This window comes from Rattus norvegicus, chromosome 16, assembly GCF_036323735.1.
Source record: "Rattus norvegicus strain BN/NHsdMcwi chromosome 16, GRCr8, whole genome shotgun sequence".
Classification (NCBI taxonomy): domain Eukaryota; kingdom Metazoa; phylum Chordata; class Mammalia; order Rodentia; family Muridae; genus Rattus; species Rattus norvegicus.
In genome coordinates this window covers 80,688,188-80,760,276 of record NC_086034.1, presented here as the reverse complement: position 1 = coordinate 80,760,276, position 72,089 = coordinate 80,688,188, and the positions used below count along the sequence as shown (strand labels likewise).

General features: G+C 42.3%; 1 long non-coding RNA gene across 1 annotated transcript; it reads left to right on the top strand.

Moving 5' to 3' along the window:
• Nucleotides 1-30,897: 30,897 nt before the first annotated feature.
• On the top strand, nucleotides 30,898-47,301 carry LOC120097550 (uncharacterized). Its single transcript, XR_005495068.2, has 3 exons — nucleotides 30,898-36,195; nucleotides 45,382-45,544; nucleotides 46,104-47,301. It is a non-coding gene; the product is annotated as an uncharacterized LOC120097550 (long non-coding RNA).
• The last annotated feature ends 24,788 nt before the right edge of the window (nucleotides 47,302-72,089 follow it).

The window sequence follows — 72,089 nt, the reverse complement described above, 5'->3', positions numbered from 1 at the left end:
GTTTATTAATAAAACAGGAAGGGAGAAGGTTAAAGATAACCCCCCAAAATTTGGCAATAATACAGAAGCATTAAGGATTCTACAATTTGACAATTTACACGTTAATGATAGAGATTTATTTCCGATCAGAAGGGGCCACGGGCAAATCCTACCGCATAATTGCTCTTTTTCCCAGGTGGCCCCAGTGCCAATGCCCAGGGTTTACAAGTGGACCCCGGGGTCAGCTGAGGTGGTGTGGAGTGTCCTTTTCTTTTTTGTTTTTTCTTCTGTTTTATTTCTCACTGAAATGAAAAGCAAAGGAAACTTTGAGTCCAATTTCAGTACATGTTTACATTCTCTCTCTCTCTCTCTCTCTCTCTCTCTCTCTCTCTCTCTCTTTTCTTCTTTTGAGATAGGGTTTTTCTATTCAGGCCTGACTCTCCTGAACTATCTAGCCTTGAACTCACAAAGATTCTCCTGCATCTATTCCCAAAATGCTGGCATTAAAGGCATGTGTCATTATTCCCAGCTCTCATCATGATTTCTCCTTAAGATGTATTTGCAGTGAACCGGTTTGAAATGCATCTTAAAGAAGAAACAAAAGAAAAACATAGGAAAATACATTTTGTCTGAACACTGGCCAATGACAAATCATTCAAATTGATTCTTTCTGACAAGCCACTCCCACAATCGTTCCAGCTCCTTAAAGATTTGGGGTGGGGGTGGGGGTGGTGGAGAGGCTTTTTCTTCCATTCCAAGAGGCTTGTCTTCATTTTACTTGATTCTACAAAACACAGCAGTTGTTCCCCATTTAAATATTTGGCTCCACTAGAAACTATTTTATGAATCTTTATCCTTCCTTCTCTAAAAATCGTAAGTGATCCTTTACCCAAGACTGTGTAATAAACCTCATGGTCATCAAAACCAACTTCTGCATTCCGTAAATGGCTGCCTTGTTTAGCAGATTAATAGTGCGCTTCCTAGGATTCTTGGGTGATTTTTGTTCATAATTTCAGTCATGGGGTGACACTGGTCATGGTTGTCAAGGATTTTGATTATCTTTTCCTGGAAGCATGGCACGGAGCACCCTGGCGTTCATAAGAACATCACAACTTCAGCTCTGAGCTAACAGTCCAGGAGACTTAGCTCTCATGAAGGGGCAGAGTGGGAGTTTATATCCCAGAGTCTGCTGCAGAGCAGATCTGTCTCCTTGTGTCTCCCTGTGTCTCCCTGTCTCCCTGTGTCTCCCTGTCTCTCACTGTGTCTCCCTGTCTCTCACTGTGTCTCCCTGTGTCTCCCTGTGTCTCCCTGTGTCTCCCTGTCTCTCACTGTGTCTCCCTGTGTCTCCCTGGGGACTGAAGCTCATCAGCATGGATTTGCTCCCTACAAGGCTGGAACTTGTAAGAGCATGATCAAGCAGAAGGGGTCTCTGGAAGAGGCTTCTTGTTTCTAACTGCAGATTCTCCATGTTTCTCTCTCTCTCTCTCTCTCTCTCTCTCTCTCTCTCTCTCTCTCTCTCCTCTCTGTAGTCTCCTTTCTTTTCATGTTTATTTACTTTGAGTTTGAGCTTGTCTCAAGCTCGTGGGATATAGCATTCCACCTGCCTCAGTGTCCACATCCAGCTCGGAGGTTCCTTCATGCAGGCTGGAAATCCACTAGAGGCTCATTCCCTCTCAAAGGTCCCCCGCTATCACCATCACAATGTGGGACAGGCCCTTGCAACCTGGATCTGGAGAATACAGAACTCAGCCCATTCATCACACTGTTATTCATAAAATAAGATACATAAATAATTTTAGAATTATGTATTGATGAGACCATAAAGGTGTCATAAACACCAACATCGGGGTTTTTATTTCCACGAATATGCTCTAAAACTATATATTTTTTGTTTTGTGTATCAGAAAAGGCATAAACATTAAGAATTTTTACTTATTTTAATATGTTTTTATGTAAGATTGGACTGGTGGGGCTCTCTTAATGACTAATGCAGATTAATGACAATGAAAATAAGACCGAGTCAAATACTGGGGATCATCTTCTATACTGATATCTGACCCATGAATCAGGAATTAGCAGACAGTGAATAGCAAGTGTCTGATGTGTTCCACATTTAAGGAGAGAGACCTGATGTAGAAGACACAGTATTTCTTAGGAGATCTTTGCATGGGTGGTAGGTTGTGTACGCTTCAGATCCAGTAAAGTTGGTATTGTGTGACACAGACGGATTGTGGAGTACACTGTGGATGTAAGCAGAGGGTGCTGACCTCTGAGAGGGTGCTGATCTTCTATAATCAGAGCTCTGCATCTGGGGAGAGAAGCACAACCCGGGAATGTAACAGACCTGAGTGGGAAACTTTCAGAGGTACAGGGCGAAGGGGCAGCACCAGTGCTGATACTGAGAAGGGCTAGCAGAGTCCCTCTCAGGGACTCACAGAGACAGAGACTTAGTTCAACAATGTCTCTGCTTATCTGTATAATTGTGGACATGATATTCCAGTTCAGTCAGGGAGGGATGAAGCAGTCAACGACCGTCTCCCATCCATGAGATGGATGGACAGACACGTGACGTCCAATACAGTAGATAGATGATAGACACGTAGAAGAGATGCATGTCCTGGCTACTTTTGTGTCAACTTGACACAAGCTAGAGTTATCTGAAAGGAAGAAGCTGCAATTGAGAAAAATGACTACATCAGATCCAGCTGTAAACATTTTCTTAATTAGTGATTGAGAGGGGAGCTCATGGTAGATGGTGCCATCCCCAGGCTGGTGGTCCTGGGTTCTATAAGAAAGCAGGCTGAGCAAGCCAGTAGGCAGCTCATGACCCTCCATGGCTCTGTATCAGCTCCTGCCTCCAGGTTCCTGCCCTGTTTGAGTTTCTGTCCTGATTTCCTTCAGTGATGAACAGGGGCATGGAAGTGTAAGCCATATAAACCCTTTCCTCCCCAAGTTTCTTTAGTCACGGTGTTTCATCACAGCCATAATAACTCTTAATAAGACAGTGCATGCCAGAGAGAATATAGAAATATTGTAGATAATAGACAGATAGATACAACAGGGACAGACAAATGGTAGATGAAAGAGAGTAAAATATAGAACTATCATGGTCGTAAGAATATTAGTTGGATTTCTTGCTCCCCATTCTTTTTTTTAAGCTTTTTTAAAATTCTCTCATCCATTACTTCCTTACCCCAGTTTCCCCTCTCTCCACTCCTCTCACCCATATCAACTCCCATGCCCCCCCCACTCTAAAAGAGCAAGCCTCCCAGAGATATCCACTGAAGAGTGACCCTAGCAAAGCCTCCTAGTAATGGAGAATGCAGAATCCAAAATGGCCATCTTCTATAATTGGCTGCTAACAGTGGGACTCGGGCATCAACCCAGCCATAAAACCTTCTACTTACAACCTTCTTCCTTCAAGCTGGGCTAGGGCAATGGTGGGGCAGAACTTGTGTGGTAGTGGCCAACCCATGACTGGTCCAACTTATGACCCATTCCATGAGGGACTCACACTCACACTGCCTGGGTAGCCAGATGTAGAGACAGGATAGCCCAGAGACCCAGGATAGAAACAAACGCAACTGGCAGAAAAGGTCAATGAGATGATCGCTAATGATATTCTGCTGTGCTCCAAGATGGATACCTTGCCCAGTTGTCATCAGAGTGGTGTCATTCAGCAACTGCTGGGAGCAGATACAACCAAACACTAGGCGGAGCCACAGGAACCCAACAGAGTGAGGAGGAGGGAGGGTTGAAGGAGCTAGAGGGGTAGAGAACACTGGTGCAGAATCAACTAAGCATGGCTTTAGGAGCTCACAGAAACGGACGTGATAAACGTGGACCATGTATGGGTCTGAGCTAGGTCCTCTGAATATATGTTACGGTTGTTTAGCTTGGTGAACTAGTGGGACTTCTAACCATGAGATCGAAGCTGTCCATGACTCATTGTCTGCACTTGGAACCCTTTTCCTCTGTGGGGTTGCCACATCCCCACATGATAGGAGGGTCTTACTGTATCCAGATTCATTTTTATTCTTACCTTTTAATTTTGGGAGGTGGAGATAATAAACAGTGCTTAGTAAAGAAAGGTTTGAGAGATAACTACAGACAAAATGGCGCAATGGCGCCAAGTAACTACTTACCTGGCAATTGCATAGGGGACAAACACCCCAATTGGAGTTATATTGCCAAATCTCGAATGTCCATTGTATGAGCCTTCTGACCAATGGTATGATGTGAAGCAGGCTGGTAGCGCCATGCGCTCTGAATAAGGCTTCCTCTTCAGTTGAAAGTTTAGGTTACTACCAAAAAAACCCCCCAAACAAACAAACAAACAAACAAACAGAAAGAAAGGATGAAGGCAGAGTGGGAGGAAACATAGACTCCTTCTGCAGGCCTTGGACAAGGAGTTAATCTTCGCATGAAGAATGAGAGGATTTCCTGTGTCCTACTATAAGGGCCAGGAGGCAGCCGGCTTTCCAGTCTATTAATCCACACTGGGCTTTGGGAGGACAAACACCTTATCCAATGGTGGCAGACATCTCCATATGCCCCAGAGAGACCGGCAACATCCAGAAGTCGTAGATGCTGGGCAGATGGAGAGCAGTATGCAGTTTCTCTCAGTTGCCCAGAGAAATTACAGAATGTCCTGTGTGTGCAAATGAAACACATGTAGGGGTTCTAAGGGTGGTAGCAAGCTGCTACTTGGTCCCTAGTCCCATCTCCATAGCAACCACTGCAGTTGAGTCTCAATTGACCACAAAGATCAGTCAGTAAACACTGATAGGCTCGCACCAGCCCTGCACTGCAGAGTGATGGGTCCGTCCTCCAGCTAGGGTAGAGCACCAAGAGGCTCCTTGTCTCTCTTTCTTAGGACTAGGAAATTCACTGGTAGGTATCCCATGTGACCACTGGACATCTGCAAGTGTCAGAAGGAAGCTATGTGACGCAACACTGACCTTAGCAGGCTGCCTCACTGGCAAATCCCAGATGGACGCACTATGCCTTACCGTCCTAATGTCAGCACACCTGATCCTTAGCAACAGTGTTTCTGGGTCAATCATGGCGATTAGCACCGGGCCTCTTCCCCAGTGAGGAGCCCAGGAGGCTCCTCCTGCCTTGGGGACAGCAGCATTGTAGACACCTGTGCAAGCTTTGACGGGTTGCTAACACACATCCCCTCTGCAATGTACGACAGAGATGAAGCACATCAGACTAGGGGAAGTGCCTGCTATTAGCTAGAAAATCCCCACATGTTCCGTCTGCCTCCTTCTCGTGGAAATGACCAATCTTGTTTATCCTAATATTCTGCTTTAGAAACAGCTTCACACTGTACCTGCTTTTCTAGAGGAAATTGTGTAAAGTCAGCCAATGCATGGAAGGGGTTTAATGAGCCACTGATTTGTACCGGAGAAGACTGTGGGGAGCTGAGGCGGAAATGCCTTAGTGATGAACTGATGGGCTAACCGGGTGGAATCCTTATATCTGTCTTCACACCCAAGGCAAGCCTGAGTGCCAGCCTTCAATCCTTCCTTTGTTCCTCTGCCACCCATCTAGTGGGAAGGTGGGATATTTCTGTTTGTTTGTCTTTTTTCTTTCTTTTCTTTCAGTAATGGTCATTAGGGAGGGAAAAAGCTCTGATACAAGGCAGAGTTTAAGGCGGTTTGAGACAATTGGCTGGATTATAGCTATGGTAAGAGTGTGTATTTAACATGTACACAGCCACTGGATCAATAGTTTCAGCCTGCACATTGACACACACACACACACACACACACACACACACAAACACACACACACCACACATACACACACACACATACACACACACATGCGCACACACACACTCACACACACTCACACACACACACACACGTACAGTTTTGGATTACTTTCTTTTGTATTCACAGTGTTCAAGAATAAAATACTAACATTCTTTCTAGGCAATGATTTACGCCGTCATCATGCTATGTCCTGTGACAGTGACGTCCAGGAGAGAAAACTGGAAAGTCTGTGCTCCTTTTTCCTCATTCAAGAATAAGTTTAGGATTTGACATTGGTGATCTGGGTTTCAGGGACCTCACCTTCTCCACAGAAAGGTCTCAGGTTTTGTTGCCCCGCCTCCTCGATACAAACCCTCGTTCCCCAGAGGCTGCTTCTCTATCACCCATCACAGTAGCATTCAGGCAGAAAGGAGAGTTTGGGAAATTATTCTTCTCTATAAACCTCTTTCTCACCCTCTTATAGAATGTTGGAACAAGCACAGAATAGAACCCTATGAATGTTATTTATAAAAGAAACTAAAGTCACAATTTAATACTCGCAAAACCTCTACATTCCGTGATTGCTCATGACGTTATACGGGCCACTCCCAGATTATCTCAGAAGATGGTGTGGACCCTGAGTGGAGAATGGGCAGGTAAGCTGCGGCTCACTCTGTTTATTTAGCTGTTGCCATGGCCGCCAGTGCTCTCACTCTTTTTCCTTGCAATGTATCAGTTGGCCTTGGCGCTCCATTCTCACGAGGCTTGGTCTGCAGAGTTCTGTAATCGCGTTTCTGCAGACACTAAGTAATTCTCTACTTACCCCCCTCCCTCTGGGACCGCTGAGGGTGTAAGCATCTGCTACTCAAGCTATTTCCTTGCTTTAAGCTGAGATGTAAGGTGTTGGGGGGGGGTCAAATCCCCCTAGGTTGTTGACTCCTGGATTATCCAATTCCGTGTCTTTGGACACAGAGCGGTAAGATAAGATGTGCGGTGTTGCACGAAGCCTAGGACTAACTATTTGGATTTACCTGGGAAAGCGAGGGCAATTACAGATAAGCAGAATTAGTCACAGCATAAGCCGTTGTGGGGAGAACGCGGAGGGGGGCTTTATCCAAGGGTAACTGCGGAGCTCCGGGGAGAGGCACTATGGCCAGCAGTGGCCAGGCAGCTGAGGATTTAGGCAATGGAGAGACGCTTATATTATAGTGCTCCGGGTTTGAAAGACCAATAATTTAAAAAAAAAAACCCTCTCTAAAGCTAGGACCCAAAAGAGTCGAATCTCCCAAACATTCATTTGTACTCTGAACCAAGTGATGGGAAGAGAAGCATCCCACTCACCAGTGGGCGCTTACTGTTTCCCACACAGTGATTCTGGCTCACAACAACGAATCAGTTCTAATCCCCTCAAAAAAGGGAGGTACAAGAGCCTAAGGACCCCATGTGCCGGTCAGGGAAAGAAGGCTCTCATGACTGGTGTATTCCTCTTGCGGGAGTCGGCCACTCTGTCCTCCCTGTGTGTTTCAGGGTTGAGCGGCTCAGTGTAAATGCAGAGTAGGGGCCCTGCTAAGTCACCTTTCTCTCAGTGTAGTCAAACGCACTTAGCCTCTGGATTGTGTCTTAATTCTCTCGGCCCCGGATTATAGATTTCGGGGAAGTCTGTCCGCCATCAGTTCATCAGGGCGAACACTTTAAAGAGAATAGAATCACAGGCATCATGCGGAGGTTTGGTGGGGGGAGGGGGCTCTCAGAAAGTGGACTACTGAAAGTCTGGAAACGAACTCTCACTGGAAGGAGATGGAGGTGGGGGATCTTCCTCTGGGAATTTTGAGTGCTTGTTGGTGACTTTGAGGGTCTTTCCATAAAGGATAATTTGAGACAGGAATGAGCTCCCTACCCTACATGAGACCATATTATCATATGAGATGGGGCTCTAGATGTAGTTAAAGAGAAAAGGACAGATCCAGGTTAGCTTCTGTGACCTGCAAAGGAAGGCAGCTTAGGGGTTCAGGTGGATATGCCATAGCAAGGACCTGTCCAAGCCTAGTAAGTGAAGCACACAGCAGGTGTCCAAGTGGCTGGGCTCTTTCCTTCTGGGTTTTTGGTCCTATGTTCGTCCTAACTTTTCTTTTTCCTGTCCTCCTTCCTCTCTTGAGCTGTGGCTATTTATTCTTTGGTAGTATAAATAAGGAATATAGCGTTTGTTTTGGGTTTTGCAATCATACCTTACAGGTTCCCTTGGCTCTCAGGGGAGACCTTGAACTTGGACTTTGAGCAATGTTGTACTGTGTGTAATGTGGGGTCTGGTGACTCAAACTGATTGCATTTTTCCATGTGAGATAAACAATAAACATTGCTTGCAAGGCTGGAATAGGATGTTAGAGCTAGTGTTTATGTGTGTGTGTGTGTGTGTGTGTGTGTGTGAGTGTGTGTGTATGTGTGTGTGAGTGTGTGTGTATGTGTGTGTGAGTGTGTATGTGTGTGTGAGTATGTGTGTATGTGAGTGTGTGTGTACGTGTGTGAGTGTGTATGTGTGTGTATGTGTGTGTGTGTGAGTATGTGTGTATGTGAGTGTGTGTGTGTACATGTGTGTGAGTGTGTGTGGTTAACAAGAGCTTGCATAATGATGGTTAATCTGCAGGGTATACTTGGGTGGATTTAAAATACCTTAAAAGACTGAAGCACAAGACTAGGAGTGTCGGCTCTGGTGTTTTCAGAAGATTAACAAAGTGGGAAAGATCCACCTTGAAGATGGGGGTTCAAAAAATGTGGATGAAGGTGATGAACCCCATGTTCTCTGCTCCTGGTTGTGTTTTTCTGCCACAGATGGGCTGACCTCTTCCAACAGTGTGAATAGAATGATCCTTCTGGCTTTAAGTGGTTCATATTGGGTATTTTAGACACAGAGACAAGCTAATAGTACCTAGCACCCAGATACTGGGTTAACCAAAGCATCGTGAAAGTTAATATGATTACGGTCGTCTGCCTTCTTCTTCCACAGATTAAGTTTATATCATTTAGTTTTATTAAAAATAATTCACCTGACTAAAATGAACACCTTTTTTTCCTAAGGAAAATATGTTTATTTCCTTCTGGTGAAAATAAATTCTGCTCCCTGCTAAAATTCATTTCCAGTCTTCCACTGTTATTAAAACCCGTTGTCTATCTTTGTTTATACTTAGAATGTTGACTTTGGTATTTAATATATCTGCTAAAGGTCTGAACGATGCAGTATTTCTTTTCTTCAGTGCAATGAAAAAATATCTTCTCAGTCTGTCCCATTGAGATGCTGTGAGCATGCTGACAGCCATTCCTCTCAGGGGTCATTTCTGCAGCACATTCAGAGGGAAGCCCGGGAGGAAACCAAGACACCACAATCACATCAGAGCCATAGAGCTGCCCATGAGACTACGGGCTTCTTGATCACGTGGTTTTTAATCATGCCCGTGTGTCCACATCACAGTTCCTTCCTGGAAGCAAAATACATACTTAATGTGTACACTTGCAGGTGTCTGTAATTTTTATTTTACACAGCAAACAGAACTTGTAGTCCCGACCATCTGTTATTAACCTGCTCACACTGGTTCTGGTGATGCAGTCCTGTTATCTTGGCTACTTGGGACGCTGAGGCAGCAAGACTGAAGGCTCAAGTCCTGTCTGGCTATAGACATAGTTCAAGGGCAGCCTAGTCCTTTAGACAAGGGACAATAAATTACAACATTAAAAGGGCAGGCAATAGTACCCAGTGGTAGTGATGTTGCATGCAATAAACTAAAGAAAAATATACTGTTACTTCTGTAAAATTAACCCACCAAAACACACCAAGGAAAAGGAGACCTGACTCCTGCAGCTACAGTGAGTCCACAGGCTAGAGGCCAAATCTATTAATGATGATTAATATTTACTTTTTAATTCATGTGTGAAAGATTTCTTCCAGTGAAACCACATATGTCCCATCCAGGACCCTCTCATAGCCGTGTGGCCCTTCCTTCTGCTTCTGGAAGAAGTTAAATGTGTGTGTGTGTGTGTGTGTGTGTGTGTGTGTGTGTGTGTGTATGTCTGTGTGCATGTTGTGTATGTGTGTATGTGTGTATATGTCTGTGTGTATGTGTGTTTGTGGGTGTATGTATGTTTATGTGTGTTTGTGTATGTATTTGTGTGTGTATGTGTTTATGTGTGTTTGTGTGTCTCTGTCTGTGTTTATGCATGTTTGTATTTCTATATATATGTTCTGTGTATGTATATGAGTGTGTGTATGCATATATTTGTGTATGTGTATGTCTGTGTGTATATGCATATATCTGTGTATTTGTGTGTGTTTGCATATGTATGTGTCTGCATCTATATGTGTGTGTGTGTTGTATATTGTGTGTTTGTGTGTGTATTTTAATATGTGTATATGTGTGCTTGTGTGTGTTGTATATGTGTGTGTGTTTTTGTATGTTTATGTGTGTATGTGTATATGTGTGTATGTATGTCTGTGTGTATGTTGTGTATGTGTGTGAGTTTGTGTGTGTGTATATGTGTCTGTGTATATGTATATGTGTTTCTGTGTTTGGATTTTTATATGTGTGTGTGTATGTATGTGTGTGTTGAGTATATGTGTGTATATTATATATATATGTGTGTGTGTGTGTGCGTGTGTGTGTATTTGTGTGTGTATGTGTCTGTATAAGTATGTGAGTATTTCTGTGTGTATGTTGTATATGTGTGTGTGAATGTGTTCATATATGTGTTTGTGTGTGCCTGTGTGTATATATGTGTATGTCTGTGTGTGTGTCTGTGTATGTGTGTATGTGTATATGTATGTGTGTTCAATGTGTATGTGTCTATGTGTCTGTGTGTGTATGTGTATATGTATATATGTGTGTCTGTGTACCTATGTATATGTCTATGTGTATGCGTGTATCTGTGTGTATGTGTATGTTTGTGTTTGTGTGTATATGTGTGTATTTGTCTTTGTATATGCTTGTGTGTATGTGTTTGCGTGTATGTTTGTGTATGCATGTGTATGTGTGTATATGTGTGTATGTGTGTGGGTAGTATAGATGTGACGGTGGACATATCAGTGTGATTATATGTGGTGGCCAGAGGATAACATCAGGATTTTCTTCTTTATCACTCTTTTTGTTTTTGAGAACAGGGTCTTTCAATGAATCTGGACTCTGTTTATTGGTTAGATGGACTGATGGTTGAACACATAGAATCAGCATCTCTCTATCTCCAAGCACTTGGATTACCATCTCATGCCACTGTTATAAGGTTTGCTCTGGGATCAAAAGTTGGGTCCTCACACTCAGGTAGCAGGTATTTGGCCTATGTGGACATCTCCCAGTGTTATGCATACTGTGGTAACAGATACTCAGGTAGCAGGTATTTGGCCTATGTGGACATCTCCCAGTGTCATGCATACTGTGGTAACGGAGCACCCTGTGTGGCATCTCCATCTTTCCTCATGAGATACTTCTTCCATGTCTCAGATTCTGTCACCACTGAGTTTATGTGAGAATCAAATAATATTTTATTCATTGATGATGGCATTCAATGAGAAATATGGCATAAATATGACTTCTTTTACAAAAGAAGATTTTCCTGGTGACAAAACCAGGGTGTGCTGACACTTACGTGGAGGCCACAAAGGAACAGAGTCTTTTTGAAGTCAGATAACAAGCAGTCAGAGTTTTGATTGGCTTGGGCAAGGAGGCATGTCATGCATAAGTACTTACCATCCCACATGTACTAGACCCTTTTCCTTTGAATCAAATGATAGAAGACACTGTGCGGAGACTTCTGAGGTTGAAATAGAAATGTATGCTAATTCCCTACATGCTTGAAATGACAACAGCTTGCTTTGGAGGCTGCCCTAGTTCTTCCTGAAGTTTTCATGTCAGCCATTTTGTTATGATGTAAGCCCTAGTCCTTGTTCTTTAAGCAAAGTGGCTTGGGTGATTCCTAAGCAGTGAGATGGAGCTAAAGTATGGCCCAGCAAATAGAGAACCAATGGACTAGGCTTACAACCTCGGGACTGTCATACCTCGTATTTCACCCTGAATTCTAGGAGCACTGGTGGGAACACGGACTTTTGAATGCATGGACCTGGGCTAGTGTTTTCATGTAGGCTGTCACATTTAGTTATTAAAAGCATCAAAGCAAACAGGTGGCAGAGACCTTCAGTGTGTTTGACATTCTTGTGTTTGCCTAGTAAAATATGCGTCTCTCTTAGACATTTTATGAAGTGCAGGAAACGCAAAGGTCAGCATGACCTTTCCACTGAATTTCAGCTAATCCATCATCTACAATTAAACATACTGTGTTAATCAGTTCTTTGTTACTGTAACAAAGTACTTGAGACTCTTACGGCAGGAAGCTCAGAGCCTTAGAGAGTCTACAGTACACAGCTGATTGGCCTTATTGTTTTTAAGCCTGGATAAAGGTACATGGCAGAAGAGAATACCACAAAACATCAGAGGAGGCCTCTGGAAGTGGCTTCAGAGGGACACTAACAGCAAGTAGATCTTGAGGTGAATCTAGGGGAATGAGATAGTTAGAAGAAAAAAGTTGTACCCACAGTGAGCGGTCTTAGAAGATGTGTAACTGGAACAAAAGATCTGAACCTGTAGTTTTATCAGGTTGAATGGTCAGTAGAAAGAGAAATAAGCACAGTTTCTGGTATTGAGGAAATGAGATGTCCTATAGATAGTCCTGGACCTACAGTTACACAGATTCAAAAGACAAGGATATCTTTGTGTTCTGATATCATTTCTGTGGCTGTGATAAAATACCCTGAGTCCTAGAAATTTCTGAAAGATTTATTTTAGTCACAATTCTAGGCTACAATCCAATAAATTGGGAAGCTAAGACGGTGAGAATGTAAACTATCTAGTACCATCACAGCCCAAGTCAAGAGTAGATAGAAATAAATGCATATATGCTCATTTGCTTGCTTGTTTGTGTTCATCTAGTCTCTCCATTTTTATATCAGCAGAATCCTCTGCCTAGGGAATGGTGCTACCCACAGTGGACAGGGACTTCCCATATCGATTAACTTAAAAAAAAAACCAAAAAGATAAGTCCATAGGCCAATGCAGTATAGACAATCCTTCCTTGAGTGAGACCTTTGGTGATATTAGAGTGTATGAAATCAACACAGCTAATGTTTAGTTTCTTTATGTGGAAAAACAAAATACCGAATGTAAAAGTACAGAGATACACTGGGGAAATGAAACAGAATTGATAGAATAAGTCAGAATTTCTGTAAATTAAAAGGAAATTGGGTAGAAGAGGTTGACCTAATGGGATGATACCTTTCTTCCTATTCTCAGGGCCATGCAAACTCAGAGCTCTGTTTCCAGGATCATGTTTGAACAGGTTTTAGAAATGGACACAGATTTCTCACAGATTATGTTTCTTTCCCAATTTTTATTTGAATAAATAATCAAATGCTTATTAATTTTGTAAATGATCAGGGATTTAGTTGTTCAATGACACTAGACACAAACTATTCATAGAACCAAAAGGTAAACACAGCACAACTATCCATCAACAGGTGGATACTTAAACAGGTGAAACAAAATGCTGTGTACACATACAATGACCTGTTTTCCAAACTACATATATAAGAATAAAAAAAAGACCCCCAAATCAGTCCAAGTAACTTTCTAATCCTTGATGAAGCACAGCTTCTCTCAACAGCAGGGGACACTGCTTCCTTCCCATTGGACGATCTCAGATCCCGCCTAGGCCGCTGATTGTGTGTACAGAAACGACCACAGTCTATGCTGTGGACAAACTCCTGGAATTCTGCAGTGGTGCTGAGATTGAATGTTGATAGGAGACAGAAGACGTTAGAAGATAAAGGACGATGGAAAAAAAGACACAGAAACAGATTTCAGTCCTGCCACAGTCTAGGAAACTCTTGCTAATCGTCTCCTCGCCTCCCTGGTCAGACCCAGAGAAAGTAAAAATTCCTGTTTATTTGTTTGCATAGGAAGTGAGGGACACTCTTGTTCAGACGCTCGAAATTCAGTGACCAAATTGCATGATAATGTCATTTCGCTTAATTTTTCAAAACTAATTTAAAAGGTGGTGAACACCAACCAAGAGGTTTTCACGGATATTGTAAACATTAGCACTTCATTGCCACTTATGGGAAAGAAGGGTGCATCGGATAATTCACCAGACAGTGGGAAGCTTCTGATTTCTTCCTTCACTAAGGCTATATATGTCTGTATGTGTCAGTACATGGGTCCCCGTGCCATGGAGAAGCTGAAGGGCTCTGAAGAAGAGCAATATTTATTTACACACAGGCTTCATGATCTCAGCCCTTACCTTCCTGGCTATGTTAACCTCACAAGAGAAAGCGCAGAGATCACATGCAAGTATGTAAAGATCGAGAGATTCTGCAAGCACCCGGCGTGCTACAGCCAGTGGAAACACAGCTTTGATTCTCAGGACCCATGCCCTGTTCTATTTACGCGAGGTTGATGGCTCTGAAGGGATCATGAGACTGAAATATCTATGCAAAATATTTTTCAATTGACCCTATAGGGTTCAGAAGTCTCCATTCAGGACACAGATTCTCCTGCAGCTGCATTTACGGCTTGGGTACAGTCTCCATATTATCAATAGAACATTGCTTTGGATTTAGAGAATTGTCAAAAGTCTGTTTCATTTCATTATTTTTACCTATTTTGTGAAGCTTAGTAAATAAATTAAATAAACTATAACTGAATCCAGCATTTCAGCAACGTCAGCAAAGGCTCACATCTTGAAGGGTTACTCCCCAATGCAATATTCAGAGAGGGATTTGGGGAGGTTGGTCAATAATGCAGCTCCCATCCAATTAATACATGAATTTGTTGGTCGATGTGTTGACATTATAGGGACAAGATCAGCCCAAATGGAGGAAGTGGGTCACGGGCTTGCACCCTTCAAGAATGTGCTCTGGTCCTTCTTACTGTCTCTCTGCTCCCTGGACATAAAGCAAGTTCCTGATGTCATACCTTTCTACCTTGAGGTCTCTACCTGTCTCAGGCAGAAAAACAGTGCACCCAGTTGAGCAGGGATCCAGCCCTCTGAAACTGTAAAGCAGTTTAGATTATTCACCATTAAGGTGATATTCAGTGATAAAATGTGAGTGTAATTCATGTTCTCTAACATGATAATGTAGTCCAGAAAAGACAGAGAGGGCAAGCACTTAATGGGTAACATGCTAGTAGTACAGACATGAGGACCTGAATTCCATCCTCTAAAATTACACACACACACACACACACACACACACACACACACACACACCACATTCCCACTTTTGTCTCTTCTCCATCTCTCTGTCTTTGTTTCTCTGTCTTTCTGTCTTACTCTCTGACTCTCTCTCTCTTACTGCCTCTGTCTTTCTCTCACTTTCTCTCTTAAAACACACACATACCAACCATATTCTCACTTTCTCTCTTACACACACATACCAACCATATTCTCACTTTTCTATCCTCTCTGTCTTTCTGCCTGTCTCTCTCCATCTCCCTATCCCTCTTTCTTTGTCTCTCTCTCTCTCTCTCTCTCTCTCTCACACACACACACACACACACACACACACACACACACACACACACAGAGCTTCCCTCCCACCACACAGTGGTTTTAAAAACAGTAAGATTATGGTTAGGAGAATGAAATAAGTCACTGTTTCTAAACTCACGATTGAGAAAATGATATCCTAGATGAGGGAAGGGGAGGAGGGGAGGGTACTTGTGCATTCTTGAATCTTGTGGTCTGTCATCCGGGCACACAGGGATGAAAGCCTGGCAGAGTATGACTTTTACGCTCTCTAGGTTATCAACAAATTATTTGTACAGACATTAACTTTTTCTAAAGTTATAAAAAGTCTGGTCTTGCCAATACCTTTGTCTCCTAATTGTGAATTTGGTAGGCAAGTCTAATAGTTGCTAATCTTTTCTATTTTGTAATTTATAAGAAAATTTAAATAAAAGAAATGTTTTGTCTTTATTGAAGTATTTTAGCTAGTGGTGGAGTCATTAAGTTAGATATGTGACATAATAAAGGTGGATAAATACATACATATATATATGTGTGTGTGTGTGTGTGTGTGTGTGTGTGTGTGTGTGTGTGTGTGTGTGAATCATGTGAGTGCAGAGCACACAGAGGCCAGAAGAGGGTGTCAGGGTGTCAGATGTCCTGAAACCAGAGTTACAAGCTGTAGAGATCTATCACATATGGGTGCTGGGAAGCAAACCACAGTCCTCGGAATAGCAGTCCATATTCTCACTATCGAGACATTTCTCTGGTGCCAAGATTAGCTTTTAGAAGCCCCAGGACACCTGAAGCAAAATTCTATAGGTAAGATTTTGGGAAATATATTACCCTTCAATTTTGATTTTTTTCCTTTGTTTCTGTGAGTCTTTTGAGCACAGGAAGATTATTTTCCCCATTGTAACATCATGATTTTAAACAATTAAGTAGTTTTAATGCAATGTTTCAGAAAGAGCCAGGAATATGTCAGAATACAGTTGAACGCTTTGTAACAAAGTCTGCAGTTTTAAATTCGTGGGGGTTTTACAAACAAATAGTGCTTGCTGGTGCTAAAAATAAATAGCCATCCTTAATAAATAAAACATCTATATGTTAGTTATCTAATAATAGCTCTATGAATAAGTGGTAGGTTTACTAGGGCATTAAAAGGCATGAGTAAGATCTGGACTCTTGGGGCTGGGGAGATGGCTCAGTAGGTTAAGATCTTGCCTTGCAAGTATGAGGAGGGCCTGAGTTTGGACCCCAGAGTCCCTGTAAATGCAGAGGCAACAGTGCACACCTGTTCTTGGGTGAGGAGGGAGACAGAGACACAATCCCCAGAAGCTCCTGGGCCAGCATACAGCTGCAAACAATGAGAGACCGTCCCTCAAACAGGTGGAAGATAAGAAGTGACACCCAAGGTTGTCCTGTCCATGGTCCCCAGGACACATACCTGTCCACGTTCACACACATACATGCCTTTTGAAACGATTTGGGATATGAAACATGGCAGATTAAGATAAATCAAAATCAGTCTCAATCAGCAAAAATTGGCATGGTTTGATCTTGAACACCACAGAACACCTGTATTTTCGTGACTCGCAGCGTCACAGATCAATTCACTGTACTCTGACAGCGTTCTCCTCCCCAGACAGGCTGTGGTCACAGATCTCTGTGCTCTCAATGCCTCCTTGGACTTGCTCTCCCTTTATGGCATTCGGGAGGTTACTGGACTTTAAACATAACCCTCAGCAGACAAAAACAAACAAAACAACATCAACAAAACAATTGGCTTTTCTTACTATCAAAACTTGTTCACAATGAGCCATGTAGATAGAACACAGCATTTAAAAAAAATCCTTTTTTGTTTTCCTTAGGAACCTAGACCTTATAATTAGGCAACATCAGGTGCCAATCAAGAGGGTGGATAAGAAAAAGTCATTCGTGTTCATAACCCAAATTCTAATGCAGGGCACTGTAGATTAAATCCTAAGTTTAGATTTCAGCTCTTAGTCATCCACTGCATCAGGACTGTAATTTATTCTCCATGAGCCTGTATTTTATCATCTGTTATATGAGTCATAGTATATTTTTATCATAACTCACAAGGGTCTGACTGTGAAATTAGAGTCACTTGGAAATACTTGTTTAAAACTTTCACAGATATTATTTACTATTGCTGGCAATTATTTCTTAGGCATCGGGAGCCTTTATTGATGCTAAGAAGACACGGGGTTGGAGAGATGACTCAGCAATTAAGAGCACATGTTGCTTTTCCTGAGCACCTAACCAGTTCCCAGCAGCAACATGGCAGCTCACAGATACCTGTAACACCAGCTTCAGGGGTTCTGATGCCCTCCTCTGGCTCACATACGTCATATACTTACACAGATGTGCATGCACACACACGAGCATACTCACACAGATACAAAAATATTTTCATAAGAAACAAAATATGAAGTAGGTTTGCACTGTAACCTAACCACTCCACAGACAGAGGTGAGTTCTAGGCCAGCCAGGATACTCTGCTGAGACCTTGTCTTCTAAAACACAATGGAACTGAACAAAAACAAAAGAGACCAGGAAACACAGGCCTTCTCATTTGCACACTCAGGAATCCCATAAAACCACTAACCTGGAAGCCATCATATAAACACAGAGAACGTGCTACAGGCCTGTGCTGCCTCAATCTCTGGGAGTTCACGTAAGTTTTGATCATGTTGATTTAGGGGACCATGTTTTCTTGGTGATCGCCATCATTTCTGGCTCTAACACTCTTTCTGCCTTCTCTTCTGCCGAGTTCCCTGAACCTTGAGGGGAAGGATTTGGTAGAGCCATCCCACTTAGGGCTGAGTGAGTGTTCCAAGGTCTCACTCATTGCAATGTCTGTGGGTCTCTCTATTTGTTCCCATGCGCAGCAGGAGGAAGCTTCAAGTAGTATTTGGTTCTACCTTACATTCCTGTCCCTGGGCTGTCTAGGCTGAAATTCTTCGTCACCCATGCAGCATCAGCTTGTGGAGTGGCATGACTTCTCCATGAAACGGAATGTGAAAAGAGACAGAGGACCAAGAGAGAACTCCCATCATGCCTTACTCTTGAGAAATGCTAACTTTGCCGGATGAAGCGGAATATCCCGCAAGTCATACATCTAGGCTGCCTTGAAAATTCCCCCACAGATTTTAAAATCACATTGTCCATTGTCCATTGTCGATTGGAATGCGCCTTCCTGCTGTGATGTCTGCCACACGGGACAGTGTCTGTGGATGCTTATTTGAATCTTCCAACCCTCGAGGGCAACATTTTTCTTGGTTAGGGTTTCTGTTGCTGTGATAAAATGCCATGGCCATAATCAACATTGTAAGGGAAGGGGGTTATTTCAGTTTAGATGCCCCTAGCAGCGTCTATCACTGAGGAACTGGGAGAGGGGGGTAGGAATGGGGGCAGAAAGCATGGGAGAATGCTGCCTACTGGTTCGCACTTATAGCTTGGTCAGTCTGCTTTCTTCCATAACTCCTGTTCGGGGGTGACAGCAGTCACGATGAGCTGGACCTGCCTACCTCAATCAGTAATTAAGGAAATGTCCCAAATCACGCAGTTAAATTTTGTTCCACCCTTTCCACTGCTGATATGTTGAATAGCGCAGATTTTTGTGTGTTTTTATGGAATATGTTCATGTGTGTGATGACTGTGTGTTTGTGTGTATCTGCACATGTAACATGCAAGTAGCATATGATAGCCTCAGGGAACAGTTATTTATTGATTATTGATTATTATTATTATTATTATTATTATTATTATTATTATATTACTACTACTACTACTACTACAATTTAGACAAGGTACCTTGTTAACCTGGAACTTGTCTAAGAAGCTAGGCAGGCTGACAAAGGAACCCCAAGGATCTTTCTGTGTCTTCTTTCTAGACACCATGCCTTTTTTTTTTTAATGAATTCTGGTATCAGGCTTATATTGCTATGCTTACAAGGCAAGCACACTACTAAAGGGGCCATCTTTCTAACCTTAGTCCTTCCAAAAAGCTTTTCTTGAAGAAATTAAGCTTAATAATACTTCACTCTTTGATACTCTGATGTTTACTACTGGTCAGACAATTTTACTTTAGCTTTTTGTACAGTTGGACTGCTGCTGAATCTGGGCAGTAAGTCCTCAGAGTTGGAGAAGATAGGATATGAATTAAGCCATCAGCTTATGGATCTGAAGAGGGACAATGTGGCAGGAGGGTGTGTCTTCGAGAGGTGGAGTAGTTATGTATGGGAATTTCTGCTATGGACCTCATAAAGAGCTCCAGGCTTCCTCAGAGCATGGTGGCCTCAGGGTAGTAGTAGCATTTAAACTTGCTTATTATCGTTGTCAATTGCAGGCACATATGATAAGACACAGGCCAGAAAATGATCAAATTTCATCCAACGGTCCTATGTCAAAGAGATTCAAAAGCCTCGGCACACTGCTTGGAAAAAGGTGAATTTTTTTTGTGAACCACAGTCACCCTATATGGCATGGGACACCACCTCTCAGCCTTCCTATGTATTGGGTACTGCTGACTCACAGACAGACCTACTTCATGAAAGTCCCAAAGCCACCAAGTAGAGTTCACACTGGACAGAGCTAGGGCTGTAAGGCAGAGCAGAGAAAGAGAGAAAACCAGCTGGAGGTAGGGGTTTAAATGGGCAGCCATCCAGCAGCCATGTTAATCCCATGTTAATCCCATGAGGCATTCTCCAGTTACCTGAGTCACCTGCTCTCTCCCTCTCTGATGCTCTCTCAACTGGATTTCAGAAAGTGTCTCTGCTCCTTCAGGGCCAGGACACCCTTTTGTCTTTGTATCTGCTTTTTTTTTTCTGCCTGAAGGCATTCGTTCACTTCAGAACATCATCAGCTCAACACCTCCAGTGAAGTCCAGTATTTCCTGACATCTAAAGAACCAGGTCTATGATGCTCTACTAGAAATCAAAGGAAAGCAAGACAACTCTCTGTGTTTCCTAGCGTAGTGGTGACTTGCAATTTACTTGTAAACTGATGTAAACACGTTTTCTCAATTTTGGACATTATGCCTGGTTTTAATATGTAACAGCATCATCACTTGATGGCGAATCCAGATACACAAAAGGCTGCAAAGCCTCCAGGAATAGAAGACACTTACAAGAGAACAAGATATCAGTTTGGAGGAGTCCTCTGCCTTATATGAAAGATAAGGTGCATGAAGTCTACAACTCATTGGGTAGAATGCTTGCCTCTCATGCATCAGTCCCTGGGTCAGACCTCCAGTACCACACGGAGCTGGACTCAGTGGTAGACACCTGTGACACCATCATTCAGAAGAGTTGTTCTCAACCTTCCTGGTGTTGTGACCCTTTAACACAGTTCCTTATATGGTGGCCCCAATCATAAAATTATTTCCTTGCTACTTGTAATTTTGACAATCATGAATCATAATGTAATATGTGATAGGCAGGATATCTGATATGCAACCCCAAAAGTGGTCATGACCTGCAGATTGAGAACCAATGACCTAGGAGGTAGAGACAGGGGAATCATAGGTTCAAAGTCATCTTTGGCAATGTTAAGGCCAGCCTGAGATCCAAGAGACCATACTAAGTAAACAAAAAACAAAATATCCGAATTGAAAATGCCTTCATTTATTGACAATTTAAATACTTAACAAAAGCGTCTCACTACTTTAAACACAGGCAATTGTGGGACGTCATTAAGGAAAAGAAAAATTGCTACATAAATGAGTGGTGACTTCAGGTTCCATGGCACCTGCCAGGAGAACATAGGAGTTGCTGCCAGAAGCAGGCTCTGGAGCCAGTGAGGTAACTCACAGATGATGGATGATAATAGACACTTAGTGTGTGTGTGAGGCAGGCAGGACCCTGGTGCGGCCTCCACACGCGCAGCATGGCTTTTATAACACTCCTTTGAGGCAGAAACTATTACTGTTCCCATTTATAGAGGAAACTAAGAACTCCTGACAGGTGATTCACACAGTGTCCTGTGGTGAACAAGGACTTGGATTCCCTGTAACCCACAGCATCTGTCTCTGTTTCCAGCTGAATGGACCAGTTGTATCACAGCTTGCAGCAGACCAGGATAATGAGTCACCCCATGGTTCACGTAGAACCCAACTGCCACATTGTAAAGTGGGTAGGACCCCAGGTCAAGAGTCAAAGACCTGTACTGTAGTAGAAAAAAACCATTGTTTGCTCCCCGAAATACCTGGCACAGTTCCTGGAGGATACTCTGCTGGAGACTGGCATTGTCCTCCAGACAATTCCCCACTGAGAGAACAGAAAAACATGAGGTGACTATATGGCACTGACTGCAAAATTATAGACAAGGAAGCAAAATCATGAGGCAAAAGGCTGTTTGCAAACATGAGTTGACAGGCTGCCAAGACATTGACTGGTTCTTCACATGAAAGCTCTGAGTGTGGGGTTTGGAGAGAGGCAGAAGTTCAGTGATACTTAACCTCCTTTCACTTGACAGCTCCGCCTCTAGAAAGAAATGACTACGCTGAGTCCATTCTGAACTCTCAGCCCACAAGCATGGCTGTGGTAGCCAGCTGTACATGTTGAGGCAGGGGGTGGGGGACTCTGGTTCTGAGCCTCATGCAAACTCTGCATGAATGGCTTGAAAGTCAACATTTGCAACAAGTTACTCAATTAATTGTTGGGTGACCAAACACCACACAGTCTTCTCCAGCTCTTTAGCAACCAGGATTAACTACAACTCAGGACACAGCATGGAATGACATGGAGAAATACTACCATCTACTGTCAACCATGCCATGGCAAGGGTTTTAATTGCCTCAGGGAAATAATTGGAGCATCTCCCTAACTACAGGTGCTCAATAATTGGCTCTCCAGCAGATTAATGCATGCATGAATTTACATAGATAATTGGACAATTGTAATGTGTAATGTGACTCCATTTTTGATGCCTTGACATCTTCTAAGCCCGGCCTTTCCCAGCTTTCTGCTTGGCCTTCATCTGGTTAAGAACACAGCCTCATTTTGTCATCACACCATAAAGCTGCTCACCACAGGTTCCCTTCAGCCTGATGCTATCACCACCACTTCCAGATAAGCTGGACCATGGCAAAGCTATGGTTCAGCTAGGGAATGGGATCTCACTCAGCAGTGAAAAATGAATGGGTTCTCGAACCAGGAAAAACAATGCAGGTGGAGATGGTAGAGATGCTTATTACTATCGAAAGAAACCAATCTAGAAAGAATCCAGTTGCCTGATTGCCAATATACGGCGTTGCAGAGCAGGTGAGAGACGTTGCATGCAGGGGGATTCTTAGAATTTTGAGATGGCCACTGTACCATTTAGCGCTATTGACTGAAATCCTGCTGGACTAGTGATTGTACTGGTACTGTGCCTGTGACTGTGCAATGGTGGGAGGAGTGCGGAGCCTAGGTCAGGGGATTCCAATTAGTTCTACCCCAGCTTCTCAGTGAACTACTGTCTATGGCTGGGGAATTGCACAGGGTCCATCTGTCATACATGAGCTCTACCCTGCTCTGTGTAGGGCAGAAACGTGTTTCCCTCCATGCCATCTAGGAGGTGTCACCCAGTCCTTCACTTGATTATGTCCCTTACTCCGCAAAGCCAAGGGTAGTGGGGAGCCTTCTCCGATATCCAACATTACAGTGCTTGCAGCTCCTCTTTGGAAGAATCCCAGAATCATGATTCAAGTAGGTATCAGGGACCTGCCACTGGCTCCTGTCCCCATTCAGCCTATGAAGCAATGCCACCCAACACCTCTGGCCGTGGTTGGCACCTTCACCTCCCTGGGTTATGGTGACAGATTGTGTCTCTGTTTCCAGGTGTGAAGCTGGCATTTAACTTCTGGCTTCATTTCTTGGGTAGGTAAGAAAATCATTGATTTGAGTTTGCTCAGATTGTTCTTGTTGATAGAAAAGAAGTGGGGATCTCAGAACTTTGAGTTCATTTAGGTGAACCCAGAAGTTCTTGTTTGATTTTAGATCAAACACATGGTTTTGGTAAAATAGCATCCATTGAGATCAAGAAATGGCTCAGTTGGTTAAATGCTTGCCTCATAGGCATGAGATACCCAAATTCTGTTTCCAAGAACCCAGAGTAAAGATCTGGACACAGCATGACAAGGCTGCCAGGGAATAATCCCAGGCCTAGGGGGTTAGAAACAGGAAAATCCCTGAGTTTGTTGGCCAAGCAGCTTAGCCAAGTCAGAGAGCTCATACTTAGTAAGAGACCCTGTCTGAAAAAAATAACAATAACAACAGAAACAAAACCCAGAAACCAAACATGAAAGCATTTGAGGTCATCATCTATGTCACATCGTCCTCTGACCTCTACTCACATATTGCATATTCATGTGTATACATATGTTAGAGGCACACACACACACACACACACACACACACACACACACACAATCTTATTATCTTCCATGGAATCAGCGGTCTCTGATTTTTTCTAAGTCCTAGTCAATAGACTATCTTCATCATTGTTATTTTATAGCTTAATTATGACATATAACATAAATATGGATCTCCATGACAACAAATATTGCTACCCATTATCAACATGATGGTTATTGCTTTTTATCTTGAGAGGAATTTTAATAGATTCTGATTAAGGCTCTGGATTGAGACTTTCATAAGTTAGGGGAAAGGATATTCAATGTCATTCAGTCCTTTAGCTCCTGGCATGGGAGTACTACTCCTTCTACACAGCACATGATAAATCTACTGTTACGGATTTGCCCCTGATGTCTGTGATATCCAGCCCTTTGTCAGCTATAGAGTTTTGCACCTGACTAAGCTTAACCTATCTACTCCCCTTTCGTCCTTGACATTTAACTCAAAAAGAAAGTATCACCATGGGTGGTGCATGGGAACCGGAAGGAACCTGTTCATGAGATCTTCTCATCAGAACGACCAGAGCACATTTGTCTCTTGACCTGGCTGGCACGGGCATCCCCAGGTGTGCAACTTGAGGTACTATGTGGACTTCTAATTTCAGATATAGCCTGACAGCTTGTGCACACAAGCTGTGCACAAGACAGCCTGTCCTCCCTTCCATCGGTGGGCTGGCACCATGGCATGGAGACACATACTTGCTGCATGCCTCAAGGCTTTCAAGGAGTTATTTGCTTTCCCCTTCAGCACTGGTGTCTGCCTTCACCTGCTCTTCTTTACTCTGTTATTTTATAGGAAAAGCTAAGGCTTACACCCTTGAATGAATTGTTTGCATTTAGTTTCCATGAACAGATGGGCTACTTTATATGTATTGTCTTCCAAAATATCCCAGGAAATGAAATACACTATCAATGCACAACCACTCAGTTGGTTCAATTTTACTGAATTTTATACAGTGATATACAAAGATCACCTGACATCCTTGTTTTTGAGCTCCAGAAAATTTTCTGTTTTTTTTTTTCCCCCAGCTATGCTCTGTGGATGTGTCCCTGACACACAACTACTACAAATATAATACTGAGGAAGAGAAAAACCATGGCCCACATGAACACTGAGATTTCCTGAGAGTCTCCATCTACCATTTCTGGGTAGGCAGAACAATTAATCAATGACTGATGGCTAACACTCCAGGCTTTGCCAAGTGTTACCCTCTTTTTCACAGTTGTCTGAGGAACCTTACATGTCTATTCTGTGGCTGACAGTGCATGTTGAATTGCCAGTTATCCCAAAACCCTTGTTTATAGCCTTTGTGAGACATTTTCCCTTCCCACATTGGAAGTCAAAGCATTAAATATGGACTTTTACCCCTCCATTACTACCAATTTGCCACAATTGGACAGTAAACCAAAGGAGTTTTTTCATACTTGAAAATCATTTTTGTTACATCATTAATAAAGAACTGACACTTAAATTTAGTCTCTTCATAGGAGCTGTTGATAAATTCATTGTGACTAAGACACAGTCAGATGTAAATAGACTTGTGAAGGCAGATAAAAAGAGTGGGTATGGTTGGGCATGGCAGCATGCTGCCGGGCAGAGGCTGGTGGATCTCTGAGTTAGAAGGCAGCCTAGTCTACCTGATGAGTTCCAGGCTAGCCTAGGCTATATAGTGTGAACCTGTCTCAATACACACATGCGAGCGTGCACACACACACACATACACACACACACACACACACACACACACACACACGCATGTGCGCACAAACGCACATATATTCTTGGTCCTGTAAAACCAAGTCTTATCAAGACAGAACCACACACTGAGTGGCACCATGAATTTCTACATAATCAATTACTACATAAACGATACTATGAAAAATATTTTTTTAGAAACAGGAACTTCTTCAAAAGTGTTACTTTTTAAAATAATACATCATCATGTAACCACTTAATAAATTCATATTATTTCCTGATTCATGTGTATAGCTATGTACATAGATATTTTTGAATACATATGACACACAATGAAGATTAATAATTATATTTATAATACTTCTAGTTTATAAAACTAATTCTAGTAGGTTATTCCACAATACTGCACCATATAAAAAAGTCATTCATGACCAAAACGGAATGAGCTTTTTAATTTAGGTGAACTTTTTGTTTTGGATAAGTGCCCCCAAACCTAAATTTAAGTTTCTGTAGGTATTGAATTTGGGATACCTTAGCTTGTAATAAATCATAATACTGAAAAGATTGATTGTACCAGAGATTGATCTTGTGGGCAACTGCCATTTTTCTCCAAGACAAGTTATTTTGAGCGTCAATACATTGTACCGCACACAAATAGAAAGTAGTTTAAGTTCTGCGATTCCAAATGGATTTTTATCAACTTTTCAGTATTATGTAGTCACAAATACATTTTTTTGAACAATGAGGTACAAAATATGGTGAATGGGTATAATTTGAATAAAAAATAATCTATTCCAATTGCTACTATGAGAAAGCACATGTATTTGTTTTAAGCTATATCTGTTGGTCGTGGAGATTTTACTTTTATGAGCTGACTTACAGAGGTGTCTATTTCAAGAATTATCCTGCTGAAAGGATTAATTCTAAAAGAAATGAAATCAAGAGAGTTGATGGCAGGAGTGTAGGCCCCAAGTCCACCCTGCATTCAAGAGCCTACCTTTCTGTGATGGAACCTCTGCATGCTGTCAGTCAACATCCATGCCACCTTTAGCACAAAGTTATTGTTTGCTCTGCTACACACTAGACAGAACATGACATTTAAAATAGTAGTCCCAAGAAGAGCTAGTTTCTTGTTTATTTTTATCAAGCCCAGTTCTCACAAAGTTACTTTGTTCTTCTGCTTCAAACAGACCACCTAGATACCCTTCCTGGGAGTAGAAGATGTGATTAAAAACTGAAAAGATATAAAATACATTTGTGGCTTTATTTTATCATTCATGGTGATACTCAACATTGAAGAATATTTATGCTAATATGACCACGAAGTGTGCAGAATCTTGCCCTCTACTCTAGCCTACTATTGCTGGAGACCTTTCTGTGATGCTCACGGTTCTAAGTCTGCATCTATGAGTTTTTGCATCACAGTTGCAAATCTGTATAACAGATCTTAGTGAAAGGAAGAACCCACTAAAGGGTGAAGCTAAAGGAAACAGTGAAGTTAAACCTCACTAATGATTAAGTCAAAAGAGCCAAATCAAAACATGAAACCCAGAAGCATCAGCCATGACTGCCCATATGGACAATTTAGTCTGGGAAGAGCACACAGTATTTTGAGCTCATTGCTTCCCACACCAAAGCTTGACTAACTCTCAATGACATGTAGAGTCAATAGAGTTCTTCATTTTCTTTTCATTTCTGTAAACTGCCTATAATCTTATAGGCATGTTAGCCTGCTCTCCTCTTGGGCAGCCACGATCTTTTCAGCAAGTGTAATGTAATGGCAAGTGCAGTAACATATGCCTGATTCACTCCCTTGTCTCCCACCATGTTGGCCTGCACTGATACGTAATTCTCTCACAGCTCTTTAAATAGTGGCAGTGCATCCTTCTATAAATGTGTTATAACTTCCTTGACATTTTAATATCAATTTTGAAATATCTTGACAAGTGTGTACTTTGATATAGCTTTCCAAGTTCTGTATTAAGGATACTTAATTTCCATTATATACTTCATTTTTAATTAAATTTGAGACAAGTTTCATTCTGCACACATTAGCATAGAAACCATGCTTTTCTGGTGATGTCTTCACAGTAGAAAAGCTTTCAAAGCCCTTAGAATGGACAAAGTGGAGTTAGGTATCTTTGTAAGTCAACGGCAGTGGATTTTTCCTGATGAGACTAAATCCAAGAAGCACAGCCAAGAGGCAAAAGAGAGGAAGGAGAATTACCTGAAAAGGATGGAAAGACCTGGAGACCAATCTCACTACTACAGTATTCTCTCAAAGAAAGCATCAGATTCAGATATACACCAGGTCAAGGGCCATGTCGTGTTCTGAGCATGCTCAGTCGAGGGCAATAAGTCAAGTGGTCAGATTAGTATAAATCAAGTTCCCTTGGGCAGAGATGAGCAAAGTGAACTTGGCCATCTGAAAACCAAGAGTTGTGTTACTCTGCACATTTGGCTGGTCCCTTATAACAAGTTCAACTTTGAAGGAACGTCAAAAGTCACTCACAATGACAGCAGATGATGACTTCCCCAGAGGAAGCCATCATTTCCCTTGTCACATGACTGTGCTATTTTAGGAGACTGGTTTTGGCACCTGTATGTCTTAAAGCTGGTAGAAGCCTGAACACAGTTTAGAAGCTGCTTTCCCCTCCTCCTCATATGACACTGTCTTGCTTATAACCAGATTGGTGGCCTTGCTCCCGACCCCATCCCTGCCAGAGCCCATCCTAGGCTTCTCCACATCGCACCACTCTACAGCCCTGCCTTGTGTGGGTTAAAATGTTTCTGTGCACAACTGTACTTTTACTACATCTAAATACGTGAAATACTGTCTCTCTTTTGTGTGCCAGCTAACAGAAAGCAGGCAGGGTCCTTCCAGCCACATATTAGTGCTTGAACTGAAAGTACACTTGTGTTTTTGCACAAATGCCTCAGAATAGATATAGTAAGATTAGCAACAGTAATACAAAACTAGGCACGCTCTCCATTTAATATTGGGTCCATTGCTGTGGATTTTCCTATCTCTACTGCAACCGTGCAGAAAATGCTTTCTTATTTCATACTCTTTTAAGATTTTACTTTAAATTTCAATGTAGTTTGCTAAGCTTTGCTGAAAAGTGTAATATTAACATACAGCTAATTTGAATCTAAATATAATGTTGGCTAGCTTTATAAACTCACAGTTGCCAGATGGGACTTCAGGGCAGCAGAATGCTGACTTCACTGTATTTGGAGAAAAGAGGAGGGGTTGATTGCTTTAAGAACTGAGGAAATAGACAGCCACATATGCACACACGCACGCACACACATATTCAGAGTTAGAAGTCACGCAAGTACACAAATTTCAGATTTCAAAATTACAGATGTTTGCACATAAAATCGCCTGCCCTTTTTACACTAGTAATGAACAGCCAGGAATATAAATTAGAAAAAATAATTTACATAATCCTAGAAATATAAGATACCTTGAAATAAGATTAGTCAGGGCTGTACAATATTTGTATGATGAAGACTACATAATGTTAATAAAAGCAATTAATGAAATAATAATTAATGAAATAATGAAATAATGAATAGCAGATCTAGGTTACTCAGAAACAAAAATCAAACTTGGTTCCACTGCAGAAGAAACTGAACCTGGGGTTAAGTAGGTGAACTTAGGGGCACAAATGATGGGAAACTCGCCTCTGTCAATTCACTTGAAAGCTGGACAGAGTCCAAGAAGTATCTTGGAGTACAGGGTGCATGCATCTTTCTATTGCTATGACAAACCTTTTGCTTTGTAATTATTTGATATTATTATATTAATATGTAATTACATCATTTACCCATTCCATTTCCTCCCTCCATGCTCCCCCCACCAGCCAAGCTCCTACTGTTTTTTAAATTCACAGCCCCTTTGTTTAACTGTTGGTTTTGGTGGTGGTGGTAATGTGTGTACGCACAGCCTGTTTAGACTGTTCAATGTTACTTGTGTGGATATGTTTTAAGGGTTGACATATGGTATTGGATAACCGATTGATGTGCTTGTCCCCGGAGAAGGCTATTTCTCCAGCTCTCAGAATTCCTTAGTCTCCTGTAGTTCTTACTAACAAAACATGTCAGAATGACTATTGGTATCACCCTTGCTCAGGTCATATTGGAGTAGACGTGTTGCTGAAATTTCAGGGGTGTATCTTCTGGCCTCTCCAGGAGACACGTTCTCATAGCAAACTTTCTGTTTCCTTGGCTCTCCCCACCTTCTCTTCTGCAATGAATGAGCTTTGAGCTTCAGCTCATCAGTGTGAGAATAATTGTAATCAGCCTAATTCAGGTGCTGTCTCCAAGACTTACTGTCTCCATCTGATAACCCGAGCCTAGTCCTGGAACCTTCTACCTTCTGTGCAATCTTACCCAGGCCTAGAAGATTTTCAGCCTCTGAGATTTGCTGCTAAATAAACTCACCATTTCTAGTTCTCTCTTAACTCTGGCAGCTACAAGTTGGTGGTTCTGGCTCAAACTCCTCTCCAGGATGACTGATTCAGTCTGATTTCTTTCTTGGCCTCTGACTTTTTGTTCTGCTTGGTCTCAAGCCAGAGGCAATCTGCTCTAATCTGGCCCCTTCTTATGTTCTGGCTTCTTCTGTCTTCACCTATGTCTAGCTTGTTCTCTTTGCAACTTGTCTTTGCCTTCTTCCAGTAAAACTGAGCTCGCTCTCTCTCTCTCTCTCTCTCTCTCTCTTTCTCTCTCTCTCTATCCCTCCCTCCCTCTCTCTGCATCTCTCTCTGTCTCTCTCCCTCTGTCTCTCTCTCTCTCGCTGTATCTCTACCTCTGCTTCTCTCTCTGTCTCTCTGTCTCTCTCCCTGTGTGTGTCTCTGTCTCTCTCTGTCTCTCTCTCTCTTTCTCCCTCTCTTTCTCTCTCTCTCTCTATCCCTCCCTCCCTCTCTCTGCATCTCTCTCTGTCTTTCTCCCTCTGTCTCTCTCTCTCTCTCTCTCTCTCTCTCTCTCTCTCTCTCTCTCTCGCTGTATCTCTACCTCTGCTTCTCTCTCTGTCTCTCTGTCTCTGTCTCTCTCCCTGTGTGTGTCTCTGTCTCTCTCTGTCTCTCTCTCTGTCTCTCTCTCTGTCTCTCTCTCTCTGCCTCTCTCTCTCTCTCCCTCTGTCTCTGTCTCTCTGTCTCTCTGTCTCTGTCTCTGTCTCTCTCCCTGTGTGTGTGTCTGTCTCTGTCTCTCTCTCCTACTTTCTCTTAAGTAGCTTTTTCTCACTGATCTCGTGAGACGTGGGCATATCTTATTCTATCAGATCTTTCTCTGTTGTGGTCCATAGGATTCATAGTTGTGTAGGAGTGTTACCTGCCCCCCCCCACTGTACGCTTACCAAGTGCCTTCTGGTACCTTAAACATTGGACCCAGGTCAGATCCACCTCAGGTTCTCACCATCCTCACCTGGCTTTTCAGTCTCACCCACATTACCCTCGACAGTTTGTGTACTTTGCAGAAGTAATATAAATCAGTACCTTTCCATCTTCTAGAGTGGAAGTCGGGGTGATTCAACTTCAAGCCCTTAGGCTCTGGGTTTCTGCTTGGAATGTTTGCTTGGGTGGGACTTGGCTTTTCCTGCCTGTAAGCCTTTCCTCCACCTGTCACTGACTCCACATACTCCTCATATTAGCTTTCAGCAAAAGACTCACACCTGGCTTTATTCTCTTTATTGACAGTTCCTTCTCCAGGTCTCCATGGATTCTGATCTTTCTGATCTTTCTTTGCTTAGCATCCTGCTGGTAGAATCTCTCAGGGATCCTCCTGAGAACTGCTATCTGGGTTCAGCCTGTAGATCTTCCCAAATGGAAATCAGTGTATCCATCCATCACATTCAAACGCTTTCCCCCATTTGGCACAAAATTCAGGGAGGAGCAGGTTGTGACCTGTGGACCTTGGCCAGGGGCAACAGAGTTATGGGAGCCATCAGAGTGGATGCCTTTGCCCCCAGTTTCAGTTTGAAAGAGGACAGACACTTTTGATTCCTTCTCGGAGGGCTGCGAAGTCAGAAGTCAGTTCTCCAAATAGATTTCTTTCTCTTTCTTTATTTAATGCTTTTGCAATCAGAAATTACACCCCTCCCATAAGTTCTTAAACTAGGAAACCCACACATTACAGCCATTCAGTTTTATTTCAGACAATATTTGCCGCAATAAAAAAGCTACTTACCAGTAAATATAACTTTTTTCTCTTTTATTTCGTCTCAAATCTTTAATCATTATGAGTCAAACTGAATTATTCATAATTCTTAAAACAACATAATGTTGGGCATGTTTACTATAATTTAACGTGGCAATTTAGACCGGAGGAAAATGCTGCTGTTTATTCTCCATTTCCACGTGTAACTAAGGAATCAATCTTGGTTCAACTTGATGTCCCTGCTTGGTGGCAATGCCTTCATACCATGTGCGTACATCGCATGCGTTCTTGAAGTTTTATTTTTACTCATTTTTAATTAGAAATATATCCCTTAGGCAAAATAAAGGAAATTATTCATTTTTGTGGAAATGCTGCAAACTATAGCTTGAGGGCTGTTCTGGAGCCTTCCTTAGGGCTGTGTATCTTCAGCGAATAGCATTTTGCTTATAACCTCATGAGACCCTTATGGGAGAATCGTACCACTAATTGAGCAACCACCATAGGTCTCATTTTTAAAAATGGTCTTACATATGTGCTAACACGGAAAATGTGGGTTATGAAGAACGTACGAGTGGGAGCTGTCCCTTGATAGATTGGCTTCTAAATGTCTGATTGGAATAAGTTGCACAACTCTAGCCACTGGTATCTGGGCGTTAATAACAGTCTTAGACTTGCAAAAATAGAAATTCTAGTTTTAGTGGGAAATGGTTGTTTAAAGCCTTCCCTCAGGAGGCCTCCATTTGCCTCTGCATTTAAGTTCTCTGTATCAACCTACATCAGAGTCACCATCCTACGTCTGCATCCCAGGACTGAAGGCTTGTTGCCATAGAGATTTGAACTTTGGATTTTATAATTTTTTTTTCATTGTGGGTGGTTAAACTCACTTGGCTCCTATAACAAACATGATTCAGAGAAGGAACACACTGAAACTTTTACCTTAAGTTACCAATGGCAAACTGACAGCAATATCCTAATGTCAGGAGTGCTGACAGCCAGCAAGAATCCACCTTAAGAACCATGGAAGGAGCGATGGGTCAGAGGTTAAGAGTACTTGGTGCTCTTGCAGAATAGCAGAGTTCAGATCCCAGCACCGAGACTGGGCAGCTCAAATTGCTTATAACTCGAGGTCCAAGTGGGAAATTCGGTGCTCTCATCTGACCTCTGAGAGCAGCTGCTTGCATTTCATGGAATGCCTCTTTCTGGAAGGAACTTAGGTGAGTTCTGAATATGTATATGTTGCGGGAAAGCCAATTTTGGAGATCATGATCTTATTCCTCGTGTCTCAGCTCCATAACTTGATATAGATCTCCAGGCAGCACTCCTGGTCTGGCTTGATCACAGGACAGCTAGCCCTGCCCCACCCCAAAGGCTTTCCTTTTTCTAGACAGGGAAGTGGCGTTCCTTTCTCTATACCCCAGCAGTACCTCGAGTCTTCTCAGGTCCTACTGGTCTCTTGGCACAGGTTTCAGTTGTGTTTTTTGTCTTTGGGTATGAGAATCTTCAAACTACCAAACAGTGGGGTCAGTGGTATACAGACTTTCTCCTGATCCCACCTGAGTTAACAGGGAGGCCTGAGGGCATTCCACTGCACAAGCTAGCATAACCAGCTTCCAGCAGAAATCCAAGTCTGGTCCATCCTTTTCCACAGTGCTATCAACTGATGTCTATTCTCTAATGAATAATTATAATACTGAATCACATGCTGATATCCCGGATACCACAATATATCAAAGTTTGCTTCATTAATAGGAAAATATTAGTGCCATCAGCAGTTAGCTGTCTATGGACCTGATGACTGTAGGCGAGCTAACGTTCATTTATCTGTGGTTTATGGCTAGTTTGTTCAATCACATAGAATTTATCTTTGCCACACCTTAATCATTTAAGTCATTTCCAAGATGCATTTAACCAGGTTATCAAAGATGCAAAACTTGGTCAAAATTTATGCTGAATGTTGCCATGAACTACTTGAAGATTTTATAGGATGAAAATATTTATGGGACCCAACTTTTTTTTCTAAACGGAATTTGAAATCCACCCTCTCCATTTCTCCCATTAATTTCCCAATTGGGGGAAAGAACAACTCCTCATGGGTATCATCTATTTCTAGTAATTTCTCTGTAGTACAGAGCTTTTGGCTGAAGACAAGAGCACTTGTATACCACTCCTCCCAAGGCCTCATGAATGCCTTACAACAAATGAAACAAGATGCTAGATGCGGCCCCACTGAAGACACTGACATGCAGACGAAACCGTGTCCACAGACATTCATTCACAATGCGCATCTGGTACGACACCCTCAAAACTGAGAAGTCTTTACTTGCTACTCTGGGGATGGGTAGGTGAGGTTTTTGTTTTTGTTTTGTTTTGTTTTTTTTACTTTTCAATTCAGTCTCTGATTGTCTATTAGCCCAGCACCTCAAGCAGATCTTATGTGACATTCATCCTTGCTCTAGAACAAGAGGTTTAGTTCCAGATACTTCTTGCTAGATCTAGATATGACCTCGTCTTTTGAAACATGCATGCACGCAAGCCTGCCATTTGCAGCAGAAAGGATTTAAACGCAGATGTTAAAAACGCTCCCTTCGAACTAAAGTCAGAAAGGAAAATATCAGGGATCCTTCAGTATCCCTGCACACTGTGAAATCTCGGCATGTGCTGGAAATAACACCCATTGTTCTGTACAGCACATCTCTGGCTCTTTCGTTAGACAAATGAATGACAACACGGCACTTATTATTCAACTCAGATCTCTGATAGGCCTAGCTCGTTTGCATAGAGAAAACATATGGAGTGTATTTTAGATTTATGTCTGTGCTTCCCTCTAAGATCTCCGAGTCCAATGGAAATCACTAGACACATGATAAATTTCCCTTTAGATACAACATCTAAAGCAGGCATGATTGTGGAAAAGGAAGTGGAGGAGATATTTTTCTTAAGCTAACATTGTCTAGTTTTTCTTAGATATAGCTCCCAATGGGAAATATACATGTCAAAACAAAGCAGGTCGGAGTAAAAGAATTCACATGGAGAGAGATTTAATTGCAAGGGGATTCAGCACTGCCCCAGGCCCGTTTGCAGTAGAGTATTAATGATGGAGTGAGACACAGGGATGAGAAATATCTGATGTTGCTCAGGAATAATAAAAGACCCACCAACCTGCCTTAATTCAGTGCCAGGAATAACACTGGGCATACTTTTATTGACTTACATAAATTCTTCTCCACTGCAGCTCATATTAGGAGACTCAGAAAGAAATCAGTACAGCAGCAGAGATAGACCAGGGAAAAGTTGGAGGGATTGGAGAAGAAAAATGACCCCCTTGAATCCAGCTTTCTCCTGGAGGCCGCGCTCCTGGTGATGGACTGGGTGACTGACAGATCCTAGGCCCCACCCATGCATGAGGTTGTGCTTTCTAAATTTAAAACTTGAGGCATATTTTCTTGATGATAGAAGAATCGATTTTTTTCCATTTTCTTTTCTTTTATTGGATATTTTCTTTATTTACATTTCAAACGTTATCCCCTTTCGGGGTTTCCCTTCTGCAAATGCCCTATCCCATCCCCCCTCTCCCTGTTTCTATGAGGGTGATCCCCTATCCACTCACTTACTCCGTCCCACCTTCCTACCCTAGCATTCCCCTACACGGGGGCATCAAGCCTTCACAGGACCAAGGGCCTCTCTTTCCACTGATGCCCAACAAGACCATTCTCTGCTACATATGCAACTGGAGCCATGGGTTGCTCCATGTGTACTCTTTGGTTGGTGTTTTAGTCCCTGGGAACTCTGGGAGATATGCTTGGTCGATATTGTTGTTCTTACTATGGGGTTGAAAACACCTTCAGCTCCTTCAGTCCTTTCTCTAACTCTTCCATTGGGGACCCTATTCTCAGTCCAGTGTTTGGCATCTGACTCTGTATTTGTCAGGTTCTGGCAGATCCTCTCAGGAGACAGCTATATCAGGCACCTGTCGGCTTGCACTTCTTGGCATCTGTAATAGCGTCTGAGTTTGGTGACTGTGTATGGGACGGATCCCCAGGTGGGGCAGTCTCTGGATGGCTTTTCCTTCAGTCTCTGCCTCACACTTTGTCTCTGTATTTCCTACTGTATTTTGTTCCCTCTTCTAGGAAGGACTGAAGCATCCACACTTTGGTCTTCCTTCTTCTTGAGCTTCATGTGGTCTGTAAATTGTATCTTGGGTATTCTGAGCTTTTGGGCTAATATCCAATTATCAGTGGGTTCATACCATGTGTGAGAAGAACACATTATCATTCTGTATCACTGGGCTTTGTAATTTTTGAGGCTGGCTCCTGTCTCCATGTTCAGAACCTTCAGGAACGTGAGTGAACACCTTGGGATCCCTGCTCTGTCCTTCAAAGGAAACAGCAGAATCAAGCCATAAGGCTCCTGCTTTGTTGCTTCTCCATGAAGACCTAGACAAGCTAGCTGGACTGCGAATCCCTAGCCTTAGCCAGTAGCTCCAGCACAGACTGTTCATCTGAAAACTTACCTTTTCCGGGTACAACTCAACATGCTATTGATCTATACAGAAACTGGAAGCGCTGGAGATGGTGCCAAGAAGATTCTGAAAAGCAATTCTCATCCATTGCCTCTATTGAGTTTTAACAAGTTTGGTAATAGAGGTAAGAATTAGCTCAATCTTAACTGTGCTTCCAGGGGTTCTGAGTGGGCAGAGCTAGTGGGAGTTATCGGTAAGCATGGCACCCAGTGGAAACAAAAGGGAGAGGGTCCAGCGATGTTACATTTTACATATTATAATGTTACAATATTACATTTAAAAAACCCAGGTGTATCAAGAAATAATAGCCGTTCTCACCAGCAAAAATCAGGTCAGCCACAACACCACACAATATACCGAGCAACCAACAGGTTCTCGAAACGACACAAGCAACATGAAAGCAAGCCACAGGAGATAAAAAGCAAATTAGGTCTGCATGTGCCCCATACAACTGTCTGCAGCACTCCTGATCTGCCCCAGAGGCAATGGGACTAGCGTTTCTGAGAGTCTGAGGACTGTTAGTTAGAAGGCTGCAGTTCACAGAAAAGACTGATGGAGGAGGAAGCGATGCCTGGGGAGCATAGTCTGAGTCCCGGTCTTTGCAGTTTGTGCATGCTCACAGAAAATGCTGAAAGCTGGAGTAAGGACCATGGAGAGAGATCAAAGGGAAGAAACCTGTGCTCCCAGGAGGCTGTGCGAGGTGCCCGCTCCTCTGCTGGCTTAAGAGAGCAGCCAAGAGGCCGGAGAAGTGAGGCGATGCTGGGTAAGGACGATCCCTAAGTTGTCTTACTGTCGGTTGAGCATAGTGTTGATCATAAAAGGATCAAACACAGTGCAGATGATTTTACTGCAGCTCACGGAGGAAGCTGGACACGTGAACAGAAACGCTAAGGCACACAGCTGGGAAGATTCTGTGAAGAAGAAAAGCATCTATCAGGGAGGAAAGAGCGTAGAGAGGAAGCGGGTAGGCACATGGATGAAATGAAAGAGATTTGTGTGAATGTACAAAACATCTATGCAAACCCATTAATCCAAATAATTAATAGACACTAATAAAAACAGTGACTAAGGTTATTAGACATGTCCTAAAGAAAACATACTCCAGAAAGTAGAGAAAGACCAACTAATTGAGGTTTATACAGGATTCACACAGCTGTAATTTAGCAAAGGGAGAGGTGAAACAGGGGCCCCAGAGTGGGTCAGTCATGAGGACCTGAATTTAGATTCTTAACACCTCTGCTGAGCTCTAGCATGTGCCTAGAACCTCAGTGTTGGATAAGTGGAGTCAGGAAGACATTCCTGGAACTTTTGACCAGCCAGTGAATTCTGGATCAGGGTGAGATCTTCCTTTAAAAATTAAAGTGGGTCCCCAGCTCTGAAAAAAAAAAAAGAAAGAAAGAAAAGAAAAGAAAAGAAAAAGAAAAATTAAAGTGAAGCCAGTGTTAATCTCTGGCCTTTGCCACATGCATATGCACATATACAAGAACACACACACACACACTCACACGAATACACACATATGAGATATTTAAAATAATTATATCTGTGTAAATTGAAACGAGTTAGAGACATGGCGTGTATAATGAGAAAGTTTCACTCAACTCAAGAGAGGAAAACGTTAATATCTAGTATAGAAAATCAAATGGCATATCTGTGTGAAGAGATGATGAGGAAACGACCATTGGATACAAGGACACAGTAAAAACACCAAAGCCAAGGAGAGCTTGGCTCTAAGGGTGAGACCCTCGGCAAGGTAGGAAGACATGGGAACTATCACTCAGAACAATCCATATGTGGACAAACTTAAGGACCGATTAGTGTCTAAATCTGTGCATCACAAGTGTGTGAGCAAATAAGTACGTGTGGGACAGGGGCACTTGATCAGTTACGATCAACTTTAGGAAATTGATCCGTGGCCAGAAGAGAAAAAGCAGAAACACAAACAATTGTGAATGGGGTGAGATGTTATTCAGCCTTTAAAGCACTGTGTCAGCATGGCTCCAGCTGCATATGTAGCAGAGGATGGCCTTGTTGGGTACCAATGGGAGGAGAAGCTCTTGGTCCTGCCAAGGCTGGACCCCCCAGTGTAGGGGAATGTCAGGCTATGGGGGTGGGAATGGGGAGTAGTTGAGGAACACCCTCATAGAAGAAGGGGTCAGGGGAAGGGATGGGGGCTTGTGGAGGAAAACCAGGAAAGGGAATAACATTTGAAATGTAAATTTAAAAAAATCCAATCACATACACACACACACACACACACACACACACACACACTCAAGCTTGATGTTGGTGTTTGTCTTCCTAAGTACATCTATAGAGAACCAGTATGGGCTAGAAGTGAGGTAGAATCCTGTTTCTCCACTGAGGATTTAAATATGTCTTCTGCTAAGGGACAGGTTTGACAGATACCAGGGAATACAAAGCTACCCACCAGCTTTCCTTTCCTGAGGGATTACTTCATTTTACAAAGGAGTATCTTCCTGTGCTTTCCCTAGGACGCACCGGACACATACTCCCTGGTCTCTAGGTATGTGGACTGTGATAATCAGAGTTGCAGAGACTGGGTGAGGAAGGCCCTCAAAGCAAAACCAGACCAAAGCAAACCAGTTTCAGCATGCAAAACTATATAAAGTGTGTGTTTTCCTATGTGAGGTACAAAATGGTAAACAGAGACACCTCGTACATATCTGATGGGGTTTCACAGTCTGTAAGTTAGCATCAAACACTCCAGTGAGATGGCTAATCTTAGCTGACAACACGCCTGAGAAGACAGAACTTCAGTTGCAGAATTGCTTCCATTGGCCTGAGCCCATGTCTATGGGACAGTATCTCTATTGATCGCTGATGTGGGAGAACTCGGGCCAATGTGGGCAGTGCTACACCTAGGCAGGAGATCCTGAGCCATGTAAGGAAGAGACATAAGCACAAGCAGAGAACCAGCCAACAAGTAATGTCCTCCATAATCTCTGCTTCAGCTCTGGCCTGAAGGTTCCTGCCTTGCAGGAAGCCAAGGTAGGAACCACACCCCTTTCCTTCACCTATGTGAGCAGGGAACACACATGTGCGACACTTTCACTCAGGAGGAAAGAACATTGCTTTCTCAGTTGCTTATTTTGCTTTTGGTCAATCCACTTGTTTCAATCCAACATTTCCTGAACCTTTCAACGACATCTTTCTCTGCTTAGATTAAAGAAATGTGTGGTTTCAAAGGAAGCTGGGAATTGATTATTAATGTACATTTCACCAATGATCTGATTTTATCTTTTATTCAGTAACTAATCCCTTAAGAATAATTCTTGCTGTTTCTTGGGTATGCTCCGTTTGTGTTTGACCCACACATGGCTTTGATTGGCTCTATGCTCACTTTTGAAATTGGACCATTTCTGTCTTACACATTCAGAGATCTATCAGTTATTCACATAATGGGTACCTGTTTTACATCCACATACACTTTGCCAGATACAGGGAAAAATCCTATCCATGGCAGCTATGGTGTTCTAACTGGAGGCTGGGTGATAAGCATTCTGGTTTGACCAGAGGAGTGGGTTAGGGGACAAGAAGCATGCTTATAAGAGTCCTGAGGTCACCAAGGGAAACACAGACAGGCCAGTGCACTGCGTTACTTATGTCAATGTTTGGTGAACGGATTTTGGGTTATAATGGAGTGCACTGAGATCCAAAACAACTCAAACACCAGGTCAGTCCAGATGAGTAGAATTTATGGTAATCAAGCTGCTACTGATTGACTAGGGCTACAGAACAGATCCAGGTGATGAACTTCGACCCAGGGCCAGAATGTCACAGAGTATTTAAGCTCACAAACCACAAGCATTTGGGTCAAGTTATTGACACATATTTTCACCAATTAGGATTTATGGATAAGAACTTTCCTTATGTGGTTGATTTATGTCATCTGATACAGAAGGTAGGTTTTACAGGCCAATCAATCAAATGCATTTTCCTCTTTCCTAGTTAGGGATAGTTATTACATTTTGGTGAACGAGGGACAAATAACAGAAGCTGTAGTTAGGAATAGTGTCAGTCCTTAAAACAAGTTTCTTTTGCTTGTTCCCCCAAATAATATTTTCACCCCCTGCAAGTCAATGAGCAGCCGTGTTTTCGTGGGGAAGCCAAACCCTGGTCTGTAATGCAGACTCAATAAGAAAGTTCTAGGAATAAAACTGGATTAGTTTAAAAGAAAGCAGAGAAAGGAGAAAATGGTGACCCAGAAAGAGAGCAAAGGATTAGATGATAAGTTCAAATCCAATCTGAGATCAACTCTGTTGATGTAAAAAGCTAGACACAGCCATTTACAATGGGAATTGCCAGATTAATATATAAAACATTCAACTGATTTTCTGTATCAAAGATACCCACTTTATGTGTCGACAGAATCTAACAGCCAAAGAAAGAATGCTTGAGCCATGGGTCTGTCCATGTGTAAATATGAGTGTCTGTATATATTTCAGAAGCAGAAGTCAAAGGAATTTTGGAGAAGCTCTGCTGATATTTAAAAAAAAAGGATATCACATCTAGGGTATGAATAAAGATATTCACAAAGACATAATAGTTCTACATGGGGGTACATAAGGAGGGGACCTCAAAATATACAAGGAGATGGTGGGAATGAATGGTGAAATAACAGAATTCACATTGGCAGTTATGAAATATGTCTCATCCATAACTAAAAAAGCATAAAGCATAAAGTCAACATAGGAGGCCTGACAATTAGGATCACTTATCTTGATTCCACCTGTCTTCATGGGTTGTGTCTGTGAAGTGCATTAGACTATACAGTCTATTTTTTTTTGTATTTTTTTCTTGTTGTCCTGGAGCTTTCAGTCATTCTGTTAAGTTGCTAGTATGAGAATTTTCCAGTTTCTGTTTTTTTCTTTTCTTTTATTGGTTATTTTCTTTATTTACATTTCAAATGATATCCCCTTTCCTGGTTTCCTCTCCCATCCCCCCATCCCCCTGCTTCTATGAGGATGTTCCCTCATCCACCCACCCACCCATTCCCTTCTGCCTCCCCACCCTGACATTCCCCTAAACTGGCAGGACCATGGGCCTCTCCTCCCACTGATACCCAACGAGGCCATCCTCTGCTACATATGCAGCTGGAGCCATGAGTCTGTCCATGGTCCTCTTTGGTTGGTGGTTTAGTCCCTGGGAGCTCTGGCGGGGGGGTCTGGTTGGTTGGTACTGCGGTTCTTCCTGTGGGGCTGCAAACCCCTTCAGCTCCTTCCAAGACTACACATTCTTTGCATCTACAGACGTCCTCTGTTTCTGCAGAGTCAATGTGCAATTCTTTCCAACTGCACTCTGCAGAAACTTCGCGATGTCTTCTGGTGTGTAATAACTAGAACTTTCAGCCGTGTGAATCCCACTCTACCTAGGCCAAGCCCTCAAACTTTTTCTTTAGACTCCGTAAACTAAATCACTTAACTCAGCTTCTACCAATTAACACATTACTTCTAGAGATAGGGCTAGAAGTAGACATGGTGAACAGAAGATGCCACGTTGGGGAGTCTCTCTCTCTCTCTCTCTCTCTCTCTCTCTCTCTCTCTCTCAAACACACACACACACATGCACACACACACACACACACACACACACACACACACACACACACACGGTAGAGAAAGGAAGAGAGTCAGATTACCATACTAGTGAGGTGAATGCAGTTTGTTTGGTTAGTTAACATTGTATCGGGAAGAGATAGGGATCAAGTTGGTAAAGGAAATGACAAGTGATTTACGTTTATGTACAGTTACACTGGCTTGTGTGACGTTCTGGTAAGAAGGGTAACACTGGCTCAGTAGATGTCTGCTTCTGTTAGCAGCCGAAAGCACCAAAGGATCTGGAATTGATTGTGGAATCTCTGGGAACTATAAAGAGAGCAAAAAGATGTATTTGAGGACTCGCTGGCCTTTACACAAGTTCATCAGAGAGGAAGGTCACAAGTTAGGGAAAATGTCAGTCATTAGAAGGTCGGGACAGCCAGGGACTTGTCATAAAAGGTGTGGGAAGAGCTTACTTAGAGCATTTAGAGCCTCTGAGAGGGGTTGGTGGTCACCTCAGTGTGGAGAAATGCTGTAACCTGGAAGGAAGGGAACCACAATAGCATGAGACGGATGTATAATTAATATGGGTGCCTTGAGGGGGGTATCATTGCAGGAATTAGGGAAGTGGTATAGCAGGTAAAGTGTCTGCAATGTAGTCACGAGGACCGGAGTTTAGTCCCTAGTAACCTTGTAAAAAGCCAGGCAGGGTAGCATGTGCCTAAAATGCAAGCAATGGTGAAGCAGAGGCAGAGGCAGAGAGAGAGGCAGAGAGGCAGAGAGAGAGGCAGAGAGGCAGAGAGAGAGGCAGAGGCAGAGAGAGAGGCAGAGAGAGAGAGAGAGAGAGAGAGAGAGAGAGAGAGAGGCAGAGAGAGAGAGGCAGAGAGGCAGAGAGGCAGAGAGGCAGAGAGGCAGAGAGGCAGAGAGGCAGAGAGGCAGAGAGGCAGAGAGGCAGAGAGGCAGAGAGAGAGGCAGAGAGAGAGGCAGAGAGAGAGAGGCAGAGAGAGAGGCAGAGAGGCAGAAAGAGAGGCAGAGAGGCAGATAGGCAGAGAGGTAGAGGCCGAGGCAGAGAGGCAGAGGCAGAGGCAGAGGAAGAAGTATATCTAGGTCATGCTGGCCAGCCAGACCTGCAGAGTCAATGTGGTCCCAATTCACAGTGAGACTCAGAGACTCAAGAATAATAGAATACAATACATGCCTAGCACTGACCTACACACACACACACACACACACACACACACACACACACACACACACACACATGCACACAAGTTAGGTAATGGAAGAGGTGTTACAACTGTAGAACAGGGAAGGGTCTGTTTCTTTGTTCTTTCCTTTCAAGGTTGAGTCAGAGTTGAGTCTATGTAAAGCCTGATTGAAGACATCTGTAGATAAGGAGGAAGAAAGGCCAAACGTGTGGAGAGAGTGGGCCTACTCAGTGATTGTGCCGCAAGCACTCAGCCACCCACGTCCCATGGGCACGCTGGGACTCCTTCTAACAGGGCGCACAATGCGGAGAGAGTTATGAGACAAATTAAGTATATTTGTCTTAGAGCCCCATAGAAATGTCCTAAGAGATAAGAGTCATCCATGTCATGGAAATAGAAAATAAACTTCAAACGGCAGTGCTGGTGAGCTATTCCAAATTGTCAGTCTTCAGAAGACTCGCATAAAGAAACAAAAGCTATATTTTTAGGCTATAATTAAAATTTTATGACATCCAGTTGGGGACTGTAACAGTGAAGATCTCGTAGAATTTTTTTTTTCTTTCTTTCTTTCCTTCAGAAAGTCTGAACCTCACAGGCATCCTCTAAGTTTCCAGGAGAGTCAGGCGGCTTCTCAGGCAAGAACTATCACATTTCACAGGAGCTCGGGGAGTGAGGCTGCAGCTGCCAGATAAGGGGACAATGGGAAGTAAAGATGGTCCCAGGGAATGTGAACTACTTAAACAGAACACAATGTGAACCTCCAAACTCTGTCAGCACATCACAAGGAAATTATTTTAGAATGTCTATGAAGAGGAATTTAGGAATTAAGGTTGATGTAATAGAGGTGGTAACAGAATTCAGCGGTGTAGGATGAGGTTCAAGTATGTCCAAATGATGAATCTATTGTCCGGGTCCTGCTCTTGTTGTTAAATAACTCGGAGCAGTTATGTGACTGTGAAATTGGAAGAGAAATTGAGTCTTCCCTTTTTATAGAGTAAATATATTCGGCAAGGTATATTGAGCAACCCAAGGAGTGAGCGCTGGGGAAAATAGTGAGATATTTTAGTTTGCCCAAGACACTGTTTGAAAAGTCACTCTGATTTTGAGATGGAAATATTCAACTTGAGTGTGCTATCTCTGCATTTACTCAGAATTTCTCTGGTGGAAGTTTAAACTAAGCACTTTTAAACAATGCAACCCAGAAATATTTCTAAGGCCGGTAAGCCATAACTAAGAAATGTTTCTCAGAAATTTATCCCAGATATGCATGCCTGAATATAGACAGCCCACAAATAATCATATTTACAAAGAACAGCTAATTATCGTTTACTATTAGAGGAGAACAAGTTACTTATTTATGGCTCTGATAGTGGGGCTCATGAAGCAAGACGTGGAATCTTGAATGTGAATTTTCAGCAGGGGAAGCTGGGAATCCAAGGAACATTAGAGAAACTCTAAGAATCCACAGTTACTCTTGTACTGAGCTTGTATTAGAAGCATTCAAAGACAACATCTAATCATCCAACTGTTTATAGGTAATGAAAGGTTCTGCTTAATACATCACTGTGAAGGAGAAAGACAAGGAAGTCCAGATACAATGTATGGGAACAAAACAAATCTGCATGTCTTAAGAGATAGCACACTCCTGTGTTCTTGAGGTAGAACCATGTGCTACTCTATAAATTAGTTTCCTGTGTGCTCATTGTGCCAAGGGTCACAGTGCTTTTAGAAGCAGAACATATCTTTCTTAGATGAAGCTATGGGCAATATATTTGCGTTGAAAGATATGGGTGTGTGTGTGTGTGTGTGTGTGTGTGTGTGTGTGTGTCTGAGAGTATAGGTGAATATATGTGAGTATATGTGTGTGTGTGTGTGTATCTGTGTTTGAGAGATAGGCAAGTGTGTTTGTGTATATGTGTGAGTGTGTGTAAGAGAGAGTGTAAGTGAATATGTATGTATGTGTGTGTGTATGTGTTTGAGAGTATAGGCAAGTATGTGTGTATGTGTGAGTGTGTGTGATTGAGAGTGTAGTTGAGTGTGTATGAGTGTGTGTGTGTTTGAGAGTGTAGGTGGATATATGTGAGTGTGTTTGAGAGTGTTGACAAGTGTGTGTATATGTGTGAGCATTTGTATTTGAGAGTGTAGGTGAATGTGTGTGAATATAAGTTGTGTGTGTGTGTGTGTGTGTGTGTGTGTGTGTGTGTGTGTAGCATGCTAAACTTGACGCATTGCACTTACTAGGTGTGCACCATGCAGCTGGGTTATATCCCCAGCCTTTGAAATTTTATTTATTTTATATGTGAAACGCCTGGTTTAAAGCATGAGTTTGTGAACCTTCATGATCCTGCCTCACTAGTGATATGGCACAGGAGTTGGTAGAATAAGAACATGTAGGGAATCATGACAAATGGAGAAAACTCATGTTGGCAGAGATTTGAAAGTGAATGGGGTGTGACCCACTCATGCAGTCTTACCAAAAAATAGCTGAAGCTGTCGGAAGTATTTTAACGTATTCCCATGCTCTCTCCATCCCCCTGATAGGCTTGAAATCCAGATGTCAAAGATCTACTAAAACAACAAAGATTTCCCTTCCCTCCCAGACCAATATGGCCTCTCTGTGTTGTATGCTGATCTGCGGAAGGGGACTCACCTGTATCCTCATGGAGTCCTGAGGTCCTCATGAACAAACCCATCAGACTTGCAGGTACAGGGTGGGTTTTATCTAACACATCCACAGAGGTGGTTTAGACTCTCTATTTGATGACATTTCCCAGCAGAAGCAAACACATGATGTCCTAATCCCCTCAATAGGAGTAAGGATGGTATTTCTCCTTTGCACGGTTTTTCTTTTTAACCTTTCCCCTCTTCCTTTTCTTTCTTCACTTTACCTCCCTCTTCTCCCAGTTCTACCCTGTCCCCTCCCTCTCCCATCCTCCCTCCTTTTCTCCTCAGAGAAGAGGGGTAGGTCATGTATACTAACCTGGTCTAGCACATCAAGTCACAACAGCACTAAGTGCATGGACTAACCAATGACTGGCCCAAGTTGAGACCCATCCCTTTAGAGAAAGTCAACACCTAACACTATCAAGTATCTCTCTGCTGTGCTTGTATTCAGTAGCCTAGCATGATTCTCTTCTGAGAGGCTTCCTCAGTTCACAGCACACAGTTTTCTTACTTTGATGTTTCTAGGGCCCATGGTTTTCAGCAGAGATTCACTTGCCCCTCGATACTGACTTGTCTGGTCATTTTCTGTACTTCTGCAGGTGTCGTTATTCCCCTAGCACTTTGCTCAAATCATAGAGGTCAGCATAACTGATAACCTAGAAGATTGTGAGGACCGTGAATGCCATCATCCAGAGCCTGCAGGAAGTAAGCCCGCTATGTCAATGAGGCTGCTAGGAACTGTGGTCTCACCCAGCAAGTTCAGATGAACTTGGTAAGGTGGAAGTTCACTTCCCTTCCACCATAGTTTTGTGATCTGGGCAGGGTGTGGGCAGGGCATTTGGAGAAGGATAGCGGTTTAGATCAGCTCATTAAAAACACAACCATGACCCTGCAGTTCTATGCCTTGCCCAGGTGAGTCAGCAGGGACTTTGACCGAGGCTGTACCTGCTAGGCCATCATTCTCAGTGCCATAAATCAAAGGCTCACATAAAGGTATAGAACAATTCTTAATATGGCACAGTCTTTGGACTCATGTAGGTCAGTCTGGTAGATCTGTGTGTACAACTCTTAGAATAGTAACTTAGTTTAAGGGGCAAGATATAGAGGACAAGTTGATCATAGCCAATAGATATCTCTTATATTTGAGGTCGGCAATTTAAATTAGAAACAGTAAATCTATATTAATAATTCCATTATTATTTTCCTTTGATATACAAATTAGCTAAGACAGAAGCTTAATAAAAATATCACATATACACACATACACAAACACACACATACACACATTCACACACACACACACACACACACACAAATGGTACTCATAGTATCAGGAGATAAAGATAGAATTTTTTTTTAATTCTTAAAGCATGGCCCAGAGGGATGGGTTTAGTCAGGTATGGAACTTACTCTGCAGTAATGTGGTAGAATGTAGGAAGAATGTGAAGTTGAATCCTTCATTAGGGTCCCGTTCCAAAAGGATGGGCAGAAGCAGTTCTCTGCCATCCCATTGACAAGACGTTTACCATAACAGGCTCCCCAAACCATGAAGTATATTCTCTAACTGTGTCTCACAGGCATCCCCTCTTTGATGCAGAGTAGGCTTTATTGAAAGGATGATCGTGATCATTTGTGTAGCTTGTCTTTCTTCATTTCAGTAAATGTTTTTTCCATACCATTCAATGCTGATTCTTATAGTGTCAGAAAGCAATGGACATCAATATTTTGCAAAGTGTTGCTTTATACCTTTCTATGTTTGGAAACAATTGAAACATAATCAAAACTTTGAGTTGCAAAGACCTGTGGAAGTTCTTCACTCTAGTTGCCTCATCATAGGAGTGACAATAGTACACCCCATTGAAGACACTTAGATGGTAGAGAGGAGAAGCGGGAGGAAGATGTAGATCTATGACATCATTGTTTGTTAGCCTATCTTGCCCATTATGAAATATGGATTCAGAATGTTCAAAATATTCTATGAATTGTTTTGATCTGCATTATAAGAGCAGGTAAGAGCAGCAACTTGAGGGCTCTCTGATATGAATGCTAAAGATGGCAGATCCCCAAGAGTAAGGGCAAACCTGTGATTTAATAAACCTTGAAGTTCAGGCATGAGCAACTTTGAAGCAGTCACACATCTGTACCGTCAAGGACATGTTCACAAGAGCTCTGCTGAAACAGCCAATTGGACAATTTCTAAGGTTTGTCTCAGAAGAAAGAGTGGATACTTTTAGCAATAACATTGTAGCCCAGTAGACTAGATTCCCTATGAGTTATGGACAAAGATACAGATGACCACTGTCTTGGGTTACTCTACCTATAGTTATGCTTTGGACAAGAAAATTATCATCTACTGACTCAGAGCCCCATAAGGTTTCTTGTGGACTTTAGCAACCTCTCCCTCCCCATCTCCTGACTTGTGCTTGTCTGTCTGTCACCTGTTCTCTCTACATTAGATACATGTTACGATCAAATCAGACCACAACTCTCTTGTACCCAAAATTCTCCTGTGGGGTTTTCCCTTGCCTTACCCTTGTGCTCATTGTGATAGCTTTAGTTTCTGATCAAGGGAACTGAAAGTACGGCTCACTAAAAAAACATTATGTCAGTGATGATCAAATGCAAATTAAGAATTCTCAAATGGAAACAAGCCAAGCATCCAACCCAAAGATGGTAAATGGGAAAAAAAATCTATCCCTGAAACCTAATAGCCCCAGTGATAAAAATAATTAATAAGAAGAAATAATAATTTCTCAAGAATCCTCTTTTACTCATTTAATTCTTAATAGAAATTATCAATCATTCCCTAATCCAAGCTTAGCATTTAGAACAAATATGCATTAATCCTTTTTTATATTAATCTGTGTTTGTATGTGTTTTGCAGTAGAAATGCTTCAAGACAGGTTCTCATATAACTTCTATCCAGGGAGCCTGAGCCCTCAGGATAGCATTAAGAACATATAGAGGCCTAGGAGCAGAGTTGTAAGGCTAACTCCTGCTTAATATAGTCTTCTACAGGAGATTTACCTCCCTAGTGTCAATTTTTACTTGAGAATCTCACACAACAGAAAGAATCACATTACAGCAGGTGTTGGGAAAGAGGCATTGCCTGAGGCTCTGAGAGAAAAGTAAGTTGTCTGAAGGAATGTTGGATTGGTGATAGTCACTGGTATTGCCCCTATCCTCAATTTCTTGGTGTTGCCCCTATGTCAATATATAAGGACCTCTTATTTGAGAACCCACTAGGTTCATGGTGTATGTGTGCCCAGGCTGGGCTGCCTTTGAGACATGCATTTTGAAAGAGAGGAACCTGAACTAACTGACATCTAAAAGAATCCATTTGAGTTTTAGAGGGAGGTCAGTTCTGTGGTAAACTTGAAGGTTTCTAGGAGAAAAAAAACATCTATTGAATTTCAAAGAGTTCTGGGGAGAACAAACTCATGAAAAGTGAAGAAGACATCAGTGGCAGAGGCTATTGGAAGTCACGATCACTGAAATTTGAAACTGACCCTCAGGAAAGACTTGAGAATTCCCAATGTCTTACCAGAAACCAACAGGAACTTCTACCTATTGGAGGAGGAGTGGGAAAAAGAATGGCATAAAGGATGCTGGGTATCAAGATATATGGGCAGACACAAGGAGTAGAGGATGATGGACACAGATGGTTTAGTAGTTACACCAGGAGAATGGTGGGTAAAGAGATAGAGCCAGATACAAAGGACTAACACTAATATTAGGAGGGCTTACTCTGATATGAAAATCATTATTTCCAAACCACTGACAACATTGCATAAATTAAGATCTTCAACAGCTATTTTCATAAGACACTTATTCACACACTAACAGTGTGTGTGCAGGTGCACACAGTATCTTGAATTTCATTTGGATTGACATGGACTTCCTGACTTTCCTATGTAGCATGTTCAAGTCTGGCTTCCAGACATTCCGCTGAATTCTCTGAACGCACTACTGTGATCTTGAAACCTTTGTCTTGAGGCAGCACAGAGGAGGACAGTTTTGCCCTGTATCTACTAGCTTGGCAGTCTATAGAGAGTTTGCTCCCAGATGTGCTGATGTGTCTTCCTCAGTTCCCAGTAGGACCATGTCTTACTTGGGGCTTTATTGATTTGAGAAGATACCATGACCACAATAACTCTTATTAAAGGAAAACATTTAATTGGGGATGGCTTATAGTTTCAGAGTTTTAGTTTATTATCATCATGGTGGAAAATATGGCAGCACACTGACTCAGCTGGAGAAGGAGCTGAGAGCTCTACATCTTGATCCAAAGGCAGCCAGGAGCTGACTGGATGTGTTTCACACTGAGTGAGGTTTGAACATTTAAGACATTAAAGCCCTACCTCTACAGTGACACACTTCCTCTCACAAAGCCACATGTACTCCAATAAGGCCACATCTCCTAATAGTGTCACTCCCTATGGGCCAAGCATTCAAATGAATCTATGGGGGCTAAATCTATTCAATCCACCATAGACCACTAGACAACGAGGGACTTCCCACAGTTGTCACTGGCCCAGTGAGGCATAATTGTTGGTTGCCTTTGTGGTGAATCCTACCTCTATTCTCCTGACTAGTGATGAATGGCTTCTGTAAGACAGTCCAGGCCTAGTCCAATATATTCTCCCATCCCATGCTTTCCTTCTAGATCATGGTTTAAAACAAAGACTTTTTATTATGAACTAATGATTTCCTTTCCCTTTGTCTTTTGGGGTTTTTACAGGGCTATATATGTATCATTTAAAGATACCTTTACACACCAAAAAGAAAAAAGTTATATATCCAATTGACATTTCCCTCTTCACCCATTTTCTACTTGATGTGTTTGTATTTACTCTGCATCATTGCTAGACTCTTTTATCCTATGTAAGTTTAGAATTCTAGAAGCTCCTGCTAAGTTAGGGTGAATGAGAGCAAAGAAAACTTTTTTTGCTTGAGAGACCGCATTGCATCTTTTATATGTGGATTTATATCAAACCATCCAATTTTCAGTTGCCTATGCCATATTAGGATTACTTTCTAATATCATATAAAGGGGAAGAGTAAAGGTCTCTAAAGTACAGAATTCTAAACGTATCTGAACATTTAGATCCCACCATATGTTAAATATATGACAATAATTCCAAAAATGAACTTGGAAAACAAAACTTAATTCAATCTAATTTAGTAATCTTCCTTGTTAGATATTTGTAAAGTTTCAGGCTCAGCTGTTAAAAGTCCAAAATTTCATTGGCTGTCGCTGTCCTTCAGGAGCTCAGTAAAACTAAGGAAAACAAGAATGACCAAATTTAATTCAAGAAACCAAGTAAAAAAACCCACAAAGTCAGAGTGAGGGAAACAATGTTAGAAAAAAGCTCAATAAATATTTAAATGAGCATGGAGCCAAGGAGGAGAGAGGTCTAACATTAGAATAAAAACTAGGCTGCCCCCCAGTTACCTGAATAAGCTTGAAGAGTGTACTTGTAACTTATTAGACCATAAAGCAAATTCATGTTTCCAAGCAGCTCAGTGGCACAATGGAGTTTATGTTACCAACAGTAGAGAAATGCTTGTGAGAATTATGGATGCAAAACAATGTGCAAAGCTGGTATCTAGGGCATATTTAGGTTGTGCCTGTCGAGCAGTAATGGTAGGTAATGGGAAGAAGAATCAGGCCTTAACATGACTGATGCTGAATGGTTAGTTACCACCTGTCTCTTTCTGGGGGACGGAAGTAGCAAAGGAAAGCAGAGACCTTTCAGACCTGTGACTAGACCTACAACAGAGTCAGACCATTCTAATCATGAGGCTACAGGAAGGAGCTTGTATATGCCATGATTTCCTTGACATGGGGGTAAAATGTGAGATAATATATTCTCATGGTGTGAGTGAAGGACAGTTTGTGATACTGGGTACATGTAGACTGTGACAGTGGGAAAAACAAGTAGCATTCATATTTACCCATAAACCTTCATTTGCTAACAAATTAAATTTGTTGCTGCCTATGAGACCGAGGTAAGATGATCCAATTCAAGGTTCGGCCTGCCTTAAAATAAGTTTTAGCATATATTTCAGGGGTAGAATGCTTATCCACCATACAAAATGCTCTGAGTTCTACATCTCCAGTAATACCTACCAACTACACACATGTGCTCATGCGTGTGCACACACACAAACACACACACACACACACACACTTTACTGAAAGCAGACTCATCAAGCTTACTAGTGTTTTAAAATCTAAAAATATGGTTTCAGTGATATAATTGACTTATTTCCCTCTCCTTTTAACTGCAGTAAAGAATTCTAAAAATGGAAAATTCTCCTTCCAGTCAAAGTTGAGGACTTCTTAAACGGTGCATTTGATCTCATCCCTTGCTGGCTACCCAGTGGAGTGTACAAGGGAGAGCTTGCTCTGATGGCTTGGGTTGGAGAGCTGACAGACTGACCAACTCAGCTATCACCTAGGCCTAGATCTGGGACTTTGTGATGGCCCAGCCCAACTTCTACCCTATCTGTGAGCTGTTGGAGCCAGTGAAGGGGTAGGTCCTAGGGGTCCATAGCCACAGAATCTCCACAACACAGGAGAACAGATATCATATATCATATCTTATAACCATATATATCAATCATATATCATATAACATATCATACTTAAATGATATATATGATCTATAGAAATATTGTCAGTAGGAGAAAAATTAAATAAATAACTGTATATACTATGTTCATGGGTTGCAAGGTTATCACATATCAATCCTTTCTGAAGTGATTCTCTTAAGCCAAATTTTGTTTTGGGTAAACATATAGGCACTAACTTTAAATTAAACAGAAACGCAGAACACCAAACTTCATTTGAAAAATGTCTCCGTCCACCTCCCTGTTGGCCTTGTTTTCAGTTACCATAAAGGGTAAAGTTGAGGGGTGACACAGAAAAAGAATACTTAATGATAGACACAAGCAAGGACTTCCCGAAGAACCCAGTGAAACAAAAAATAATCTCAAGAACAGACAAATGGGGTTATATGAAAGTAAAAGGTTTCTGTACAACCAAGATACAAGACCTGCAGAACGAGAGGAAATTTGTACCAACTAAATGTCCAGAGGGATATTAATATTAGAAATTTATAAGATATTACTTAGCTACCCACTCAAATCTTCCAGTTAATAAATGGCCAGGAACTGAGTCCCACCCACTGTCTTACTGTAGTATCTTCTGTCTGCCATAGGTACAGTTAGTAAGAGTCACTTTTAAGACATGTATAGGTATATAAAGGCAATGTTGAAATAGTAAGGTAGTATTGCCAGTCCTCTGTAGACCCTGACTCATTTTCTCTCATACAGAACTGATATCACTATTTCTACCCTTCGATTCCAATGACCTTAATAGTATTAATTTCAATTAATTTAAGAAATGACATCATGGAGAGCAACCTGACAGAAAATCGACAAGTCCAACAATTACCTAAGCATTCTCTACCATTTGAGAGTGATACAGGCCAATGAGAAGTCCTGACTCAACCAGAGGGCAGCATCTAGGCAGGAATTGTTCTTCCTGAGACTCTGGGGTAGTTTCAGAAAACATCCACTCTCTCTTGTCTGTTTAGATATTGCTTATTACCGTTAGCAGCTACCTGACAAAGATTTTTGAAGTTTAGTTTACATTACAAATCCGAATTTCACCATTTACTTCTTGCAAAATTCAGTCTGCTAGGTCATTCAAAATTTAATTTCTTTTTATTACATTCCATGAAAGCGCTTTCCCATTCGGTTTTCCCCTACTCACAGTCAGAATGAACCTCACAGAACATCTGTCTTACAAGCCAGATGGCCAGCACCATCCATCTATTCAAGGCTTGGGCTGCTGGTAAGCTACAGTCAGGTAGTTTTATCTGTTTTTTTCCTGCCTCTCCTCCATCCACCTCAAGGGCATTAGAAGCAAGTAGAGTCTTTGAATTCAACAAATTCTATTTGGATATTTATTTCCGCCGACCGCTTTAAACAGATCCACTTAACGCTGACGCTAACATTTTGTTCAGCTTGTATGAGAGACATATGACATTATCATCCACCATAGTGTTCCTGTCTCTGAGGACCAGATTTCATTTCACGTTGCAGCATATTTTCGAGAACTGGTTCTCTGGGTAAATGATTGAGCAAGAGTCCCTGTTGACAATGCTCAGGGAATATTCTTTGGAAAATGTCATGTATTTCCTCAGTGACTCCATAGCTCTTCAGACTGCTTTGTCTGCTCCGAAAGTGAGACCTTGGAAACCTAAGGAGGACCTTACAGAACAGAAGGGTTCCTGGGCTGTCCGCTCGTGGTCCTGAATATCAGCTTAGCCACTGGATGAGTAGCTCAGTCCATGACTATGAAACCCACACTTAATAAGCACTACTGTGTACACAGGTGCCTTTATTTGATCACTCATGCATAAAGGCTATATGCGGCGGTGCCATTTATCATGTTATCACTCCCCAAACTTCTAGGATAGTAAAGCCCAGTGCTTATTTACTGAAAACACCACCAGAAATAGTGGAGTCGGGAATCTTCTCAGCTGGAAGGGGTTTTTCTCCATTAGAAAAGAAATAGGAAGCAGGTGCTTTTAGGAGCCCAGAGTGGAGAGGCCCCTTTAGAAATGGTGAGGATGAGTTTGGAAGATGGGATGGGTGTCATATAAGTCTACCAGCTAGAGATGCCCAGGGTGCAATCTCACTGATAGAGCCCCATGACTAAGGAAGCCATGTTGCTGTGTTACAGGAGATACAGAGTATGGAAATCTCAGTGCTTTCTCTAATTGGTGTGGAATTAGAACAAAAACATAGAAGATTACAAGGTAATCAAAATGTTAAATAAACTTGTCCTTTTACACATAAATATTGATGAAAAGCAAGAGCTGTGATTCAGTTCAGTGGTACCACAGCTGTGCGATGTGTGCAGATTCTGTCGCCAAAACAAACAAACCAGGAACTGTGCCTATGGCTCATACATTTACTCCTAGAACTTCAAAGGATGAGTCAGGCAGATCTCTGTGAGCTCTGGGCCAGCCTGGCCTACATAGCAAGTTCTGGGTCAGCCAGGGCTATAGCAAGACCTCATCTCAAAATGAGCAAATTAATAAGGTAAACAAGTAAAAGAAAAGAAAACATCTATTTTCTCTCATGAAAGAGTCACTTAAGGTGAGTTTCTTGACTTTAACCACAGACAAATCCAGGTTTGTTACAGTGTCTTGTTATCTACTATCTTAAGAAGAAAACCACACCTTCATAATTATTTTTTTATTTTTTATTAGATATTTTTCTTTACTTACATTTCAAATGTTGCTCCCCTTCCCGGTTTCCTGTCCATAAGCCCCCATTCCCTTCCCTCCCCCTCCCCCATACGGTTATTCCCTCTATACATCCCTCTTACTCCCCCCCATATTCCCCTGCACTGGGGGTCCAACCTTGGCAGGACCAAGGGCTTCCCCTTCCCCTGGTGCCCCAACAAGGCTATTCTCTGCTATATATGCAGTTGGAGCCCTGGGTCAGTCCGTGTATAGTCTTTCGGTAGTGGTTTAGTCCCTGGAAGCTCTGGTTGGTTGGCATTGTTGTTTTTATGGGGTTGCAAGCTCCTTCAATTCTTTCAATCCTTCCTCTAATTCCCCCCAAGGGGGTCCTGTTCTCAGTTCGGTCGTTTGCTGCTAGCATTGACCTCTGTATTGGACATGCTCTGGGTGTGTCTCTCAGGAGAGATCTATATCTGGTCTGTTTCAGCATGCATTTTCTAGCTTCATCAATCTTATCTAGTTTTGGTGGCTATATATATATATGGGCCATATGTGGAGCAGGCTCTGAATGGCCATTTCTTGAGTCACTGCTCTAAACTTTGCTTCCATATCCCCTCCTATGGATATTTTTCCCTGTTTTAAGAAGGAGTGGGAGCATCTGAATTTTGGTCATCCTTCTTTTTGAGCTTCCTGTGGTCTGTGGATTGCATCTTGGGTAATTCCAGCTTTTTGACTAATATCCATTTATCAATGAGTGCATACCAAGTGTGTTTTTCTGTGATTGAGTAACCTCACTCAGAATGATATTTTCTAGTTCATTCCATTTACCTATGAATTTCATGAAGCCATTGTTTTTGATAGCTGAGTAGTACTCCATTGTGTAGATGTACCACATTTTTTTAATCCATTCCTCTGTCGAAGGACATCCGGGTTCTTAAGAAGTTAGACTCCAGAGAGCCAAATAACCTATTAAAAATGGGGTACAGAGCTAAACAAAACATTTTCAGCTGAGGATTATTGAATGGCCAAAAAGCACCTAAAGAAATGTTCAACACCCTTAGTCATCGGGGAAATGCAAATCAAAACAACCCTGAGATCTCACCTCACACCAGTCAGAATGGCTAAGATCAAAAACTCAGGTGACAGCAGATGCTGGCAAGGGTGTGGAGAAAGAGGAACACTCCTCCATTGTTGGTGGGATTGCAAACTGGTACAACCACTCTGGAAATCAGTCTGGAGGTTCCTCAGAAAAATGGACATAATACTACCTGAGGACCCAGCTATATCTCTTCTGTGTATATACCCAAAAGATGCTCCAACATACAACAAAGACACATGCTCCACTATGTTCATGGCAGCCTTATTTATAATAGCCAGAAGCTGGAAAGAACACAATTAACTTCTTACTGGTGTTTAACATCATGAAACCATGTTCTTGATCATTTATTTAACAGGGATGAGCAGTGACTGCTGTGAACAACTTCAGGATGACTCTAGAGTGGCCTTGTGTTGTGTTCTGTGTCTTTGGCAACTGGAGTCTAGAGCTAAGCACTAGCATTTGTGTGCCAAGTATTCCTGGCTCAAAGCATAGATATGAAACCATGAAGAGTACACTATAAATGGGTTACAGTTTGACCTAGTTAGGAATTTCAAGAAGACAAAGCCAGTGTTTTCAAATTTGGAGCATCCATGTGGTTTGTCATTATATATTATATAGCTTATATATGTTATAGCTTAGCAATGTTCTTTCTGGCTCTGTGTTTGTGTGTGTGTGTGTACATGTACATATACATATATTTTGTATTCATGTGTAGGTATGTATGTAAATGTCTGTGTGTGTGCATATCTTTGCATGTACATGTAAGATGTGTATTTTTTGAGTGTCCTGTGTATATATGTGTGGGCTGGTTTTATGCTACCGCACCCACCTCATTTTGAGTGGTGCCATTCTTGGGCTGGTGGTCCTGGGTTCTGTAAGAAAGCAGACTGAGTAAGGCACGATGAGTAAGCAAGTAACCCACGTCCCTCCATGCCCTCTCTTATATTTTTGGTTGTGAGCCCAGCCCCCATCTCTCCAGCCCCTTCCATGCCCTGTCAATCCATTTCTGCCTCCAGGTTCTTGCCCTGTTTGGCTTCATGTCCTGACTGCCTTTGATGATGATATAAATGTGTAAGGCAAATAAATGCTTCCTTCCCCAAGTTACTTTGGTCATGGTGTTTCACCCCAGCAGCAGTAAGCTTAACTACAATAAGTTGGTACCAGGAATGGGATATTGCTGTGACTTACCTGGCCATGTTATTTGGGGGAGGATTGTGGGAGGATTTTGGGACTTTGGGTTAGAGAATCCACTGAGCGTTGAAAGCTCCATGAGCTGTACTGGAGGATATTGGAAGATAAGAATTTTGAGAGCAGTACAGATGACAAAGGTCTGGCTTGGGAAGCAAATGCCCTACTAGGCCTCTCGTGTGAAGAATCTGGGATATCTAGTCATCTGGAACTGGCAAATTGGCTGTGATTAACAAGAGAGGAGAGCAGTTAAAGTAAAATCTTTGCTTTGCTGGAACAATGAATTCTGGTCAGTTGGGGCTAAAAGTATCAGTTCTGATTAAGAAAAGATTAGCATCATTGATGGAAAAGTCTTCTGTTTCTTCAGAGTTAGCACACAGACATGTCCCAGACGCAGCAAAGGTTGGACTTCATGCTCACAAGCAGCAAATGCATGCTGGCATCTAAACTCAGCTGGTATTGGTATTGTAGGTATGAAAGGGTGGGAGAGAGCAGCTGGGGCTTGACTCTGTGTGGCAGGGCTGAACTCCCTGAAGTGGGTTTAGGAAAGGCCTTTGGTAAAAGCGCAACCCAGTTACGGCCAAGTTCCTCAGAAAATTTGAAGATGCCAGTACCATGGCATGACCAAAAAGAATAGAAGCAGACATAGGGTGGAGCCAGTCAGAACCTAGAAGACAAGTTGTATGTGCAGCAGAGGGCAGAGCTGGAGAAGGGACCCCAGCCCTTTGGAGGAGCATAAATCAATTGGACATTGAGTTATTTACACTGTTGGAGTTTTGGTTTTGCATTGCTTTGGTTTTGCTGAAATTGTGCCTCTGTCCTGGCTCTTCTCTACTGAAGTAATAATGTATTTAATTGATACTTTATTTTACATGAGCCCACAGTTGAAAGACTGGATTTTAAAAGACTTTGGATTTTTAAAAGATTGAAATTCTAATGACTCCGGAATGGTTAAAATTGGCAATATTTAATTTATTGTGGGGTCTTAGGGGAAGTAAAGAAAGGGTGATGGCTTGACAGTGATATGTTTATGGGTCAGGTAGACATGGGCTTGGTTGTGATAGCTGGTTTTGTGTCTGCTTGACAGAGGCTGGGGTTATTTGAAAAGAGGGAGCCTCAGTTGAGAAAATACTGGTCTTTTCTTGGTCCCTTCATCCCTCCATCTGACATTTGCCTTAAAGGACCCCAAACATATTCACTTTTGCAATAGAATCTGGTCAGAATATCCCTTAGAAAACCAGTCCAAATAGCTGCCTAATGGTGTCTCAGTAATTCTTCTGAGAGATCTCAAAAATGGAATGAGATATAATCTATCTGTAGGGTGTTTCTTATTTAGTGATTTATCATGGAGGGCCTAGCCTCTTGTGGGTGGTCCCATTCCCAGGCTGATAGTCCTGGGGTCTCTAAGAAAGCAGACTGAATAAGCCCTGAGGAGCAAGTCAGTAAGCCGCACCCCTCCATGACCCCTGCCTCAGCTCCTGCCTCCAGGTTCCTGTCCTGTTTGAATTCCTGTCCTGGCTTCCTTTGATGATGAACTGTGATGGGAAATATAAGCCAAATAAGTCCTTTCTTCCCCAAATTGCTTTGGTCATGGTGTTTCATCATAGCAATAATAACTCTAAGACAATATATTGTTTTGTGTATATATGTATATGCCTGTCTGTGTCTCTGTGTCTGTGTCTATGTGTACATGTGTATGTATTTACAGATGTATATATGTATGTATGACTTTGTCTCTATAATGTGTATATATGTTTGCATATGTACATGTGTGTGAATGTAGGTATATATGTATGTGTTTATGTTTGTATATGAGTGTGTATATATGTACATATATGTGTGCTTATATGTATGCATGTATGTGGGTATATGTATGAATGTATGTATGTGTGAGTCTAAATGTATGCATGTGCATACACAAATACACACATTTATGTGTGTTGTGTGTACCTGTGTGTACATTTATGTGTGTGTGTGTGTGTGTGTGTGTGTGTGTGTGTGTGTGTAGAGATCAGAGGTAAACTTAGGTGATTTTCTTAGTCATTCTTTATTTTTAAGGCAGGTTCTCTCGATGAACCTGGATGATCCTCCAGTTAGTCTAGACTGGCTGCAGCAAGCTCCATACATCTTTGTCTCTGTCTTCTCATGCCCTGTGTGCCATCACACACTGTTATGCTTGGGCTCTTCTGTGTTTGCTGGGGATCCAAATGCAGGTTTCATGCTTGCACAGCAAAAACTTCACTCACTAGAGAATCTCCCAAGCCCCTGTGGCATCTGATTCCAGAGCTTACAGAAGTTCTAGAGCTTAACTTATTGTATCTATAAACAAAACAACCCTGAGTAGCTGAAATGCTATTTCTAGCACCCAGGTACTTGATGGGATGTCAGACCCAGGACATTTTGTATAGCAACACCCCTCCAACTGCCATAAAAACCAGAACAAAAGAAACAAACAAACACACAAAAAACAGAGCACTGATCCTTTCTTAGAACAAGGCCCTGGGTGGTTAAGTCACCTTAAGTGTCTACCAAAGCCCCTGGAGTCACTCCACAGCCATATTCTAGGCCTTGAGGAACATACCACCTGACTGATTTAACCTCCAAACTGATTCTCTGAAACCCCACACCCTCTTGGTTGAAATTTCTGTTTTCACATCCTGATCCATTAATAAAGATGGGGAAGGAGGGGTATATTTGATTTACAGTTTTGCATCATGGTTCATCATCAAAAGAAGTCAGGGCAGGTACTGAACAGGGCAGCAATCTGGAGGCAGGAGCTGATGCAGAGGCCATGGAGGGGTGCTGTTTACTGGCTTGTTCCTCGTGGATTGCTCAACCTATTTTCTTACAGAACCCTAGCTCAGAGATGGCACTTCATTTATGCATGCCTAAAACTACTTCATAATTAGCCTTAGGGAGCACTGGATCTAGGGGTCCCAAGTAGGTGGGTGTGTCTAATTGTGGAGCCCTTAGAACAGCTCTTAGTTAATCCCTGCACTGTAAATTGTTATGATTTTTTTCCGCTTAAAGCATTTTTTAAATGGTTAGTCTTCTAGAAGGAGTCAGATGATAATCTTGTGTGTATGTTAATGCTGGGGATATGTGTGCATGCAGGTATACACAGAGAGGCCAAAAGGTCATCTCTTCTCAGGAACACCATGTACACCATACACCACTTTTAATATAACATATCCATTCACTTACAGCTATTGAATTAGGCTAGCCTGGTCACCTGGGGTTCCCAATGGTTTGCCTTTCTCTACCTCTACAAATGTTTCATACAAACCACACTCATTCAGCTTTTCTCAGGTGGGTTCTGAGGGTCTTTATGTTTGCTTATCCCAGATGCTAATTGTGAATGCAGAGTTGTTGAGTGGACTCAAAGAGCTACTGAAATCCAGGCTCACCATTCGAAGTCTGTCTAACCATGGCCCGTGAGCCTTGATCAGATGTGCCATTTTCTTCTTCCTTAAGGTTCTCCAAGATTTATAAGCAATGACTTTCCCTCTTAAGTTGTCAAAATCATTCCATCTTGGAAGGATATTTTCTCAGTTTATTTCAATGAAAGGCTATTTGCTTTGTTCTTCCTACGCATCATGACAGCATCAGTTTGTAATACAGGCTGTCATATTCCTCAAACCCTGATATTTATGCATGGCTCTAAGCACCTGGCCTGTAGAAAAGTTGTTGATCCAAACAAAACAAGGCAAAGCCAGCACTGAAAACTAACCTTTCCCTAAACTGCCAGTTACTGTTCACAAGGATTTTAAGGAGTGTTGGGTCTATTTAATAAAACCTAGGAGGGGTTAAGAAATGAGCTGACTGCCAGAAGCTAGTGAAGGCTAGATGCAGCCACCCTGACTCTGACATCTATGTGATAGATGTATTGTCCTCAAGCAAAACTAGTGCAACAAATCACCTCACTTGCGAATTAACTTCCTGTGACCTTAACGGTCACAGGGATGGTATGCCAAATATCAATGGTCTTATGTCTCAGACGCCCAAGCAAGGCAGCATCCTTACATCTGTATAATTGTTTTACTTGGAGGTACTTTATCCATAGGGTCTAGACATAGGGGGAAAATGTCCAAGATACTGTATGCTACATCCCTGGGATGCTGATTGATCCATAGATGTTCATCTACCTGTCCCATTTACATTCATGTGCTGTAGACTGCCATCCCTCTGTCACTGAAAACACTTCAACATGGATTGCCTTTTATAGCTGTAAAAGTTCTTTGTAAATTTTTTCACATGGTTGAAGAGATAGGAAATGATGCAGTTTGAGGGGTGGAAAGAGCCCAATCCTGCTTTTGGGAACCCACAAATGCACAGTTATAGAACATGATCATCAAGAACAACTCTTCCAGAAGACATGAGTTTCTGGATCAACTCCACATCTTTGTCTACAGAGTGTCCATCCCAATGGTGGATGCCTGAGTACTTTTGTTCTCCAGTACTGAAATATAAATTCATTTTGAACTTTTTGACTAATTGATAAGAAAGACCAATGCAGTCGTCCTAGTGTACCTACAGTAGATTTAATGGCTCTGGCTGCTTGGAGGGCTCACCCACACCAGAGAGCAGGAGAAGTAAATCCTCCAGCCTCAGCTCTGCCAGGTCTTTGTAGTCTGTGATTGATGAATGAGACATGAATACATGTATGTCTGCAGAGAGAGAAGTGAAAACATCTTCACCACTCATATCAGGCATCTTCACCACATGCTCCCCCCATTCGGTCTAGACTGAGCTTCTCTGCGCTTGCCAGTGCACCTCTGGTCTGCAATTTCTAACAATGGCTGCTCCACATCCCACCATCAATTAGCCAGGCTGCACCCCCACCCCCTTGTGTTCTTGCTGTTACTTATTCTGTGACTCTGAGCAAGACTGGAGCTTAATTGGCAGAACTGAGCTCTTTCCAGCTACTGGAAGCTCTTCTCTCTGGAACCATTTAAAAAACCCCCAATGCCATCAATCTTGGGAGCTTAGATATGCTCCTTGCTCATGGCCCAATTAGTTAACTTTTCTTCTTTCCTTTCCTTCTTTCTTTCTTTCTTTCTTTCTTTCTTTCTTTCTTTCTTTCTTTCTTTCTTTCTTTCCTTTTCCTTTATTTCCTTCTACAGTGAGGCCTCTTGAATTTTCATAAAGATAAAATTGGGAGGATAAACATCTTGGGAAGGAGCATGGAGGAATAAGCCTACCAGCCCACCTTTCTCTAGAAGCTGCCAATAAGAGTGTGGAAGTGTGACAGCCCTGGATGTTATGAGTTCTTAATCTTGGACCAGCCTAGCAGCACTGATACTTGATTTCCAGAACTCATACCCATGAGCTCAACCCAGACCAAAAATGGAAGATGCAGACTGCTAAAGGACAGTTCTTTCTCCCTGCATCCACTGTAACAAAATACCTACTGTAGACTGTTCACATAGCAAGAAAAGTCTGCCCTGTTTGGGGGCCTAGGAGTCCACTGTGTGGGCAGCAGCCAATTCAGTATCTAGTATTATTTTTGTTAGTGTCACTTTTGCTGCACTGGACCACCATGGTCAAAATCAAGTTGGAGACAGAAGGGTTTATTTGGCTTACACTTTCACATCAGAGTTCATCATTGAAGGAAGTCAGGACAGGAACCCAAACAGGGCAGGAACCTGGAGGCAGGAGCTAAGGCAGAGGCCATAGAAGGGTAATGCTTACTGGCTTGCTCATCATGAATTCTCCAACCTGCTTTCTTCTAAAACCCAGGATCATCAGCCCAGGGATGGCACCACCCACAGAGAACTGATCTGGGCCCACCCCCATCAATCACTAATTAAGATTAGCTGAAATGCCCAACAAAGGAGAGGGAGAACCTGTAGAGATTGTATCCAGAGCTTAGGCAAGGCCCCTGGTGGGATATGGAGCCACCCACTCATCTCCAAATTTTTAACCCAGAATTGCTCTTGTCTAAAGGAAATATAGGGACAAAGAGTGGAGCAGAGACTGAAGGAAAGGCCATCCAGAGACTGCCTCACCTGGGGATCTATCCCATATACAGACACCAAACCCAGATGCTATTTTGGATGCCAAAAGTGCTTGCTGACAGGAGCCTGAAACAGCTGTCTTCTAAGAGGCTTTGCCAGAGACTGAAAAATACAGATGTGGATGCTCACAGCCAACCATTGGACTGAGCATGGGGACCCAATGGAGGAGTTAGAGAAAGGACTGAAGGAGCAGAAGAGTTTTGCAGCTTCATAGGAAGAATAACATACCAATCAACCAGACCTCCCTGCCCCAAAGCTTCCAGGGACTAACCCACCAACCAAAGAGTACACATGGAGGGACACATGGCTCCAGCTGCCTATAGAGCAGAGGATGGTCTTTGTCAGGCATTGATGGGAGGAGAGGCCCTTGGTCCTGTGAAGGCTCAATGCCCCAGTGCAGGGGAATGCCAGGGCAGTGAGGTGGGAGTGGGTGGGTGGGTTGGGGAGCACCCTCATAGAAGCAGGGGGAGGAGGGAAGGGATGGGGTTTTGCCCAGGGGAAACCGGGAAAGGGGATAACATTTGAAATGTAAATAAAGAAAACATCCAATAAAAAATAAAAATAAATAAAAAAATAAAAATAAAACTCCTTACTGCTCTGCCTACAGCAAGATATTATGGAGCCTCTCCCCACCAATTTAGATTCTCTCCTTTCAGGGCAGGTAGCAAATGGTTACTATGGATAGTGTCATCCAGGCGTGACCATAACCCCTACATGAGTTCATGGATACCATTTAAAACCAAACTCTCCTTACTGAAACACTGCGGCATCTCAATGCCAAGGAACCCTGAAGTCTAACTCGAGTGGATATCTCTTCTGACCTGGCAAAGCCCATGACAACCGTCCTGCCATTTTGTAGAACTCTCCTTTCAGATGTGGCGGGCTGGAGGAAGAGGCCCCGAGAGGAAGAGCATACTTGACAAAGAAGCATGATAAACTCACAGATGAAGCCTGAAACTATCCACAGCTGCTCTTTTCAACCAAGTACAGACTGTAACCTCTGACCAGCCCTGGGTAGTGCTCACTGTGCACCCAAGAATATAGCAATATGCAGACACTGATGGTGAAGCAAGATTCTATAAATTAGAGGAACTCCACAGTTAACCATGAAAGTACCATAACATCAGGAAACAGGATCACCCCTGTGTTTTCATGGAACACTAAGAGGCTTAAGAGGGGGAACACTTCCTACCACCCAGTATGACTGAACACAAGAAAAGAAATTAAACATAATTTAAAATATTGAATTTGCAGGATATACCAGGAGCCCATTTTCCCCGAACCTCCTGGTGACTCTAGGACAACAGCCATTTCATTTTGTCCTTCTATCTTGAAAGCTATGGTCTCACCATATGGTTCCAGCACCTTCTACTGAGACCCACAGTCTCTGGACACACCTGATTCCTTAGCACTGATTGAGAGGGTTATGCCTTAGTTCACCACTCACCAGGAAGCCCCTGTGTTGCACAGTGTCTCCCTCCCACCTGCTTATTCAAGGCATCAGAACCTTATCAAGTAGAGTAATAAACCTTAGATGTAGGAGAAAAACACTCCAAATCTATTCTCAAACATATTATTTTCCAAAATTGATATGCAGGACAAAATATAGGCATGAAAGTCAGGACACAAATATTAGATGGAGTAATTTATGAAAATTGAGGAAAAGTTTACTGCCTTAACAATATGTCCTAATATACTTCGTGTTGTATCATTTGACACTTATAAAAGCTGGTCCAATTAGTATCTTGGAGAGAAAACACATAATTATATACCTGCTATACTACAGCCAAGAAGAGAATTTTAATATGGTTTTAAGACAGTTCAATTTTATTGTGTCCACAGTAAACTACATCTTTTCCTTTAACTAGCATCGTGTTTCAATGTTTAAAGCCTTGATAAATAAATGTATTTATCAAATGGATTTAAACGCTAGAGCACAGACACAGATTGGCCAATATGTAGAATACTTAAAATTCACAAAATAAAAATGAAACTTTAAGGGGCAGCTTGGTCCAAAAATACTACTACTTGGTATCAGAATTAAAAATGTATGGTAGACAAGGACCAGAAACAATCATGCATTCCCACATGGAATGTTTGTGCATGTGCATGTGTGTGTGTGTTAATAGAAACACACCTAGTAGAAAAAATACATAGTTCAGCTGTGTGGTATCACAAAGAGTTTGACACACATCTTTTTCTCACTAGCTCATCATCTAAAAAGATGTTATCTTATTATGTATTACATATGCCTGGGAAATATCACCATCATGCTAACACAATGTGATTATTGCATTTTCAAGGTATAAAACAGATACTTCTGTGATAAAAGCATGCATGTGTTAGGTGCTTTTCTGCTGCTTAACACAATATGTTGTGTACTGGTTGGTTGTTGTCAACATGGCACAAATCTACCATGGGAGGGGGAATCTTATTAAGAATATATCTCCATAGGATTGGTTTGAAGGCAAATCTGTGGGTTATTGTCTTGATATGGAAATGCCCAGCTCATGTAGATAGATGGTACTGGGTTGCATAGAAAGCCAGTAAGCAGTGTTTCTCCATGGCTTCTATTTCAGTTCCTTCCTTGAATCCCTGCCCTGATTTCCTTCATGATGGACAGATATCAGGGCATGAAAGCTGAAGTAAACTCCCAAGATGAGTTTGGCCAAGGTCTATTGTCACAGCAACAGAAACCCTTTATCAACATAGTTGATAGAACCAACTTAAAGGGGAAAGACTTTATTTGGTTCAGAGTTCCAGGGTACAATCTATTATGGGGAAGACATGGTAACAGGAGCTGAAGGCAGCTGGCTACATCACCTTCATGGTCAGGAGGCAGGGATGAATGCTTGAGCTTATCTCTCCTCCTTGGTCAAGGACTCTCTCACATAGGATAGAGTTTAGGATAGATCATCACACCTCAACCTAATCAAGATAATCCATCATAGGCAAAATTCTGTGTTATAGGGTGGATACCAAGCATCGCGAGTCATTAAATCCTGCCGAATTTGCTCTCACACCATCACCTGTGAACACGAGCTCCCCAGGGACAGCTTTCATTCACAGTCATTCAAGTCATCAGGCTTGGAGTGATGGTTCAGCAATTAAGTTTTTGCTCTTTCTGGGAATCTGGATTTGGTACCCAGTGTCCATAGGACTGCTCTAATAGATCATAACTCCAGTTCTAGAGGATCTCCAAGGGCCTTGGGCTGTAGAAACTGCTCAGTGGTTAGGAACACTGGCTGCTTTTCTAGAGGACTTGGGATCAATTTCTAGCACACACAGCCTTCTGTAATACCAGTCTTAAGAGATCCAACACTCTTGTCTGGCCTCCACAGGCATATAGCATGTACATGGTACACAGAAATACACGCAAGCAATACACCCACAATAAATTAAATAAATAAATAAATAAATAAATAAATAAATAAATAAATATGTCTTCCATAAGATTTTTGTTATGCAATCAAGCTAGACTTGGATGTCAGGTTCACAGTCACTGACTGAGAAAGTAAACCTATAGGGCTCAGGAAATTAACATAATAATGTCTCAGAATGTTCTGGAAAGTTAACAAGATTCACAGATCCCCTCCCGGTGCTATATGCACAGTTACGACAGTCAGGTAGAGATAGGACTCGCTAACTAGTCACGTTGCCTGCACAGAATGCTTCTGAGGTGATACCCACTCATAGGGTAGGCGGTCATAGGACTCTCCCGAGCTGATACCCATGCAGAGGCAGGCAGGCAGTCGGTCGTGCAGTTACTGCTCAGTCCCCCGTGCTTCTCTATGTAATCCTGATAAATCTGGGCTCGCTGAGCTCACTGGTTGCTGTCAGTGTCCTTTCTGCAGTGAGTACATATTTGTTCATTTCAATCTAGGAAAAGGCTGGCACACCTCAAACCTGGTCAGACAATCTGTTAAGTGGAAAACTGACCATGCATACCACACACTCTATATGTTTCCTATTTGATTTATGTCTGTGCACATGAGGCTCAGTACTCAAATAAGAGCTAGTACAAATACTGATAAATATTTTCAAATTAATAGACGTCTCAAGATCCTAAAAATGTCAGAGTCAATATATCATCTTGTAAGACATTGAATTAAATGCCACATCTTGATACTTGGGTGATCCAAAGGATGTTTGGGTGATTATTTTCTGGATAGTGGTAGTGTCAGACATAAACCTTGTGTTTATCAAACATCTCCCTGCTGAAAGGCATTCTGGAACATATCCTCAAGACTGGAGTTTCTCATCCTCCCATGGTTGAAACAGTCATCCTGCTGAACCACAAGGTGGACTGTGTGGTTCCTGCTGCCACATCCCGTTATCTGTAGAATACTTGATGTAGACAGAACATGGGGTGTGATGTTCCAAGAGCCAAAAAGCAAAGTAAAATTGTTCGGGGATCAGGTCTTGTGGAGCCTGCTTAGCCAACTAGAAAGAGAACGTGGGGGAAAGGCAGTGCAAAAGAGCATTCAGTTCATCAGTTCATGCGCTCTGAGCAGTGAGTTTTCTTTGCTGGCCAACAGTTTGTGTCTCCCATGATTCATTTATAAGCAATTGTGGGCACAGTACTATATTGCTTCACAGGATTCGTTTAAAAATGGCGTCCGTTCCCATGCTGCTCATTCTTGCTGCTCAGAATTGGCAGTTGCCTAATGATGCCGTAGCACTTAATCGGTGCACCAGTCTGTGTTGGGGAGCATCTATAGCAATGATGATTGGTGTTGGGACAGATTCCAGGGACAAGCGCTACTCTGTGAGCCTAAGAAGCTATTGATGGTTATAAATGAGGTGTTAATAAACTTTGGCATTTTATGGTATAAAAAATTTGTAAGATGTGGGTAGTTAGTCATAATTACAGGTGGACATGTAGACAGATCCTTGGCTTACACAAGCACAATAATGGCTTCAAAACAAGAAGAAAAGAGAGAAAGAAAGGATGTGCATGGTACCATTGATCATGAAAATAAAATAAGTTCATTTCAGTTAATTGCCAAATAAAACTAAAGTTAAGAATACTCCGTGGCCTTTATGAGAAACTTGTGCCCCATGGTTGAATGACCCATGCCAGAGATGAGGCGGATGGTCTGTTATTAGGCAGATTGAAGCCGTAAAGGACATTGGATACACACACATGCACATACACACACCCCACTAGGAATATATATGCAAGGGATGCTGGGTGTGTATATGACCCTGGGCATGTGTGTGATGCTTCGCAGAGAGCACTGCATGTTTGTGCAGCAGACATTGGGCATCGATACACGCAAATACTGTATACACACAGGGCATACATGTTTAGAGAACACTGGTTAGAGAGAGGTAACGGTTCCATTGTGGATTTTGGACAAACACTGGGAATGCAGGATATGCCTGAGTAGAAAAATTAAGTTTAATGGGGCACATTCTGATACTTCCTAGTCAGAAAATGAATGCCCTTTTGCCATCCTAGAAGAATCTATTTTGTTTGTTTTTTGGTTTGGGTCTCAGACAAAACAGGATGTTTTTTTTTTTTTCAAACCTGAGAATAAGTACTGCTTCTCCTACTGAGTGAGGACAGAGGGCAGTAATAGAGCACTATCTCTGGTTCTTATCAAACTGACAAGCCTTCATTGAATGATAATGACCCCTAGATTGATTACATATTGTCACCAAAATACCACAAATTGCCATTCCTATTTGAAGGCTGATGCCCAGGCTCTACGCCATTAGATAGCTGTTTATTTAATCAGAGGCTGGTTCCTTAAGTCTTCCCTGACTTTTCTTCTACCCTGGGTTCTCATGGAGACCTCATTAACCCCTTGGGTTGGTGTGCTGTGGGCTGGTTATCAGATATGTGCTGTTAGCAGTGTTTGTGAACTTGATAGGATCTAGAAAACCTAAGAGGCCAGTGTTTGGTCATACCTGTGATGACTATCTAGATTGAGTTCACTGAAATGGGAAGGACCCACATACCCCAGACGTATGTGCACAGAACCATTTTCTGGGCTTGAGCTCAGACGGAGTAGAAGAAAACCAAACTGATTGGAGCCCTGATCCATGTCTACTTTCAGACTTCCAAGCCCATGTAGCCAGCTGTCTTATCCTCTTGCTGCCCCAGTCTGCCCTCTATGACCAGCCACACTCTGAAATTGTGAGCTATACAACCATTCCTTCCTTAAGTGGCCTTGAAGAGGTCATTTACCCCAGGAATAGGAAGAATAACTACCTCAGAGGACCATTGGTTTAGAATCTCATAGTGTAAGATTCAAACGTAAGGACAAAGACTGCCTTAGGCAAACAGCAGGTGGAATTTAGGAAAACACCCTATTCCAGGAAATGAACTAACCTTCACCACACTCTCTGCATGCCGAAGTTATTTCCCCACCAAGGGACTCCAATGAATTCAAAGGACAATAGGAGGCCACCAATGAATTAAAAAAAATAATAATAGGTCCCACCAATGAGAAATAACCAGCTCTTGCTGTAACCTAAATCCTGGAATAGTATAAAGGGTGTGGACCTTTGTTCTTCTGGGAAACCTCTGTCCCAAGTACAGGGTCACCCCAGTGTACTGGATCATTAAACCTCTTGCTTGTTGCATCAATCTTCATCTCCGTGTTTTCGTGAGTGGGACCTCCTGGACCTAGGGCTGATCGGGTCCTACAACAGAAAGATCAGGGAGGGGCTCAGGGGCCAGCCCAGCTAATCTAATCCCCATGTTCTAGAGTAGTGGTATTCAAAGTGTGCCATGCAGCCTGCCTGCCAGTTTCACTGTGGTCTCCAGTAGAGCTGAGCAGCTGGGTGAGTGAGAATGTGCACTGTAAACCAAAACTGCTCCATCTCTTAAAGGGAGGGTTAAAGACCAGTCTATGATGTTCGTGCACACAGAAGGAAGGAACACTGCTATTTCTTTTTTTATTGGTTATTTTATTTATTTATATTTCAAATATCCCCTTTCCAGGCTTCCTCTATGGAAACCCCCTATCCCATCCTCCCTCCCTCTGCTTCTATGAGGGCACTCCCCCACCTACCCACCCACTCCCACCTTCCCCATCCTGGCATTTCCCTACACTGAGGCATCGATCCTTCCCAGGACCAAGGGCTTCTCCTCCCATTGATGCCCGACAAGGCCATCCTCTGCCTCATATATGGCTGGAATGCTGCTATTTCTGCAAAGTGGAGGAAACCTTTACAGACAGTGCTTGCTGATATGCAGTAGAAGCAACACTGTCAGTGGCTGTCCTAGAGCTCCATTCCCAGGCTAATTGTCCTTAGGGGTTGATACAGGTGAGTCTACCTCCTGCTGATATGATGTCTGCTCATCCTGAGCTCATGATGTCCCTGTGTCCAGCAAGCTTTCACCTACCTGCCCTGTAGGTCAGTGAATTTGATGTACTCTGTACCTTAGGGTTGCCTGCAGGCCTATGATTCTTGCTAGGGTGCTGGCCTTCTGTGTCCTGATGTCCTTGCAAAAATATGTTCTAGTGTCCACTTCATTTTCTGTAATACTCATCACTTCAAAGACCACTGGAATTTTAAATTATCATAGCAACAGGTCAGTGGTCCACAGAGCTGATGAACAACTCTGAGTTCTAATCTACAATTGGGCCAATTATCCATTTACTCACCATCACTGTACTTCTTTACAGATTTTTGGATCCCTGAAACAATGTCACACATATACATATATGTAAATATGAGTGTATTTCTGCATGTACAGGTGTGTTTATATATACATGTTTGAGCATGTATATAATATATGTATGTATTTTCCCCTCTTTAAGTCATCTCCAAATGAAACAGTTGAAACAATGATACATTGCAGAGTAAAAAGCTCTGGACATCTTACAAACTATCAAATGTGTCAACTAAGTTGTTTATCTCAGGTTACCCAAAACCCACTGAGGGGTAATGGTGGTCAGAGGTGAATGGTGTTTTGACCTCAGTCTGTGGGTCTCATAAACATAGCAGATAGGAGTTACTTCATCCCGAATAACCATGGGAGGATATACCATATGCTAGATATCATTTTCTAGCAGCAAGAATCTCTGATCACAATAAAGACCGTGTCTTAGTTAGGGTTTTACTGCCATGAACAGACACCATGACCAAGGCAACTCTTGTAAGGGCAGCAATTGGGGCTGGCTTACAGGTTCAGAGGTTCAGTCCGTTATCATCAAAATGGGAGCATCCAGGCAGGCACAGTACAGGATGAGTTGAAAGTTCTACATCTTCATCTGAAGGCCTCTAGAAGATGGCTTCCAAGCATCTTAAAGCCCAAGCTCACAGTGACACATCTACTCCAACAGGGCCACACCTACTCTTACAAGGCCACATCTCCAAATAGTGCTATTCCCTAGGTCAAATGTATACAAATCATCACAGACCAACAATGACTGACAGAGGGTGGAAGCGTCCTGCCTCTTAGAGCTGGTATTTCTTATTGACAGGCAGCTCCAGCCATAGCTGACTTAGCAACTGTCCAGCAGGATAACAGAGAGGCTGCCAAGTACTTTTCAGAGGGGGTAGTACAGGGAGAGCACTTGGGCTGAAACAACATTGGAGGTTGCCACGTGTGCACAGTGATTCCTGACAGATTCTCTCATAGTAGGAAGTGCCAGGATTCAGTATAGCTCTTCTTGGGCTAGAGCATATGAATAAGGCCCTCTCTTCATCCCTGTTCCACTCTGGAGGGAGGAGGTGAGTCCACCTGAAGCTTGTAAGCACTAAGAGCCCTCAGAAGCAACTGCTAGGTATCAGACCAAGGCTGTGCACGTCTGCCCTTGATGTTGCTCTTTTCTCTCACTCCCAATTCTAGAAAGTCAAGAAAAGCTGGATTCTGCTGAAAGCTGGCAGTGTTAGGACTGAGGCTGCTACTGTGCTTTAGGAATGGTAAGCAGCAGTAACAAGAAGTACCTTTTTCCTGCCAGCTGTCACATTTTCCTGTTGTATACTATGCTTTGAATTTATTCTTCTCTCATACAATACACCCTGACTAAAGCCTCCCGTCCTACCAGTCCA